Source organism: Coptis chinensis, chromosome 3 (assembly GCF_015680905.1).
Source record: "Coptis chinensis isolate HL-2020 chromosome 3, ASM1568090v1, whole genome shotgun sequence".
NCBI lineage: Eukaryota > Viridiplantae > Streptophyta > Magnoliopsida > Ranunculales > Ranunculaceae > Coptis > Coptis chinensis.
Genome location: NC_141458.1, coordinates 25,115,603 through 25,187,691, shown reverse-complemented (window position 1 = coordinate 25,187,691; position 72,089 = coordinate 25,115,603). Strand labels below are relative to the sequence as shown.

The 72,089-nt window shown below is 35.8% G+C and overlaps 1 protein-coding gene and 4 long non-coding RNA genes across 12 annotated transcripts; all 5 read right to left on the bottom strand.

Annotated features, from left to right (window-relative positions):
- Positions 1 to 2,688: 2,688 nt before the first annotated feature.
- LOC147508817 (uncharacterized) lies at positions 2,689 to 3,398 on the bottom strand. Its single transcript, XR_015216448.1, has 3 exons — positions 3,330 to 3,398; positions 2,924 to 3,045; positions 2,689 to 2,769 (listed from the first exon to the last, which is right to left on the bottom strand). It is a non-coding gene; the product is annotated as an uncharacterized LOC147508817 (long non-coding RNA).
- A 497-nt stretch (positions 3,399 to 3,895) lies between these two features.
- LOC147508816 (uncharacterized) lies at positions 3,896 to 8,485 on the bottom strand. Its single transcript, XR_015216447.1, has 3 exons — positions 7,937 to 8,485; positions 4,444 to 4,698; positions 3,896 to 4,313 (listed from the first exon to the last, which is right to left on the bottom strand). It is a non-coding gene; the product is annotated as an uncharacterized LOC147508816 (long non-coding RNA).
- A 28,617-nt stretch (positions 8,486 to 37,102) lies between these two features.
- On the bottom strand, positions 37,103 to 40,148 carry LOC147508815 (uncharacterized). Its single transcript, XR_015216446.1, has 3 exons — positions 38,791 to 40,148; positions 37,926 to 38,686; positions 37,103 to 37,339 (listed from the first exon to the last, which is right to left on the bottom strand). It is a non-coding gene; the product is annotated as an uncharacterized LOC147508815 (long non-coding RNA).
- A 9,392-nt stretch (positions 40,149 to 49,540) lies between these two features.
- On the bottom strand, positions 49,541 to 55,212 carry LOC147508814 (uncharacterized). Of its 7 annotated transcripts, none has more exons than XR_015218227.1 (9): positions 55,060 to 55,212; positions 54,900 to 54,991; positions 54,305 to 54,344; positions 54,033 to 54,126; positions 53,656 to 53,870; positions 52,925 to 53,070; positions 51,493 to 51,849; positions 50,967 to 51,090; positions 49,541 to 50,133 (listed from the first exon to the last, which is right to left on the bottom strand). It is a non-coding gene; the product is annotated as an uncharacterized LOC147508814 (long non-coding RNA). The 7 variants fall into 7 exon arrangements; XR_015218228.1 differs by having other exon boundaries at positions 51,507 to 51,849; XR_015218225.1 differs by having other exon boundaries at positions 49,541 to 51,090.
- A 5,676-nt stretch (positions 55,213 to 60,888) lies between these two features.
- Positions 60,889 to 71,819, bottom strand: LOC147508813 (uncharacterized). Of its 2 annotated transcripts, none has more exons than XM_086601176.1 (16): positions 71,320 to 71,819; positions 71,213 to 71,241; positions 71,036 to 71,147; positions 70,853 to 70,950; positions 70,669 to 70,765; positions 70,477 to 70,566; positions 70,314 to 70,376; positions 70,113 to 70,187; positions 69,964 to 70,029; positions 69,792 to 69,869; positions 66,069 to 66,179; positions 65,899 to 65,976; positions 65,648 to 65,767; positions 61,518 to 61,567; positions 61,364 to 61,421; positions 60,889 to 61,166 (listed from the first exon to the last, which is right to left on the bottom strand). In XM_086601176.1, exons 1-16 carry the CDS (start codon positions 71,344 to 71,346, stop codon positions 61,158 to 61,160), a joined length of 1,161 nt encoding a protein of 386 aa, XP_086457302.1. In that variant the 5' UTR covers positions 71,347 to 71,819; the 3' UTR covers positions 60,889 to 61,157. The 2 variants fall into 2 exon arrangements, with proteins under 2 accessions (XP_086457302.1, XP_086457303.1); XM_086601177.1 differs by having other exon boundaries at positions 61,518 to 61,561; positions 71,320 to 71,459.
- Positions 71,820 to 72,089: the final 270 nt, after the last annotated feature.

The window sequence follows — 72,089 nt, the reverse complement described above, 5'->3', positions numbered from 1 at the left end:
AAACATGGCCAGATTTTCCACATCTTCTTCTTCAAAAAGGCCTTCTCCACTTTCATAATCTATCATCCAGAATGGTGGTTTTCTGTTTCTTCCTTCATTTGAGCTAGGTGAACTGTCTTCAGTTGGCTCATCGGAAGACGAGTTCTCCACTCCTTCTATATCACCATTGAAATCAGCTTCATTGTCATCGACTACGGCTGTTTCTTCTTCACTATTATCGACTACGACTATTTCTTCTTCACTGTCACCCAATTCCAAATCAGCTATAACTGCTTCTTCATGGCTCTTGTCCCAATCCCAATTCTTATCTTCTTCAAACACAACATCTCTGCTCACTATAATCTTTCGAGAAGCTGGATCATATAATCTATATGCCTTTGACTCCTCACTAATGCCAAACAAAACACAACTGAAGCTTTTGTCATCGAGCTTTGTTCTTTTACTATCAAGCACATGAACATGAGAAACACATCCAAAAACCCGAAAGTAATCAACGGATGGTTTCACTCCACTCCAAGCTTCTTCTGGGGTCATATTTCTCACTGCAAACGTTGGACTCCGATTCGGCACATGTACAGTCCAATTGATTTCAGGCCAGAAGGTTCTTGGAATCTGCTTCTCTAAGAGCATGTTACGAACCATATTCATAATGGTTCTATTCTTTCTTTCCGCAACCCCGTTCTGTTGTGGAGTGTACGCAGCTGTCAACTGTCTACTTATACCATTTTCATTACAAAAATCGATGAACTCTTGTGATGTAAATTCACCTCCGCGATCAGTACGTAGACACTTTATATATGAGTCTGTTTCTTTCTCGACACGATTCTTAAAAGTTTTGAAAGTAACAAAGGCTTCTGACTTCTCAACAAGAAATAAATCCAAGTTTTACGACTAAAATCATCAATGAAACTAATCAGGTACCTCTTCTTATTGTTTGAGATGGGTTTGATTGGTCCATAGATATCAGCATGTACTAGTTGAAGTCTTTGAGAAGCCTTCCATGTGCTCTTCTTTGGGAATGGATCTCTCTGTTGCTTCCCCACCATGCAGTCTTTACATAACTTTGAAGGAGCCTTGAGTTGTGACAAGCCACTTACCATCCTCTTTTGTTGAAGAGTTCTCAGACCTTTGAAGCTCACTACACCATAACAGGCTATTTGCAACGGCAAAAAACCATTACTAATAATTTTTGCAACAAATATGGTGTGGGTAAAGTGTTGAAAATATTTGCAACGGTTAAAAAGCGTTGTAAACCAAATTTTCCAACGGTTATTAACCGTTGCAGAGTGACAATTACTAACGGTTAAAAAGCGTTGCAAACCAAATTTTCCAACGGTTATTAACCGTTGCAGAATTACTAACGGTTAAAGAGCATTACGTAGTTTGATTTGTAACGACTATTGATAGATGTTTTAATATTTATTTTTTACTTTGCAACGGTTTACAACCGTTACTAATGTGTTGATATGGTAAAAAAAATTATTTTAATTTTTTTCCTACCCTGAACCTGCACCTCCTAGTTTCATATAGAAGCAAATAAAATTACCAATGTTTTTTCATACCATTTGACAAGTAAATAAACACAAGCAAACGCCTGAAAAAAAATATTATATTCATTGAACCATATATATAACTTCAAAAGAGTTTTGAGAGTTACAAATTTAAATTTACTAAGAGTTATAAATTTCTATACGATTTTTCAAGCAATCCTGAATCTTCAAAAATGCAATAACAATCATTAGTGACGATGGCTGCACTCAATATAAATCCTAGTGTCGCTCCAACCCATCTAATTCCAAAAAAATCACAAAACAAATAATGAACTCAGAATGACAATTACTAACGGTTAAAGAGCATTGCGTAGTTTGATTTGTAACGACTATTGATAGATGCTTTAATATTTATTTTTTGCTTTGCAACGGTTTACAACCGTTACTAATGTGTTGATATGGTAAAAAAAATTATTTTAATTTTTTTCCTACCCTGAACCTGCACCTCCTAGTTTCATATAGAAGCAAATAAAATTACCAATGTTTTTTCATACCATTTGACAAGTAAATAAACACAAGCAAACGCCTGAAAAAAATATTATATTCATTGAACCATATATATAACTTCAAAAGAGTTTCGAGGGTTACAAATTTAAATTTACTAAGAGTTACAAATTTCTATACGATTTTCCAAGCAATCCCAAATCTTCAAAAATGCAATAACAAGCATTAGTGACGATGGCTTCACTCAATATAAATCCTAGTGTCGCTCCAACCCATCTAATTCCAAAAAAATCATACTAATTAAATTCATGCAATTAATTAAATATTTGACCCCCTCCTAAAGATAGAGAATTTGTTGTCTACTCCCATATCTCGACGACATAAACAATGGTTACATAAAATTGGTGCATAAAAAAAAAAACCTTATAGTAACTTGACAAGTTGAAAATTAAGAAAATAGAGAGTGGGGTTTAAGTTTTTACCTTGACGAGGAGCTTGAGGTGAGCATGACTCATCAGAGTGGGAAGTAATTCTTTTCGCTTTCTTCCAAAAGTGCTCCCATATGTCGGTAATATCAGTTGATCCAATAGATGTGTTCTGATGGAGACTAACCATCCTTCTCTGGAAAAAGGAAATTCATATTAGATAATGTTTGTGACTTGTGAAAAAAAAAAAAAAAAAAAGTTGTTAGTACCTTAATTAGTTCAGCAATCATGACATTCTTGTTGATAGCTCTCCCCATGGCTTTAAGAACAATCTCGTTAGACCCTTTATCCTGAAGAAATATAGAAGCACAGTAAGCTTTAACCCATCAATTTCTATCATACATGTTCATATTCCAGTCATGGTAATAAGATTAAAAGTGTAGCTATACTGGATTAGAAACTTATTAATTATTATATAGTCGAATAAAACATTAAAATCAGACCTGGAGGAGAGTGGTGGCATAAGTAATGTAATTCCTCATGCGTCCTTGAGTAGTAATCCTTATCTCATTCTCGTTTATTGGTGTCTTTGCTCGAGGCTTCTCCACCCTCTGATATCGATCCATCTGTATACAACAAATTAAAAACAAACAACATCAAACAATTGAAACAACAACAACTATAATAGAACAGCATGTGATGCATTGTTTCACACCCAAATGGCAATGAAGCCAAAAACATACCAGTGCGAGGGCTTCAAAAAGAACAGCATGTGATGCATTGTTTTTGTTCACATTTTTCACAACATCAATTCCCATTAAAACACGCTGCAAAACCTACAATCACCAAGAATAAAGCTGGCAAATGTATCACATGGTAACTTCAAGATATTCTATGCCATAAGACATACCTCAAACAATGATTTTCGGGTATTTGGATCTTCAATATTTGGAAAATATTGAAGAGCCCTCATTGTCTTAACCTACACCAAGCATATTGTTCCAAGACATAAGCATCTGTTTACTAGTCTAGGCCACTTTGCAGTAAGTAACTTAATACGTGAATCCAATGGTCTAAATCATTTTAATAAACAATATTAAAGGTGATTATGACATCCTTACAGGAATCTAACAACAGTTATTCAGACGCTATTGCAATATCATACAACTAGTATGGTCTGTTGACAAAGAAATTGGAATTAAAATTAAAGCAAACTAATACAGACACAAGAAACGACAACCAAGAAATAATGGCAATCCCACCTCAATAGGCCCAACCAAAAAGACACTCAACAAAATGAAACCCCTCCTAACTACAAGATACTCGAAAACCACCCACCAAACATCTCAATCCTATTGGCGTACCAAAAACAGAAATCAGTTTAGATTCTCAAGTAAACTATTCTAAGTATATCTTTCCTGCAATATACCTACCATCAACAAAAGAAAAGTATTTCACAACTCCATTTCATCAACTCTGAAGGTGTCATAGTAAAAATATCATTTCCACTCTTCCAAAGTGCCACATACATTTAGAGCAAATAACACAATGAATTTGTTTATGAAAGGAAGAAGCAAAAAATCTTTGCTCAATAGAGAGGTAACATTCTTTACCACTCCCATGCTGTCGGTTTTATACCTTCTTGGAGAAGTAGTGAAATAACAGCAAACCAATTTTTACACAAACCTGAAGCCAGAGGGACGAGATACCATAGTCCGTATATTCTGGTGGCACATCGTTGTTCCTAGCAAGCCTCTCCAAGATTTTAACACATTTTGGAACACAACTCCAATATGCATCATAATTATTTGACATTATCGCCACAAGGAGGCTCGTGACTGATGTCAAAACTCCTAAGTTGCGTTCATCTAGAAGTTGAGTCATGCGATCTGACCTGGAAAATATTTGCAACATATTACTAAATGAATAAAGAATACCTAGGGAAGAGGTACATAATAACTCATTTTGTAAACATGGCATGGAAGATCAGCCAACTCTTAAAAAGGAACAATATATAAACTTACCACCCTTCCACATTGACTACATCGGGGTTCTTCCTGAACAAGCGTAGAAGACATATTGCAACCTTCTTTCTCACAAGTGGTCTACAACTACTGGAAATCTAGGGCTGATTGAAAAGGTCTTATTAGCCAACATTTATTTCTAAAGTGAATTTGATAATTAGAAAAGAGAGGAAGAAGGGTTTTTTCTCTTACAAGTAACTTTTAGACATTAGGTGCCAGCGATTCGGCAAATTCTCTCCCGCCAATATTCCCAACCTGGAAAAACAATAAAAGACAGTAAATTAGTCAACAATAAAACCATATATGTTAAGCAAGAAAGAAACAGCCTCAGAGAAATACAAATTAAATAGAGAAACAATCCAAAACCAGGAGGGGAATGAACTACAACCCTTGATTTTCACATATAATTGAAACACAGAGCACCCTAGGAACCCCAATGATCATTGTAGTGATTTAGATAGAAACTGATCAGAAAAATTATAAAGAAGTTTGACTCATGTTAACAAAGAAATCAGGAACATATCAATGTCCACATAGTAATCACCTGCACGATGGTATCAACTTAATCATACAGTCCCAAATTCCTCTAATCTCATATATAACTTTTTTTCCTAAAGCTCAAAACCATTAGGTATTGGAGAAGATATTGGCAGGGCTGAATAGAGATACTTGAAAATATACTTCAATAAATAAGAATGTAATATGGAAATAACAACGCCCTAGCAAAATTTTGTCTAGTTATGATAGGCCAAAAACGATAATAATAACATAAACAACTACAAATTCAAAGGTATCAAGTTATACTAGCATTGGCGTAAATAAGACTACCAACTCCTCTAAAATTCCTAATCCACCTTTGAAAAGGTACACTAAAACAATTCGAATATTCAGGAAAAAGAAAGAAAGATTTCGTAACATATGTAATATACACACAAACAGAGTCAATAATATTGTACTACCAAGTACCATCATTTAGTGAAATGTTTTGAATTCCAAACTCCATAATCCATGACAAATAAATCTAAGTCAATATTTCAAGAACAAATTCTACCCCAGCCCCTCTCAGAAATTATGTAAAATTATGATAAACGCCAAAAAAAGGAACTATAGATCCAAAGCTATGTTACATAGACACAACATATTTTAAAAGTAATCTGTGTTGGATTTGTCTCCACATTTCACACATACTGTACGTAATATACCTAAATTTTTGGTATTTTGCCCTGTAGGACATGGAAACACCGGCACACGTATCCTTGACAGTGTAACTTAGATCCAAAGTAATCTAGTTATGCTACATTGGTGTGTTGCAATCTAAACGAGTGGGTGTCATAGGCAATTATACACAGATATTATTGAGCGCATCATCCTACTCATCAAAGCCCTTTTTCACTATTGTGCAGATTGTATGTATGTTACAATTCAAACCAAGAATAGGAAATATTGACTTTGAAAAGAGAGTAGTTGTGATGTTTTGTTTTGCTCTTGTTTGTGTTGTTGAACTATAAAACAACTTGTCCTACCACTTTGATCTGTAATTGATCTAATAGCTATTTTACCATTCAAATTTAGAGAAGCAAAATTTCTTTCAAACCAAACGTACTTTTGCTCTCCCTTTGTGTGTGTTGAGCAGGGTGTTGTCTGTAACATGTAGAATATTACTTGAGCAAAAAAAAAAGTGGAAGTAAGCTATGCTAAGTTACACTGAAACGGATAGGTGTGTCCATATCAGACACGGATACAAAATGTTTTGTGTTTGACACGACAAAATATCAAAAATTGAGGTATATCACATACAATATGTGTCCTACACAGGCACGTGGATATGTATCCAACAGATTATTTTTAAACTATGTTGTGTCCATGCAACATAAACTAAAAACAACAAGATCACAACCCAGCATACAGACAACCAACATCTAAGACATGAACAAGAAAATAAATCTCCTTCAATGGTAGGATGATATCACACTAGCTGGTCAAGTGAAAATGTTATATTAGATGGAAGCCCACAAGCTAGTGACACTAACATGGAAGTGGGAGGGGTGTGAGTGCAACTGGAGATCCATGAGGAAAGGAAATCGTATAAAAAATAAGAGGCAAAACTCTCCAATTTCCACTTATTAGTCCATATGTGTTTGTCTCTGCCCTGTCCAGTATATGGCACAGCATGCAAGCTTTCCGCCAAGAAATGAAAATACCTAATTTGCTAAATCATATGTGAGTCAGTTTTTATAATCTGACAGTGAAGAGGTTTACAAGCCACGCATCCTCCCAAAAAGAAATCTGTCACGCCACCACCCAACTGATATCTCTGTTCTTTTCTTTTCCCTTTTCTTTATTAGTCTGGAAGTTTAACAGCCTATCCATACCCCATTAGAAAGTCATTGAGTATATTTTTATCTCCTTTTATAATATATTTTACTGCTCAATTCTGAAAAAACAAAGACGCTGAGTATGGTATATACTCGAGAAGCTAAATTAGCTACAAATGTAAATAATTATATAGTCCTACGGTTCTACCTGCCTATAACATTTCTGAATTCTGATAATAATACTGAAACATGGGACAACCCCTTGACCAATCGAAAAGAGTTGCTTTGACAATGAAAATGAGGTCTTTTATAGATTAATGCTAGGACAAACTGAACATTCTACTAATCCTCTCATTCCAAATGACACACAATGCCCAAAGAGTCACTATCTAATGTAAGAACAATAATATCGATGTCGGGGCACAAGCAGGAGAAAGCAGTGATGCCTTCAAGTGGGACTAGCCAAAGAAGGGGAGAAGGAAAAGAATTTGTCCCAGAATCACCATTGAAATTGGGCACCCAGGGAATAGGTGGTGTTCTTCACAATTGTGCATTACTCACCTCTAAGGAATTCTTCCTTCCTCCCAACTGATGTCTAATTATTCCCTACAACTCAAACTTATTTCAAATACCCTTCCAAACACCACAACTGTAGGGCACCAGTAAACAAGGACATGGTACATTATCACTGGCCCACCCATGATGCATCTCTCTAAACTTAGAAATCACAAATTTCCTGATGAGACTCTTCAGAACCATTGATCCACCCCCAACAGGGCCCAGTTAAAAGGAAAAATCATGAATACCCACTTCCAAACCCAAAGTTTGAAACATTTGCAATATATTAGACAGACAGCTAAAATTCATGCCAAGGTTCGGAGCCATAAATGAGGTGTGAATATCAACAACCAGTTTCATGTCCTTATAGCTACAGTAACATAGCTATGGAATATAATAGCATGTTAGTCTCATAGGTTACACAACTTTACATTAGACTCTTACGATCTTATCGAATATCGCTTCTGTTACACTTGATAATAAATAAATAAACATTTATGAAGGAAAGAAAAACTAAAAGGGGAACGGGTAAAGAAAGATCAAAACTTTGACCAAGAAGAAGAACAAATAAAATCAAAAATTGAAGATAACTAAATAATAATGATTTGTTAACTTCATACCATGGTCATTGCCAAGCATTGGAATGTCTCATTGCGTCCTATGATATCATTGTGTACATAATTGATGACCAGTCTTAGAAAGTCGTGGTTCTCATTTAGCAAACATGATGTCGCTATGTACCCGACCTACACACAATAGCACACAAAAGTAAGAAAAATACAGATGATATGGATAAATCATCATAATGAAGAAGACAATCCTCAAGTTCACTTGCTTCTCTAGATACTTTGGTGCAGAGATCAAAGAAAGCGCTTCCATATGCCCAAAATCAACATCATACCCCAGCATATATAAAGCATTTTCCAAACATATTTCTTCTTCTCATACGGTGATAGACCCTGACAATATTAACAATCAGAAACAGCTAATTCAGACCAAAGTTAAGACTATGCTTTTTGAACCTTAGCTTGTTTTAATTACAATGCCATAACAATTACAAATGGCTACAACTTCAAAAGTAGAGCTATACAACTAAAAAAACAAAAGCTGAAATTGAACATTTTCGTTTTTGAAACGAGTACGAATGTCGCCGAGCTCTTTATCAACTCTAAGTATTTCTTGTTCTTTGTTTTAACAATTTCTTACATCGCTTATAAATTCGAAGAAACCTCTCATTCCAGACAAGGCCATCTCCTCCGACCACTTACTTTTCAAGATCCAATTTTTATTTCTCAGATCCGTTAAAATAAGCACAAATAATGAAATCTAGCTTCAATGATTTGGAATTCACAGTTTTTGAGTTAAATATACCTTGATATCGTCACCTCATACTTCTTCAATTATCTTTTTGAGCTTTTCTCCTTAAAATTATTCAAAGCCGAAATAACCCCTTTCAAATGAGTGACAAAAAAATCAAAACCACAAACCAATTCAAAACAAAACAAAAAATCAATCGAAATCAATTTAAGAAATTATTACTTTGAATAATTTGGATCTGAAAACTCTTCTTCATTTTCTTCTGAGTTGGTGGAGTGTGTGTGGGCAGAGAGAGAGGGAGGAGACTGGAGAGTGTAGCGGCTGTGAGAGAGAGGAGAGAAAGTAAAGTATGTTTTATATTTTGAGATTTTATTTTGCAACACTTCTCAAATGAATTTTAAGCGTTAGCAATTAATTCCTGAAATTAACTGAAATAAAGTAACGCTTTATAACATTGCTAACGCTATATAAGCGTTGACAATTTGCTAACGGTAAATAACCGTTGCAAATCAAAAAAGGTCTGTGTTGCAAATATCCTATTATGGTGTAGTGGCCCAAATGACCATATCTACAGTGCCAAAGATGAGTTAAGTCTTCTGTGATTGTGTTGAAACAGGTGGATGCTTTTGGCCAAGATGTAGCTAGCAAGATGAACATCCTATTTAAGGACATTTCAGTTTCCATAATCAAGCCCCTCTGAGGATGATAGATCTTGCACTTTCCACGTTGAATCAAAATTGCAAGCCCTTTCTCTTGTAGCTGCCCAATGCTTAGTAAGTTGTTTTGTAGCTCAGGTACATAGAACACTTCAGTGATAATCTGAGTAATTCCATTTACTTGTAGTCTTACATTGCCTTTTTCAATCACAGTCATGTTTGAGTTGTTTCCCAGCTTCACAGTTTTCTTGAAGTTCTTATTAAGATCAGAGAAAAATTCTTTGTTACCACACATATGATTGATGCAACCAGAGTCGAGAAACCACACATCTTCTCTCCTAGCATTATTAATCTCCACATAAGACATCAACAACATTTCCTCCTCAATCTCTGCATAGTTAGCCTCATTCCCCAAGCTTGGACATTCATATTGAAAATGTCCTAGCTTATAACAGTTGTAGCACTCCACAGTGGACTTGTCGAATATTCTTCTGCCTCTTCCTCTTCCTCTAAAACCTCCACGACCTTGACCCCTTCCTCCAGATCGATCTTCATAAGTGACCTTCAACGCTTGCTCCTCTACACCGTGGCCATTCATGTGTTGCTCATGCACAAAAAGGCTACTTTGTAACTCATCAATGGATAAGGTGTCTAGATCATTAGACTCCTCAATGGAACACACAACATAATCAAACTTGGGGTTCATAGATCTCAGAATCTTTTCAATGATAACAATATCCCCCATTTTCTCACCATGTACTTTCATCTTGTTGGTTATAGTAAGAGTCCGAGCAAAGTACTCATCAACATATTCTCCAGCCTTCATGTGAAGAACTTTGAACTCCTTCCGAAGAGGTTGTAATTGTGCACGCTTGACTCTTGTCGTGCCTTGGTATTTCTACTTCAAAGAATCCCAAATGTTTTTGCCAGTGTCTTTGTTTAGGATAGTTTCCAAAATTGATCGATCGATCACTTGAAAGAGATAATTCTTAACTTTCAAGTCTTTCAGCTTCTGTTCATCAATCGCCTTCCTTTGTGCTTCAGTGAGATCAACTCCTTCTGCTGCTGCAGGGATCCCACTCTCCACCATACTCCAATATTCCTTTGAACGCAAGAAGTTTTCCATAAGCATAGACTAGTGATCATAGTGCCCATCAAACTTTGGAATAGCTGGTTGCACAAAGCTTTTTTCTGACGCCATATTCTTACTGCCACACACTAAGAAGATTGTCTCTTCTTAAGTTTCAATCAGACCCCTTGACGTGGCTCTGATACCATATGTTGAGAACCAAATAACTGATGTAAAGTATGCAAGAGTTGGGAGAATTATCTTATTGAATTAAACAAAACAAGTTGGCTTAAATAGCCTTACAAAGTAACTAAAAATAAAGGAAGATGCAACCGACATTTAACACTACTTCACTACGTGGTATGAAGCTAAAGAATAGGTCAAACAAGCAAACACTCCCTTAACAATAGGGATTATTAACAAAGCAGTAACAAATCCTAACAACTTAACAGTTACTACCTCTAACTGTTGAGGAGTTTCTATGTCCCAAGCTCCTTCCCACTGGATAGGGCCACAACGAGTTGTTCCCCACGGATACGCTTCTACAAATGTTCCAACCTGGCTACTCGATGCATGAAAGGTGTCCGACCCATTTTTTGTTGCTGCCAGTCGAATTTCTTTAATTGGAGGAACTGGAGGAATGTCAACTGAACCATATCGTTGCTCACTCCTCGATCATTTGGTGGATTATTAGAAGGCTGCTAATAGAATTGTTGCTTTGGATTTTGATAAGCACCCAAAAGTGTATTATGAAACCCCGTTGAGACATAAATTTGGTTAACTATGTGTTTAATAATCATGAAATAAATATATTTTCATACTTTTGCAGGTATTCGCAGTAGACATGGAAATATGGTTTAAACCTGCGATAAAGCACGAGGAACGACATATATATGAAATCTTCCAAATCCGCACAGAAGCATCAAACTTCCGAAGCTCCTACCTCTTGAACCAGGACTCCGAATGTGACAAGTGAGCTGCTCAGACAATCAGGGCGATGAACTCTACGCATAGGCGGGAAGTGGTAAAATTGCCCAAAGACCGGACCGCCACTAGACTGCACATAGGACCCACTATACGAGCCCGCAAGATTGGATGAGTCATCAATCATGGAGCATGTCAAGACAAAAATAACAAATTATTGGTGCAAAATTGACACCTTGCATGTAATTAATTAGATTAAGTGTTAATAGTGAAAAAAAAGCAAGGTGTCACTTTGTTTTAATGTGGTGGATAAAAATAAAGTAAATGTGGTTTGATGTTTCACATGGGATGAAATGAGATGTCTCTCAAATGAAGAAGAAAACAAAACAAGGGGGGGGACACTCCATTTACTCCCTTGACTTCTTTTCCATACCTTGTATTATTTTAGTTCCTTAGTCATTTTTATTATTTAGTTTTAGTTTTTGTAAGAAAAGCTTGTAATAGTTTTAATGGAGGAAACTTTGGTTTTCTTCTAGAAAATAAATAAAAAGCAAGTGAGTTTAGTTAGTTTTTCTTCTTCCTCTTCCTCTCTCTTTTTGTTCTTCTAGTTTGTAATCCTTTATCCCAAGGATCATGAGCTAACTTCCTTTTGGGGAGTTAATCCAACTCATGTGAGGGAAAATAATTGTTGTTGGCTTGGTAGGTTGTTAGGAAGAACAACTAGACCTACATCCTATCCCAAAATGATAGTTGGTGTAGTGTCTAGTTAGGAATCAAGTAATGAGCTTAGAGATAAGTCATTGCTTGATTCCAATTGCTAACATGTATGAGTTTAGAAATGAGCCATACATGTTAGGGATCAAGTTTTCTTCTATTAGGGCTTGTCTATGAGTCTAGGAAGAATCAAATGAACCTTTTCAAATTAACAACTAAATGTTATTTTCACATGAGGAGGATTAGCTCTCTACCTTTTCTTTAGTAAATTATATTTTGTCTTAGTTGCATATTTCGAATCTTAATGTTTTTCTTTAATATTTGAGTAGGAAAGAAACCTAGTATTAATATAAACTTACTCACTAGTTCCCTAAGAGTAACAACCAAGTTGTAGTTGTCCTAACCTTTAGGTTGGTTCGATCCTTACTTCAACTTTACGAACGCGAAGAACGTGAGTAAGGAACTTTGAATTCGCTCTTTCGCCAAATTAGAGAGTCAAATCTCTAACGTAGTAAAAAGCTAATATCAAAATGGCGCCGCTGCCGAGGAAAAGGCATATGACTTGTTCTACAGATTGGAAGTTGCATCAAGGGGGAACCCCCACTCTCTTCCTTTCTTCCCTTTCGTTTTTTTTACGTTTTTTTCAAATTTTCACTCGTAAACAACCTGTTCGCTCACGGATTTTTTGCTGTACTTCCAGGTACCAAAAGTTAGGACTGGGAAAGTACACTTCAGGCGATTATAAGAGTTCTGTGAAAAGTTGAACTCATTGTGACATCAAAGACACGCTGCGGCGCTGTATTGACACGCCGTCCATTTGGTCTTATATCAGCGTCTTGGGTGCATTTGTTGTTCATTGGTGCTAATAATTTACCTCCAAAGATCCCCCGATCTACCTTGATCCATATCCAAGCCTAAATCTCGGACTGTACCTGAAATTTTGAATATCTATTGGGATTAATCACGTCGACGATTGAAACGTCTGTTTCACTCTTTGGCGGACTAGCGGGAAGCTACAGGTTCCAACGTTTTACTGTTTTTTTTTATTGCATGAATGCCATGTTCGTAGTTATTATAAATTAGTTTATGGATTATTATTTACGTCTTAGGCTAGAAATATAAATGAATCATATTAATACGCCCGTAAATATTTATATGCTTAAGTGGGTATGAATTGCATATTAATGTATATGTATAAGTGTCTATTATTGCATATTTAGTATTTCTTTACATATACGTACACGGTATTGTCTAATAAGTCGATTTTGTCAAGAAAGAGGAGAACATTCCAACGAGGGTTAAAATCTGAGTTGGGTAAGTTGTTTCTAAACCCTACGGGGTAAAGCTGCTCTCTATATGACACTCGCAATCTCAATGAGTATTATTGTCAAATCGAATTATTATGCAATACAAGAGTCGATTTTAGTTTATGTATAATACCTTGCATGTTTAGTTTTGTCGATTTATCCGCAGACGATAACGATTTTCGCATGCTAATATATTTAGATACATATGAGTGATTCAAATTTTCCCATTCTTGTTGATATACATTTACGTAATATCGATTTACAAATTAGTGTACATATATCATTATTCGATGTATATTTGCCCTCAGACGATATGGAAGTATTTATCGATGACACAAGCTTGCCTATTTATTGATAGCTATATCGCATTATGAGTAGAGTACCTTCACATGCTACTGCACCTAGTATTGTATGAGTAAATCGTATTTGCATGTTTGTATTTTCACCCTTGCATAAATCTTTAAAAAAAAAAAAAAAAAAGTTAAAATTAATACCGCCTTTGCATAAATTTTAATTCCATAAATCTTAATCATATTCCAACGGTGTCTAGGAAACTTGAAAGATTGAGGTTACTTAATTAGAACCGTGCTCGCACGGAAAGCCTCCCTCATATCTCTCTTGTGACCTGGCCGTTGGTTTATGCTCACGTATTCCTAGCTTCACTGCTATGTTAGCAGCAGCTTAGGCCAACGTTGTTCAACTCTAATGCTTAAAGATAATAATAAAATTCGAGTACTACTAAATTCCTTCTGTAAATTAGATCTAATTTTATGCTTGCATGAGATTAAGGTCTGGTTCCACTAAAGAAATTTGAACATACGTATCGTCGAAAAAAATACGATAAGCAATTGTGTAAGTTCTCACCTAAAAATTGTTCTTCTTCTGTTAATTACCTTAATCACGATCCTTCGCCGCCATTAACTTCGCTGTTATGGCCAACGATCCTCCACCGGTGAGAAGCCCCCGCCGGACTTCTATATCGCATTTGAAGGAAGGACCTTCTTCCTCAGATCAAACTTGAGGACATTGTCGGTGATTTTCGTATCCCGCCAAACGTTTTTAGTTTGTTACCTATATATCATGGTTTGGATCACGAAAAACCTTACAATCATCTTCGTAGGCTGCAACAAGTGGCCACAATATTTCACCATCCAGCAGTCTCTGAGGAACAACTCTTGCTTCGGTTGTTTCCATTCACTTTAGCGGAGAAAGCATCAATTTGGCTAGCAGGACAACAGCCACAGTCCATAGACACATAGAATAAACTAGTTCAAGCTTTCATGCTTCAGTTTTACACTCAGAAGAAAACAACTGAAATGCTTCAGAAAATTCAATTCTTTCGTCAAAATCCTCATGAATCCTTTACGGAAGCATGGAGTCGTTTTACTGATCTTCTGTTAGAATGTCCTCATCACCAACTGGACAAAGTTGTCCTTGTTCGTTCATTCTTTAATGGTCTTTCTGATCATCAAAAAGAAACTTTTGATATAATGAACGGCGGTTGCTTCATGGACAAAGGAGCTACCGAAGCTTATACTTTTCTTGAAAAACAAGCGAAAAAAGGTACACACTGGGGTAACACTGAGTCGTCTAGGTCATCAAAGGACAATGTTACAAAGGCCACATCTATTTTTGAGGTAAAACCCGATCCCAAAATAAAAAATTTGATAGAATCCCTAACTAAAAAAGTAGATGCCCTTGCAGTTCAAGTAAACGATCAACTACCAAAACCAGTCATGAACGTTGACACCGCCCCATGTGTCCTTTGTCTTAGTCCTGACCATCCTGATGCATATTGTCCCTTGTTATATGCTTCCCCTACTCAACAATCGGAGGAGGCATGTGCATTCAACATTCCCAATGCACCGTGGAGACAACATCCGAATTTCGCTTGGAGCCAAAATAACCAACAAATGGGGGCTCCTCCAGGTTTCGCTAATCCACCTGTTCGACCAACCAACAACTTTATTCCATACCGCCAAGGAAATAATCAACAATACCAATAAGGTCAATTTCAAAATAATTCCAATGCTAACTATCAAACCAACCGCAACCTTGTTCCAGCTAATCCAGATCCCAACTATAATCAACAACTTCTCAGCAATAATCGTGAACTACTACCTATTGCACAACCTGCGCAACCCGTTTCGGATAGGACAAACGAGACTTTCTTAGGTTACATGAACCAACAGTCTCAAATTTTAACGTCTATCCAACAATCACTTCAACAATTGGCGCAAGAAAAGAGTCGAGGAAAAGGCGTGTTTCTGGACAAGCGGTTCCAAACCCTAAACCAAACAAAACACAACCTTTGAACTTACTAATGCACGGTACAAGCACCTCCAATCAAGGTGAGGTGCATGCAATCACTACTCTACGATCCGGAAAAACGGTAGACAATCAAATACATATATGATGATGATCAACCAAAGGAATCGAAGGTTCCAATGAACCTATTTCTAATAATGAACCTACGGACGATTCACGGATCAAACAAAGTCAACATCTCGAATTTAGGAAATAAGCAAGAAGACCCTTTTCCAAATTCCGCCCTAAGGCACCGTTTTCTCGCTTTGGCAAAGAATAAACCCGATGAGAATTTTTGAAATTCGAGAGACTTTTAAAAATTTGATGATCAACTTACCTTTTCTCGATGCCTTAAAACTATTACCAAAACATGCAAAATTTCTGAAGGATATGTGCACCACAAAAAGGAGAACTAATGTTCCTCAACAAGCGTTCCTCACCGAACAGTTTCCATCCATCACCGAACACAATGGTATAGTCAAATACAAAGACCCTGGTAGACCAACGGTTCCATGCACCTTAGGTGACAAATATACGACTACTGCGCTACTAGACCTAGGAGCTAGTGTGAACTTACTTCCGTATTACTTATTTAAACAACTAGGTCTTCATGAGCTCAAACCTACCACCATGACTCTCCAGTTAGCCGATCGTTCCATTAAGTATCCAAAAGGAATTGTGGAAAACGTCCTTGTAAAAGTTCAAGACTTTTTCTATCCTGTTGACTTTGTTATTTTGGATACAGAAGTTGCATGTGATTTCATTCCTATCATCTTAGGACGTCCGTTCCTAGCAACTGCTAATGCTTTTATTAACTGTAGGGATGGTTCAATGACCATGTCCTTCGGAAATCTATCGGTAGAGGTAAATGTCTTCAAGTTGATGAAATAAATTCCAGAGCCTGACATTGATGGTGAGGTGAACAGGGTTGACAGCATTCTGCAAGAGTATTTAACAAACTCGTTTCTAGAAGATGAAGTGTACCAATTTCTTTCCTTTAGCTTAATCCGAAGTTTGAGGGCGATGATTTATACAAGAAGAAGTAAATGAGTTATTAGAGTCAATACCATTATTTGACCCCTACGACCGCGGATGTCCAAGAACTTGGATGAACATCAATCTGTTTACTGCATAGATGATGGCTTTCCTCAAGAATCTTTAATACCCACTCCTCCCACCCCTGATTTAAAACATCTTCTTTCGGAATTAAAATACGTACAGCTTGATCCAAATGGTCGTCACCCAGTTATCATTTCTTCACAATTAACTGACGATCAGGAAGCTCGTTTAATTAATGTCATTCGACAACATTGTTCTGCTATTGGATGGTCCTTCGATGACATTAAAGGCATTGCACCTACTGTGTGCACCCATCGCATACACCTTGAAGAAAATGCTAAGACGTCGCGTGAACCGCAGTGTCGACTAAACCCTACCATGAAAGATGTGGTACGAGAGGAAGTTTTAAAATTACTCGATGCGGGTATTATTTACCCTATCTCTGATAATGTTTGGGTGAGTCCAATACACGTTGTTTCCAAGAAATATGGCATTACAGTTGTGAGAAATGATAAAGATGAATGCATTTCCACTCGTATCCCAGTGAAATGGTGAATATGCATTGACTATCGCAAACTTAATGCCGTCACTCGTAAGGATCACTTTCCACTCCCATTCATCAATCAGATGCTCGAACGTTTAGCCGGTCATGCATATTACTATTTTCTTGATGGTTATTCAGGTTATTTTCAGATAGTCATAGACCCTGCTGATCAAGAAAAGACCATGTTCACCTGTCCATTTGGTACATTTGCATATAAACGAATGCCTTTCGGCCTTTGCAATGCACCTGGTACTTTTCAACGCTGCATGCTTTGTATTTTCAGTGATATGGTTGAACGTTTTATGGAAGTATTCATGGACGACTTCTCAATATATGAAGATTCTTTCAATAGCTGTCTGTCAAATCTTGAAAAGGTATTTACACGTTGCGGAAGATAAAACCTTGTTCTTAATTGGGAAAAATGTCATTTCATGGTTACAAAAGGAATAGTTTTAGGACATATCGTTTCAGAAGACGGAATTGAAGTCGACAAAGCTAAGATAGAAAAAATTGCTTCACTTCCTATACCAAAATTAGTTCGAGACATTCGCGCATTCTTAGGACACGCAGGTTTCTAAAGGAGATTTATTCAAGATTTCTCAAAGGTTGCTCGACCTTTAACTATTCTCCTGCTTAAAGATGTCGTTTTTGACTTCAGTTTCAATTGCAAACAAGCCTTTGAAAATTTAAAAACCGCATTAACTACCGCTCTCATAATTCAACCACCTGATTGGTCTAAACCTTTTGAATTAATGTGTGACGCGAGCGACTATGCTATTGGAGCTGTACTAGGGCAACACCGAGAAGATAAGCCAGTTGTCATTTACTATGCAAATAAAACCCTTAATGAAGCTCAACGTAACTATACCACCACTGAGAAAGAGTTTCTCGCCATTGTATATGCTTTGGATAAGTTTCGTCCTTACCTAGTGGGTTCTCCAACTATTGTCTACACTGACCATGCAGCACTTCGTTATCTATTAGCGAAAAAAGATGCAAAACAAAGGTTGATCCGATGGATTCTCCTTTTGCAAGAGTTTACTCTAGAAATTAGAGATAAAAAAGGTTGTGAAAATGTGGTTGCAGACCATTTATCACGACTTGTCAGTGATGTTGATACTAATACCGAACCTATCTGTGATTCCTTTCCAGATGAACACTTGTACTCTATTTTTTCGTCCCCTTGGTACGCTGACATAGTAAATTACTTAGTTACCGAAGAAGTCCCTTCATCTTGGTCTCAGAATGACCGGAAAAGTTCTTATCCACTGTGAAATTTTATTTCGGGATGATCCCTACCTCTTCAAGTATTGTTCTAATTAACTAATCCGTCGTTGCATTTCGACCGGGAACACAATGACGTGTTATCCTTCCGCCATGAACAATCTTGTGGTGGTCATTTTAGTGGTAAGAAAACTGCGCCAAGGTTCTACAATGTGGATTTTATTGGCCAACACCGTTTAGAGATGCACATGAGCATTGAAAAAAGCATGCAATCGCCGCCAAAGACTAGGGACGATTACTCAACGCAATATGATGCCCTTAAATCCCATTTTAATTGTGGAAATCTTTGATGTATGGGGCATCAACTTCATGGGTCCATTTCCAAATTCACATGGCTTCCTATACATTCTAGTAGCAGTTGACTATGTGTCAAAATGGATTGAGGCATTGGCATGTTGTGCTAATGATCATAAAATGGTCGTTTTGTTCGTAAAAGAAAATATTTTCTCTCGATTTGGTGTTCCAAAAGCTATAATTAGTGATGGGGGGAAACATTTCTGCAATAAAAATTTTGAATCTTTAGTAAAAAAATATGGAGTCACGCACAAAGTGGCAACTCCAGTATCATCCTCAAACCAAAGTGGTCAAGTAGAAGTCTCTAATAGAGAGATCAAATCCATTTTGGAAAAACTATCAATCCATCTAGAAAAGACTGGTCTCTACGATTATCTGATGCCTTGTGGGCATACAGAACAGCTTTTAAGACACCTATAAGGATGTCTCCTTATCGCCTCGTTTTTGGAAAACCTTGTCATCTGCCGGTTGGAAAACCTTGTCATCTGCAGGCACGAAGAGAAAATTGCAGTTAAATGAGCTTGAGGAAATTCAGAGTGATGCCTATGATCTCTCGAAATCCTATAAAGCCAACATGAAAAGAGTGCATGACAAGCACATATTGAGAAAAGAATTCAAAGTGGGTCAAAAAGTTTTGTTGTACAAATCAAGATTACACATTTTTCTAGGAAAATTAAAGACTCGATGGTCTGGTCCTTTCACCGTCTCTGCTGTCACCCCTTATGGGGCTATTTCTTTGAAAAACGTAAATGATGACAGCGAATTTCAAGTAAATGGCCAACGCCCTAAACATTATCATGAGTTGCGCTCTCCAGATGTCGAAGAGACTCTTCTCAATGATCCAGTCTATATAGACTAATAGATTTGATGGTGTACTTCTTTCCATGTGTTTAAACAGAGAAAGTACGCCATTTGGGTAGCCGGGCCCTCTTCTATTTTCTTTTCTTAAAATCCCTAGAGTGTGTGGTTACAAGCGCCGGAACCATAGTCCACAAAAACTCTACTTTAACCGAGTATAAATGTCTTTCGATAATCGAAAGCAAAGCGTGCCTCCTGGAAAACAATGGGTACCAAAAATTTTAACTCCTTCTTTCTCCTCCCTTTTCTATTCTCTTCCTCGCGAACTCCAACTCATCATTTGGTCCAAATCTCACCCATCTCGAATAGGTAATGGTCGTAGTACTTTTGCTCGAAAGTTTACGGGCTTAAAATGATGGGGTGGTGTATGAACTATCAAACTCCTTTTTCGTCCGTGTCTTGATCTTCTATCCGAGATGAGCGGTATAAGGTATATTATTCGACACCAGCACCGCCGGGATAAACTTTGTCGTCGTCCCGTTGTTCCCACAGGTTGGGATTCGTCTTGAGGATCTGACGTTAAAAGACTCACATTCGTCTTCGTCTTGAGGATCTGACGTTAAAAGACTCAACATGTATATAATCATTTTTCCCTTATCACCAAGCATGGTGCCCAAAGAGAGTCATGATATGCAACATCGGACATTTCCTAGTTCGTGCGGGCAATGGATTCCACCAGGCCAACCCCGATCGGTTTTCTATGTGACTGTATCAAGGGGCGGTTTGAGGCTATACCATATGTACTAAGGGTAATATTATTACTAGACCATTGCACATTGGTCAGGGATGGTACCGTCCTGAACCCTAGGCCCCCATAATATAAAGGTTAAGCCACAGTTTGGCTGGATTGGGTTCGCCCCAGAGCCGACATGAAAGTTGCCTGAGTTAAGCTATTGTGATGTGTTGTTTTATTTGGACTTCTGGTGTTGTTGACACGTTCCTTTCGTCTTGTACATTTGTATATAAATGTGTAAGTAAATAAAATCCAAAAAAAAAATGAGTTTGAATGTGATTATGTCATATTCCAGTGGATGGAATTTTTAATACCGATCGTTTTGATATCTCATTGGTTCAATTTGGAGTTAAAACGACTCGAAATTCCAAGTTTGAAATTTCGGAACAATTCGGGACATAAGGGGAATTTCTGGAAATCATTTGGGCTTGGGCAAAAAAATTGGACCTAACCCAAAATCACTGACCCGACTACAAAAACCCACACGCGGGGCACCCACACGTCCACCCCTCTCATTTCTTCCCCCTAAAAATCCGGATCTTGGTCTCCCTCACACTCCCCTCGCGCACGCGACTCTACAGAAGTGAATTCAACCCGCGCACGCGGGCAAAACTCCACCAAAGTAAAAATCCTTCCTCCAGCACCATCTCCTCCACCAATCCTAGCTATTTCCACCCTCAAAATATCATTTACACCGCGCTATGGCAGCACGAAGGAGAATCACAGTTGAGAGAAATTTCGAAAATCTCTACAATTAGGGATGTTTCACCCATTTTTCGATGAGGAAATTGCTAGTAGAGAGTGGGAATATCTATTGCATCGAATTCCATCTCAGTACTCCGAAGATTTAGTGTTGAAATTTTACAACAATGGAGGTTTCCGGGGTAATGAATTTTGGATTACGGCGGATGGGTTGGAACGTGAACTCACGCTGGAGTTAATATCGAATACAGCACAGATTCCGATAAACTCTGATAGTCCGACCCTATTATTGTCAGAGTATCCGACTACGAGGGATTTGATGTTTGACACGCTTCTCGAGGGAGAGTACAACACTGGCTCGAACTGCGTGTACCAGCATTCGCTCAGACGTAACCAACTCGCCTTCACTCAATGGTCGGGCGCATAACGCCATTGGAACTTCAAAACGCGTCGACGTGAACAAGACTTTCTTGCACTCGCTGTGGATCCTCCAGAGAGGAAGAACACTTTTCAGATGGTCAATTTCCTGGGCCATATTCTTATGACCGCGTCAAACAGGTCAGCTCCTCTTGTTGTACTTGTTACTCAGCTTATGCTTAACTTAGGGTTCCAATCCGCTACTCCTTTCATTCCAACAAGGTCTTTCGAGAATTTTGGAATTTTCGAGACTTGTGTTCTGGACCACTGGGACCCAGTAGCTAGAGATGACATTGAGCGTGATAACGTAACTCCTCCTCCCCCTTCACCAACCCGACTGTTTTAATGAGGCTACCATGCACCGAATCAACACTCCCATGGAAGCCTTGAGACACATGAACACTAGTATGCGCAGGATGTTTCATCGTCAGGAAGAGATGATTACTTCCCAAAATGACTTCCAGCAAGAAATGCGAAATCGCCAAGGCCGTTTCCAGAGAATGATGATGGCAAATCAGCTGCAATTCCAAGATCAATTGCTACAGTCTATAGGCCACATTCCAGACCGGTCATTTCCAGCCGGAAGTTCGCCGGGGCGGCGGCGTGAGAAACCCGAAGTTCATCTTTCTCGCTAACCCGAGGATTCCCAAAGAGTCTGTTTATTTCCCTTATGCATTGCATTTTTAGTTTTCTTGTGATAAAAATATTATATATCGGTTGATTTCTCATAATTTAGTATCTCCAGACGGTTTGAATGAGAAATTATTTATGTTATGCAATTATAATAATTCCTACTATATTAGTTGTCCCTTGATGCATTGGGCCTACTCTAAAAGCCTAACGGTCAGAACCAAACGGACTGATTCCAACGGTCAGAAATCAAGTTATAAATACAACTCTCCTTTTCCACTTTCACTCATTCCCTTCTCTCCCTCTTCACAAATTCTCAATTTCTTGAACATAATGAATCAAATAGAGCGATGGGAAAAGAAGCAACGCGAATGGGCTATCACAGTATTCGTGATAACAGTGTTTATCATTATTCTCCTGTCACTCATGCATAACATGATCCAGACCATCTAGATCTATGTAACCATCTCTTTTTCTGATTTTTATTTTGTATATTAGTATGGTGTGTTAAATAATTCTCACACATTTGTACGGGTTACGTATTAAATGGAGAAGTTCCGTATTAAATATTTGTGTATATTAGTTGTCTTTTACTCTCTAAAAAAAATAATAATAATAATAAATAAATAAAAATAAAAATAAAAATAAAAACCATAATAAAGAAACACCATCCCAATCTCACCAAAATAATTAATTGATACACATGGTGTTCAGAGAAGATCGCGCACGCTACAAGGTACGCATAACATTTGTCACACATGCATCTCGATTATTCTATCCATATTCTATTACTGAGTTATGATCATCATTTCTGAAATTACGTGTAAGTCTAACTACCCTGTAAAACTTTCTTCCGTATTTTCTAACATTGAACCATCTCATTAATTGTCTTTGGATATCTGACATGACAAGACTTACTATGGATCCCCATTGATGCTGTTCATAATCACATGGGTCATTAACTACACTTGGAATCCAGATTGGTACAGACTCATAGATTGGCTATAAATCTCTTCTTTTTCAGCCATTCTTATTCAAACAATTTTCACTATCCTTCCCTCAGTAATACTACCAATGGATCAACCAAGAAAAATAACGGCAGAGAAAGACTACCTGAAAACTTTCGAAGATGGTCGGTTTTCTCCTTATTTTGATACCGAAATCATACGTCGCGGATGGACGCCTCTTCTATATCATTCAGTAGCTGGTTATTCCCAAGAATTGGTTTTGATGTTCTACCAATTTAGCGGATCTGAAAATGGAAAATTCTACTTCAATGCCTATGGACAACGATCGGAATTGACTAAGGAAATGATCTCCGACATACTTCAAATCCCAATGAATACCCAGGAGTCCCTTTTTCAAGAGTCATCATTTGATTCTGCCAAAACTTTACTACGAGCTACCGTATCTCATGACGAAGTCGGAAATATACATCACATTGTTCTTCAACGCTCTTTGAAACAGAATCAACGTGTTGTGCTCCGCTGGTTGGGACACAATGTGGTAGGTACATCACACCAATCAGAAGTCACAAAGCCTCAACTTCACCTACTTTGGATTTTACAGACTCAAAGAGATGACTTTTGTCTAATCCAACACCTTTGGAACGTAATCACCAAGAAAACAAGAAGGTCAGCACCCCTACCCACTTTAGTAACGCAGATTATGATGCGTTGGGGTTATCCAGTAATTTCTCCAGAGACACCCCTTCAAATAGCACATATAAAAGTACTCCAAACAGACTACTCCGTTGGTTTTTGGACTCCTGATACTCTGATAGATGAACAGAACGACCCAAGCTCAAATTCTGACCATTTATTTGATGAAAATGCCTTGATGAACATTATTAATCCCATGGAAGGCATTAAACTTCTTCATCATGGTTTGAGGGAACTACACGCTCATCAGAATATCATCATCACAACTCTTCAGGATTTCCAAGATCGTCAAGCAATGCATGATGTCAAGCAGGGAGGAGATCTTGGAAAATCATTCTCAGTCCTTGCAAAATCACGCTCTCCTAATGGAAAATCAAAATGTACTCTCTGCCAACCAAGGGGACATTCAGATGCAACTCGGCCAACAAATGGAAGAACTAAACAGTCTGGTGCATGATATGCGTCTCCAAGATCAACATAACAATCCATAATTTTCTAATATTACTAAGTCAATAAATAAATACTCGTATATGTCATTACATTTTTCGTCGTATTATGAATTTTGTCTTACTTTTGTGTCTTCTTTTGTATGAAATGCTTAATAGGATTGTCATCATTTGCGTTGTGACTAATATAATTTAACATGTGCTTACAGGATGGTCTATTCTCTTACATACTCATTTATCCATCCAGTTTGCCTTTGTCGTTACCTATTTCTTTACTTCATCCACTATGGCATCTTCATCAATTGCATCTTCATCAAACATGGTACCTCCCAAACTCATTCCTGAGCAATCCTTTCAGTCTATGATGGATTCCAATACCTATGGTCATCTCTTCCGTGACTACATTACAAACATCGGATGGTCTTCCCTAATTCTTCAACGACCAAACTTATTCTCCGAAGTTTGGCTGCATACTTTTTATGCTAATATGGAAGACACACCAGCATTCAACCATGCGCATGGTTTCTACTTAGACGGGTTCACAATCCAAGTTGGTGACACACCTCATATCTTTTCTGAACAACAACTTACACTAACTTTGGATCTTCCATATCACGAACATGTTGCATCATGGCATTACATCTATCATAATTCTTATCGTTCCTTTCAGTGGAAAGCGTTTTGTGAAACTTACGGTGATGGTCTTGAGATTAAACGAGAGAAGGAAATGGCCATGTGGCATGGCGTGACGTCACCATTCCCTTAGCAAGCATGACCATGAACATGGGGACTGCGATATTATTTGTACTCCTAAACATTATGGGAGATTGGTATTTTTCTACTGCCAATGAGGCTGCTTGCGTCGTATTCAGTGCACTAGCTCAAGGTCATACATTATTTAACATCCTAGGTTGTGTTATCTCCAACTTGAAACGAGCTCGCACTTTTCAGGATCAGTATATACTTTTACCGGTCACCGCTTGCCGAATCATGAAGACACATTTCCCACAGTTTCCAGCTACTTTTCATGACTGGGTCAAGGTAGATTCTATGTGCCCAGCAAACAGAATCATTCGTTCATTGAGGTTTCGGAAATGGAAGCGTCCCGCTCGGTACCTGAGGCATGTTCGTTGTTACCCGAAGGATGAAAATATGAAGACACATTTGAGGAAATCTGGAAACGAAGAATGGGCAGAAATTTGGCAGACTATTATCTTTTGGCGCGATGCTAAGGAAATGCATTTCCTTCAAAAGGATGCCAGAACTTCACATCCTGCTGGATGGTAAACTTGAGCTTGTCATTGTACATATATCTAGCTAAACCTTATGTTTGGTGTGCTATTGTTTTTATTTCGTGTGCTATGTTTAGTGTGCTATTGAACATTTTCTTATTCTTTCTGAATAATATATTATGTTCTCCAACCTTTCTGTTCCAGCAATCTAGCCCTAATTTTGCTCACGGTTCTCAGGTACTTTCTCTCTTTAATTATTGATACTTCGAGGACTAAGCATCATTTTGTTGGGGTGCTTTAACCTCAGAGCAAATATTAGGCAAATTGTAACCTCAGTATATAGTTTTTATTTTCATGTTAATAATTGTACTTAGTGACAAAGTCTTGTTTCCTTTTCAATGATGAAAATTGTCTAGAAATCTCACATTAGTATCCGAATTAGGATTTGTTTTAAGAAACTTAAGATAATATGTATGCAATAGTTTATACATCTTTTTCATGAACATTCATGTATCTTGAGTATCATCGATTGTACATAGCAGTAAGTTTCTGGAACCAACGGTTAGTTACTTAAACTATAAATCCTGTGAGAATCTAACCAAAAACCTTGACATGAGTGATTTGTGTGTGATAACACAGAGGAGTAGTTTTCCCGATTAGAGAAAATCACGCATCTACTTACTTGATCACCACCCGAACCCTAGGAGAGAATTTAGGCCATCTTTGGATCGACATAGCTAAAAATTCTTACCTATTACAAATTTTACCACTAGTCACTCCACTGAACCTTTCATCAAACCTTTCACTTTCACCAAAAAATTCCTTACCCATCTATTAAACCAAATAAAAGAACCTACCTAAGTTATGAGTATGAGAAATAGGATGAAATGTGGAAAGAATAAAGAGAAAGATTTGTCCCAAATAAAAGTCAGTTACTTGCTTCAGGAAAGAAAAATAGAATCATGTTCTTAAGCCATCTCGATTAAAAAAAAAAAAAAAATCCATTAGAGGCTTAAGAACAAGGTTGGAAAACTCAGTTAGAAGAAGAAAAGAAAACAAAGATTTCTCTAGTGTAAATATATGAAGACCCTATTCTCTCATACTCATAAATTTTAATTATCCATTTCCATTTTCTTGTACACTATCACCTAAGCCCCACAATACCTAATAAAGACCTCTAGCTCAATTAGGAGTAGGGTGGTGTGATAATAAGTAGTAGACGTGATTGATCGACATCGACTCCTCTGACTGTCATTGAGATGTGAGGAAATGTGTGCCCACTGCACACTGGAGTTAACAAAACCTGAGTGAAAAAATTTTTGAGTGGAATTGTGTTTTGACATATACCTGTGAGAACCCATTTAGGTACACTCTCCAAAGGATTCAGAAACAACCCTGCTAGTACATTTCAATGAAAAGTTCACTACATGCATAATCATATGTAGATGTTTTAATTATTGAATACATATTAACTTGAATTTCAAAGAAATCAATCCTCGTTCCCTGCTAAGGAGATGTATGGATATTTGAGATTAATTTAGGAAACGAGTTTCTGTCATTGAGTCGTTGTAGTATAAATGAAGTTTGTGAGTATCTTCTCTGGAAAACTCTCACGAGGCTATAACTCGTCCACTAGGGAATTCCTAGGGGTTTAAGGCCTTGTTGCATATGGTCAATGCAACCGCACTCTGCGAAACGAGACTTAGTTAGGACTACACATTTTTGGCCACTTATCTATTTTAATGTCTCTTCTTTGCTTGAGGACAAGCAAAGTGTTGTTTGGGGGTTGTGTGATAAGCACCCAAAAGTGTATTATGAAACCCTGTTGAGACATATAAATTTGGTTAACTATGTGTTTAATAATCATGAAATAAATATGTTTTCATACTTTTGCAGGTATTCGCATTAGACATGGAAATATGGTTTAAACCTGCGATAAAGCATGAGGAACGACATATATATGAAATCTTCCAAATCCGCACAGAAGCATCAAACTTCCGAAGCTCCTACCTCTTGAACCAGGACTCCGAATGTGACAAGTGAACTGCTCAGACAATCAGGGCGATGAACTCTACGCATAGGCGGGAAATTGTAAAATTGCCCAAAGACCGGACCGCCACTAGACTGCACATAGGACCCACTATACGAGCCCGCAAGATTGGATGAGTCATCAATCATGGAGCATGTCAAGACAAAAATGACAAATTATTGGTGCAAAGTTGACACCTTGCATGTAATTAATTAGATTAGGTGTTAATAGTGAAAAAAAAAGGCAAGGTGTCACTTTGTTTAATATGGTGGATAAAATGAAGTAAATGTGGTTTGATGTTTCACATGGGAGGAAATGAGATGTCTCTCAAATGAAGAAGAAAACAAAACAGGGGGGGGACACTCCATTTACTCCCTTGACTTCTTTTCCTTACCTTGTATTATTTTAGTTCCTTAGTCATTTTTATTATTTAGTTTTAGTTTTTGTAAGAAAAGCTTGTAATAGTTTTAATGGAGGAAACTTTGGTTTTCTTCTAGAAAATGAATAAAAAGCAAGTGAGTTTAGTTAGTTTTTCTTCTTCCTCTTCCTCTCTCTCTTTTTGTTCTTCTAGTTTGTAATCCTTTATCCCAAGGATCATGAGCTAACTTCCCTTTTGGGGAGTTAATCCAACTCATGTGATGGAAAATAATTGTTGTTGGCTTGGTAGGTTGTTAGGAAGAACAACTAGACCTACATCCTATACCAAAATGATAGTTGGTGTAGTGTCTAGTTAGGAATCAAGTAATGAGCTTAGAGATAAGTCATTGCTTGATTCCAATTGCTAACATGTATGAGTTTAGAAATGAGCCATACATGTTAGGGATCAAGTTTTCTTCCATTAGGGCTTGTCTATGAGTCTAGGAAGAATCAAATGAACATTTTCAAATCAACAACTAAATGTTATTTTCACATGAGGAGGATTAGCTCTCCACCTTTTCTTTAGTAAATTGTATTTTGTCTTAGTTGCATATTTCGAATCTTAATATTTTTCTTTAATATTTGTGTAGGAAAGAAACCTAGTATTAATATAAACTTACTCACTAGTTCCCTAAGAGTAACAACCAAGTTGTAGTTGTCCTAACCTTTAGGTTGGTTCTATCCTTACTTCAACTTTACGAACACGAAGATCGTGAGTAAGGAACTTTGAATTCGCTCTTTCGCCAAATTAGAGAGTCAAATCTCTAACGTAGTAAAAAGCTAATATCAGATTTTCTTGAACAGGAACAATAGCATCAACAGATGTGTCATATGGGCTGCCATTGAATGGCATACCCATGTTAATTAGATATCTCAGACATGGCTTAGAACATGACAATAATATACTTTAGATGTTTAATGATAACAGAATGTGGAATGAGTATATAAATGATAGATGATAGATGTCGTTGGTCTAAATTATACAAGAATCAAAACCTAATTATCCCCAAACGAGTAAATGATGAGTAGAATTTCGTTCCACTTCTAAGTTGTAGTAATTATGAAGGACGAGACTGGAAAGAAAGTTTGAGGGATTAAAAACGATAATTGTAAAGATTGTGAATTAAACTAATGCTAAACTAAACTAAATTATTGCGACTAAAAGAATATATGAGAGGGAATTCAAGAGAATCAAATCCACCAATACATTTGATCTGTGATCTTTTGCTTCATGGTTATTCTTATAACTAGACTACAATTAAACAATCAAACGACTGTTAATGTCTTGTTGGACGAAACATCGTTAACAATTATTTCTACTTAAGGTTGTTCCTATGTTTATGTTATTAATATTTTATTTCCTTTTATATAAGTTCAGGCAGTCATTCAATGTATTACCTAGTGCAACATCAAGGAGTACTTCCAAATTAGGTAGTCATTCAATAAATCATCACTTAAGGCAAATACAAAGAATATGTACTTCCCCTGGGCAGCCACTCTCTGAGCTACCCCTTCTAGGGCAACACAAAGAATATTTCTTTAACTATAAATAAATATACTACTAGAAGAAAAGTAAAGAACGCTACCATGATATTAAATTGTAAAATGATAAGCACCCAAAAGTGTAGTTTAAATCCCTTAATAGTATTACATTTAGGCCAATTATGTTTATAATAAATAAGAGTTAGTATTGTTTACGTGTTTTTGTGTATTTCAGGTCTTGAAATTGTTTATGCGCTTAAAGATGTCATTTTGCATGGAAAACGAGTCAAGATGATTGCCGAGGAAGTTCTACGTTTAAAGCCCAAGAATTATGAAGAAAAACCTTTTTCAAGCTCAGTCAAAGCTGGGAAGTCAAAGTCAATTCAGATAGAAAAAGAACAGAAAAGTTAACAGAACTTCAAATGGACGTATATTTGGACTCGGGCCTCAGAATCAAGCCTACTTTATGCCAAACCGACCGGCTCGGAATAAGCTTTCCAATGGACCCAGTCTTACCCCAATCAAAGATGTAAAGGTGGACGAAAAAGGTAATAAAGTAATTTCCAATAGTTGTGGCCTCTTTAGACTTAACCTAATGGACTTTAGGCTCACATTAAAGGCCCAAAGTCCCCATTTTTGCCCATGCACTAAAATGTAACCTTAACCCTCTTCTATATAAAGAATGTTAAGGCTAAACTTAATACTGCTCTTCTAGCACCCCTTTCTTTAGTGTAGAGTAGGTTACTTTAGTTTAGGGTTAAGTAATTAGGGTTTATTCTTGTAGCCTCTAACTCCATTAATAAAGCTTAGCTTTATTCAATTTATTGTTTCAATGTCTTTTATTTACTGTTTTGATATTGTTCATCCAATGAAACAAGGCTAAACCTCCATTAGAAGAGGTTTATGAAGTCATGTGAGGATGATTAACTATTAGTATTATTTGTTTTGCAAATAAGAACTTCAAGTTATTCGTTATGAGTAACTAGAGATGGAGCTCATAACGGAAAACTAGAGTTTAGAGCCACCACCAAAGAGATTTGTAGTGGAGCTAAACTCTCATGCTAGTGAAGCCTTGATCCGAGAGGACTTGGTGTTCACTAGGGATCAATAGGCAATTCAATAATCAACCTAATGGTCAATCGAATTACGTGACGGATTACCTCTCTCTATATGTTTCTCTCATTTAAATGTACTGTTTTCTTAGCCTCATATTACTCTCTCATTAGTGCAATAGTTAGCTAGTCTAGATTCGTTACAAGTACGTGCAAGCAAGAGTTGATCGAAAACGATTACTCCCATATAACAACTGTTTTATAGAGTATTATTATTATTGATTAAGAATGATTTTAGCATGTTAGAACTATTGTTTTCACATCTAATTTAATTCTCTTGTCATAAAACATAAACCCTATTCAATACTTCCATCCCCCAGTGTGGGCAATGGGACTAATAACTAAAAACATATATAAAGAACTAACCTGATTGGTTTACACCATGAACCAAAAGAATCACAAAACCCTAAGCACCGGCAGACTTCATCCCCTCCCTTGAAGGAGAATATTAGCCTTCTATGAAGAAGGAAGAACATGAAGAATAAGAAAAGAATAACATAAGACTAGGGAGATTAATGTATTAAGACTTGGCTAGTGAAAACCGAATATTTTATTAGGGTTAACTAGTATTAGCCCCCCCCCCCCCCCACACACTATATGAGCCAATTAGGATTTCCCCCTTACTAGATGGGGAAATTAGGGTCTCCCCCTAAGTACGCACACACAAAAAGTCAACTTGATTTGACCGTGTTTTTTTGTGTGTATTTGGGGTAATGTTCGTTAACCCATTTTATTATTAACTTCTCTTTGTCTCAAGTTCTAGAGACAAAAAGAATAAAGGTGAATTGGCAATTACAACTGGCACTAAGGTGCTCCTTATATAGGGGTTACAATGAGCTCTAGAAACATCTCAAGCGTGGGCTTTTGGATCTAATTTCCAATTACATATTGACATCCTTCCGATTCCAACTTCCGTTTCTAAAACAGATAAGAGGTAGAACTATTATGTCGGCTTCATGCGTCTGGACGCACGGGACGGTGTATTTCCATGTGTCCCAGACATATGGGTCTGTTTTTCCTTTTTTGTTCTTTCTGTGCAGGCTTTGGTCCAAGTAACGGGTCATTTTGCCTTGGGCTTCCAAATAAGCTTTAAAACAGGTCCAAGCCTTATTTTTTTCATAGCTTTAAAACCTTGGGCTTTCTCCATAATTATCCATATTATCCTTAATGCTCCAAATTACTCTTTTTTGCCCGTTTTACTATAATATTTTGTAAAACTTTTTTTTTCACATATAAAATCATAAAACATAACTTGCAAGCATGATTAGTCCACTAAGAGGGCCAAACAAAAGATATAACTGAGGGTTAAAATACGTTGTTTGAATACTTATCAGAATAAATAGTGGCATAGTGATGGAATGAATGGAGCATGAGAAGTGTTCAAGATGATGATGATATATGATCTTTTTTTATTAGAAGAAACAAAATTTCGAACTTTCACTAATCTTGGTATGGTGAGATTTTCAGGTACGTATCAGTGGACATCATGAGGTTTATTTTGATTTCAAAATACTAACCTTTCCGTGGGAATATGAAATGGATTGTAAACTTTCCCACTTTTTTCATCCTTTACAGCATCCATTGGATTAGGGAGCCACGATTGCAACACGTGTCAAGTAAATTGAATTCAAGATTTTCTATTTTTTTAAGTGGTCACATGCAATAGATATGAGGGGTACTTATGGCATTCTAAAAGTTCACGACACCAGACACACCACAACACACAGTCAAACTTGGTCAATGCGGTCGATTATCGGTAAGGGGACCTAAAGCTAATAAATGAAAAACTTTGGATCCAACAGAAATACCCCTATTATTAGGGACCTAGAGCTAAATAACCCATAATAAAACCATGTTATAAGTACTCTGAAATTTTTGAAAAGTGAAGCAGTACACAATAAATATATATATATATATATTATAGCTCTACCCTATTCAATTCAATTGAGGAAGAGTTTCTAGAGTGTCCACGTGGCATGGCTAATTAAGAAAAAGTAGGAGATAAAATAGGAAACAAATATTTATCTTTATCCTTAGATATATATTATAGCTATACCCTCACCAGATTCCGGTCTTTTCTAAACTCTATTACTAATTATAAAAAACGTATGATATAAATAAGAAAACAATCTCATCTAGAGTTTCAAAGAGTCTCTAACTTTTCCTAAACACTATAGCTAATTACGAAAAAGTAATCTCATCTAGAGTTTACAATCCCATCTAGAGTTTCACATAGTGTCCAACTTTTCCTAAACAATATAGCTAACTACGAAAAAAAAAATAGGAGACAAAAAACTAAATAGCTAAAAACAATAGTTTCCACCGAAAACGATTTTCCTAAAACCCTTTCGATTTGATGCGCGGCATCCACTGTGGGATTTAGACATTTATTCATAGTTAAGGATTCCAAAAAACACAATTCCTGCCACAATAATTATGACATATTACATTTCCTTAGATATATATTATAGTTATACCCTCACCAATCTATTTTTTGTAGTACATGCAGAGACTCCAGTTTTTTCTAAATTTTATTACTAATTATAAAAAAGTAAGATATAAATAAGGAAACAATCTCATCTAGAGTTTCACAGAGTCTCTAACTTTTCCTAAACACTATAGCTAATTACGAAAAAACAATCTCATCTAGAGTTTCACAGAGTCTCCAACTTTTTCTAAATAATATAGCTAATTACGAGAAGAAGAAAAATGAGACAAAAAACTAAATTACAAATAACAATAGTTTCCACCGAAAATGATTTTCCTAAAACCCTTTCAATTTGATGCGCCATCCACTATGGGATTTAGACTTATATATATACCATGGTTTTCATACCTTGGTTTATATCATGGCCCACAACTTCACCCACAAGATGAATTAGAACCTAATTTTTTGTGGATATGTCCAACAAACCTTGAAGATCACCTCCACAAAATTTCAGCTCATTTGATAATGTTTAACAATGTCAAAAGATGATTGCAAAATCAAAAAATCTGGGCCGTTAAAAAAAAATTAAAGTTGTCAACAATTTTTAATTAGGTTAGAGATTTCCAAATGAGCCGAATTTTTGTGGAAAATCTATCCATAGTTAGGAGATCATATCCACAAAATATTAGCTTTTAACTCATCTTGTAAAGGGGCGTGGTATAAACCATGGTATAAAAACCCATTTTAAACGGATCCCTCCCCTATATATATTCGGCTGAATAACGAGATTCAGTTAAAGTGGATGCTGGGCTTAAATAAATTATATACCAAACCAAAACAAATTACATGTAAAAAAATTAAATTATATAAAAAATAACATCACAAAATATATAATAGAAAATGAAAAAAAAAATAATGGCAAAGCAATAATGACAAATATTTTAAAATATATATAATACTTAATGAAACTAACATCAAAGAACAATTAATAGGGAATCAAAAACTGGATGCAAATGCATCGTTCAAACTAACCTCAAATAATATTTAATGGGAAATCGAAAACTGGATGTGAATGCAAGCATTAAACTAACTAGCAAAATACACGTGTCCTGCACGTGGATGGTATTGACAGGTATTTGTATTTGAATATAATATCAGTGTCTACATTTCATTTTTAGGATTATTGAAACTTGCTTTCACCAAAAACTTCAGAATTTCTCCTCCAAAAAGAACTTTGGATTTTCATCTAAGATGTACATTTGGTGTCGGAGAAATGATTGAAAAACCTAACCACTCTGCACTTCATAACAAATTAGCAACAAAAACAATTGATTAAAGTTCACGTTGTAGAAAAAAGTGAATGCAGTTTAATTAAAATCAATTTGCAAACCACAAGAACTTAATTACACAATCATTACCAAAACAATTCCTCTAGGAGTTATACACTTTGAACTTTTCATACAAACATGAGATGGCCATTTGTTTTACAGATCTTTCCTATCTATTAAAAGAACATAAAATCTTCCAAATCTGGAAATCGGATGTACAAAAAATGTTGCCATTGCTTTAGGAGATGCAGTCATTTATGGGCTTTCCATATGACCCTGAACAGGGCTACCAAGCAAGCACAAAGTCGTGGGTGAAGAAAATTAATGTTAATCATAAAATGAAAGAACACATAGCTATCGTCATCAACAAACTCTGGGTTTGGATAATCAAGCATCATTCCTGAGTCTTAAGCTTTGACCAAGCATCATTCTCATCTGATCATTTACCTTTATAGAAACTTTCTTTCACCAAAAACTCCATAATTTCTCCTCCAAAAGAACTTTGGATTTTCATCTGAGATATACTTTTGGTGTCGGAGAAATGACTTTATTTGCTTAGCTCCACTGATTCGTCTCCAATAAGAAAGAATCCAATAAGACTGAAAGTTTAAATGTGATGAAACTATAAGGTAAAAAATAATGTGATTGAATTAGTTAGAAAAAATAATACATTTCATCATGAAAATGACGCAAACCTCCTAGTTGTCTCTGCACCCCTACTTATAGCAATAATAACAATTGGGAGAAGATTGGTTCTCAGGTTAGGGCAAAGCCATAGGTAATTACATAGCCCCTTCAACTAAAACCATAACATTTGCTAAAAAAATACAATAAAAATAATATACATAATGGAAGAACTAAACCTCAAAATTTGATGAAGTCAAACATTTAAATAAACTTGTTGAACACTTCAACTACCTGGCTGAATGATAAATATAGTTTCCAAAAATTGCATCCTAAAAGTTATAACGGCTTGTTAAAAAAGAAGTTTGAGTCAGTACAACCCATGTGATATTCATAGTAACTATCTATAACCCATTTCCTAGAAGGGATGTTCTTTTACCGATCCTGGACCATTAAAGACAACACTTGGGAGTGAGCTGCCTAGGCAACGCCTGAGCAATTTTTTTTCAGCCTACCACCCCCAAGCCTTATAATGTCACTCGCCCCACCTCATGTTTGCCAACACTTTCACCTACCACCTCTTTTGTAATAACTACACAGTTTAGTATATAGCAAATACACGATCACTATGTATAGATCCTTCACAATTCACATGCATGCTACACCAATGTTATTTTACCAAGAATTACAGTTGGAACTGTTAGTCTGTTACCAAGTTTCTGCACTAAACTATCATCCTTGTTTTTGCAGGCTCATGGGTAAACTATTATGGCAATATTGGGAAAACCCTGCTTTCCTTGTTACGCTCTGCTTTCAATTTAGAATTACCTTTTCATTAGAAAAGCACTTCTCTGCCTCTCTTTAACGAATTCTAATATAAGTGATGGTCATATCTACGTGTACACATATAATCATATGGTACTATAATTCAATTTTATGTCGTCATTCCATTTCAAATTGGGGAATGATTGCTTTCCATTCTCATTGGAATGAGATTTGCTCTCGACGTTTTGTGGGGTCAGTAGTGAAGCTAAAGTTAAAATTTAGTAAATAGTAAATCAAAGGTATCAAGTAAATCGAAGTTTTAGAAAATGAACATTTCATGTTGTATAGACACGTTAACTAAAATCTTAAAAGGCTAGAATGCCCAAACTCCATGTGCCCCATGGTTTACATAATGTTCTGTTCCCAATTATTTACACTAACCTGGGGGACTTTCTAAGTTGCCAACTCTTCAGTACATATAGAAGACTACAGAACTGCTTAGATCCACCTGATTTGACATAACAAATTACCAGCAGTGCATCATGATCAGGAGGTGTTTAAAGTTTTAACATCAGTTGAACTGATATTTTGGAGGTATCTATTTTCTTTGACCTTCTCTTCATTGTCCAACATTATTTTATGTATCCTTCCAATAAAGAAAAGAGTTCTCTCAAAGGCGGTGAGGAAATCACTGCACCACTTGTTAAGTTACCCCACACATTGCAAACAGGAACGGATGAAGCTTAGTCAGGTTTGTCACTGTAAAAATAATCTGATGCCCTTCCAGTCTGGGTAAAAACTTAAGCATATTAGATTACCAGTTTCGTGTGTAATAGTAATTTGTTCTCCTTACAACATAAAAGTTCTGTTAAATGAAAAAGATATGCTTGTAAAATATTCAGTAATCATGTGCATTGTCACTGCAATCTAAAGATACTGGCAATAAATTGTGTCCGATGCACTTGAACACAAACACACACGCACACAGATTTTTCTGTTTAACTTGAAAATAAACACATTGTATATGAAGAGAGGAAGTTATTGACACTGCTGATTAAGTGGAAGTTCTAAACCTGTGAAGCAAAAATAATAATTTTTTTTATAGGTTGTCTTCAAAACAATTATTACCATTGTGACCTAACCGCACTTAACCAAAGAATATTTCCGTCATACATTCATCGATTAGATATGTCCACCTAAGATGTCAAACATTCTCTCTTACTCCCATACAGGGGTATACCACTAAGTTCCATTCCAATTAGTTGTGATTTTAACCATCTTCAACCGCCGCCACATATTACAAATAATAATAATAACAAAACTTAAAAATAGTTGCAAGAGCTTAAAATATTATTAATTGTATTGCTAATGCTATTCATGCATGATACATTTGATACATTAAATAAATTAAATTTTTATGCCAAGTAGTTGAAATAGCAATGAAGAAGTTATGCTATATTGTTGACAACTGATCCCCCATACCAACTATCTAAGAAATTTTCACGATGTTAAACCAAAACAAGGAATTGAAGAGATGCAAAAACGAACAAAAAGGGAACTACTTACTTGTATGACGCTCTAGAAAACCTTTAAATGTCAAAGAATGATAAATAAGCGAATGGAAAACCATAATTCTGTTTTGTTTCGACTCTACGCGTGGAGTCAACTTTGTCACAAACCTGACCTGGGAGCCATAATAATTAAGAAAATAAAAGACAAATGTGAACCAATTAATATTTTTCATCACTGATATACAATAAGGTGGCCTGAGTTAAGACTACAATAAAATCATAATAAGAGTTGTTGTCACATCACAATAAAATATTTAACATTTAAACATAGTAACAATTCTAATAGCCAACTCTAAAAACCTTAACATTTGACACTCGACCCACCCCAATCAACAGGTGTATGTGCAATAGCCAATTCTAAAGCAGAAAGCAAATTTTAAAATAGCAATGTCATTTTCCCTGCTATCAATGTTATATCATGTATGGACTGGCAACTTCGTATTTTGGAATAAAAGCACTGTAAACACCACCTAACCTTTTATTGCTAAGAAGAGATGGTGTTCTTCTAGCTCACTTTATAAAGAAACTCAATAATCATAAAGTGGTGTAAGCTTAATCTAATCAAATATTTAGATGCGTCAAAGACTATTTGTGCACCTTAACCAATACGTAGTTTAGCTCATTATCTATGTGGTAGGGAAATAGAAGCACAATAAGAATTTGAAGGAAGAAGAAAAAGGTAGTAGTTGGTATTCTTACATTTACAGGTAAGTAGCTCAAACAGGTGCAATTGCAAGATTATCAAAACTCCCTTGATATGTCCATGGATGTCTTCCAGCTTAACCTGCCAAAAACAAATCTCTTCCACCCAAGGTCAATGAGTTGGACTGAAGTAAAAGAGAACCTGCCTGAATTAGCATGTGTGTGAGTCAGTAATTTAGTTAAGCTAATTGATATATCCAACTTAACATAATAGTCTGATATTATGCATAAATAGTCCTCATTCTTTGTTTCCGAAGGCTTGCAAAATCTGGATATGCAAGTACTTCTTGTTAATACTACATGTCATCCCAAGGTTACTTGCTTCTCTTTTATGCAGTTCCATGAGGAAAGAGATCATGTAGCAGTAATAGACTTTGCTTTACAACTTCTCAATTCATTTGTTTTTTTCCTTTCAGACAACCGACTTTTCAAGTATTCCTATAAATTGTCCAAGATTTTATTCAGAACGTTTAATGTACTAAATCTGATCTTACATGATTTATATAGATCAAAAAATTATGAGACCTAGGAACATAAGCAATGATGTTTGGAAAGAGGGAACAGAATAATTAACTAACCTTAGTATGAAGTTAGCAAAGTTGCATAACGGATCATGTCATACTGCTACAGAAAAATAACTGGTGTAACTAACCTCACACAGTCGGAGAAAACACTGTCGGTCCCAGAACAGTAGTTGATTCTGCAATTATGACTATTCCTTCTTCTTCAACTTCAACAGCTCCGACTCACCATGAATGCTACACGAAAATTATCTAATGAATCAAGAAATATGAAAATAGAAACCCAATGAATGAAAATCAATTATAAATAGTGTAATTAAAATTTGAAATAAATGGCGGACCTATTTTGTAATGATTTACTACATCCTTTTGCTCTTCCATAATTTCTTTCATAGCAAAACAACGTAATCAACGATAGTTATTAGTGTCAAAACAGTAAAAAGTATATATAAAATGCAAATAAGTAGATGGTGTAATAAAGCAACTTGAACAAAATGATAGAACTCCAATTAAGCTCCCCCACAATGTCCTTCACGGCCACGCCCACATAAATTACAAATTACAACTTCTACCAATGTCTCGCTCACACTCAAGTGGAGTGGAGCAAGAGAAATTATTGGTTCCCTCTGCCTATACTTACCCCTTCAATAAAACTACACTCCGTTTCATTGGTACTGGCATGGTATTTACAACCATTCGTCATACCCAAATCACATTTTAAAAAGGTAGTGGAGAAACCAAAGACCTAATCACTGCACCCTTGTACGAACCCCTTTGAAATAAGGTTCAACGGTTTTGTTCCCTGGAAAAACTCGAACAAAATTGAAACCATGGCTTAACTTTGAAACTCACCCAATGATATAACAATAATAAAAGAAGCAACAGAAACACTAAACAGAAATAACATATGTCATTGAGCCATACCATTTAATAATTATTCATGCCCACAATAATCCTGAAAGTTTAATCACGACTATTGGATGTCTTGAACAATAAAAATGATTCTAATAAGATTAAAGAACATAAATATTTACCCATGAAAGATAAAAGAATCTGCATACCAAGAATTGGCCATATTTATCCATATATACTACAAAGATCCTCGAGAACATATGATTTGTGAAGCCAATGCAAGACGTCAAACTATAAATGCAATAAAGGAAAGACAGTAGGAAAAGACACAAGGGAAAATCTGATTTCCAAATGAAACCAATTCAAACAATAGAATGAGGAAAGGAGAAATTGAATATATCTAAAATCCAGTAAAATCAATCAATAGAAATTGAAATGCTAAAATTTTTTCAAAAAATAAAATATTCAATAAAACTTGTGGCGTTGGTGATGGATTTTCCTTCCAAACTCCTAACACAAATAATAGAATAAGGGAGAAAAGAGAGAATACGCAGAGATCAACAAAGTAGTCACCTCTTGTCAGCGGAGGAACATAGAGAAAGCAATGATTAAATTTATCATATTTCTTCTTGGTTGATGCTTTGGTGAATAATCGAAGTTGATGTCTTTGGCGGTTTGGTGAACCGAAGGTTTTTGAGACTTTGGATGGCGAAAGGTTTCAAAACTTTATTCCTAATAATTGTGCTTATTAATTCTCTAATTTCCTAATCTTGCTCACACTGTGTTCAAGCGCATCTTAACCACTACTCATCCCACCGTAGGATGGAATCCCAGTCGTGGGTCATAAAACTTCCCTCCCTTGTTATATTGATGTTTTCTAAAAGCGAAAGATAAGGGGTCACAAAGTGGAATATTAAACGATCATTAATTTTATAGGATTCTTGTCAAGGATAAAAAGAATGAAGCTATTCAAAGAGGAACCATTCAACAAATGGCTTTCTAGTGGTTGCAACCAGATGGAAACAACAACATATTAGTTTCAATCTGACCTAAGCTCTTGCAAGGTTCTGATGAGCGCATGGAAGTGGACTTGTGTCAATAATGATGAGTTGACTAAAACAACTACAAATCAATCGTATATCCATTTTCTGGTTCAGATATTGATTTTACACTAATCAAATTTGGATTTTGAACTCACCACACATAAATTTTAGCAAAAGTCATTATCTATCAATATCCCTTAATTTGCAGGCACATTGAAAACAAAATTTGATATCCAAACTTACAGAAAGAAGAATCAGGACTGTGTCGTCGTGTGTTATACTACATAACTACAATGAAATTCAATGGAAAAATTACTTAGATCTTTTGTTTGCCTTGGCAATGCGTTTGAACGTGCTTCCTAACTTCCCAACATATTGTTTCAACACTTTTGGCTTTAAAAATGTCATAAGCGCCTTCCTCACACAATAGATTAAAGACAATAAGAAAAGCAGAGTATAGTGTACCAGTGAGTTCTTACTGACCTTCCTCAAGTACGTGTTGTCCAATGATAATCAAACCATAGAATACATATTGGTAGTCATTTGATCTATCTAAAGAGTGAAAAGCACGTAAATCAACTTTAATGGGCTAACGTTCTAATCCCTACTCAAAAAACTTAAACAGCTGTGCCTATAAGAACCATAATAACCACACTAGTAAATGCAGCTATAAAATCGGAAAATGTCGGACTTACAACAAAAAGAATTAGGATTGTGTGGTCGTGTGTTATACTGCATAACTACAGTGAAATTTAATGGAAAAATTACCTGGATCTTTTGTTTGCCTTGGCAATGTTTCAAGGTGCTTCCTTACGTCTCAATCCATCTTTTCAACATATAGTTTCAACATTTCTGGCTATAAAAATGTCATAAGCGCGTTCCTCACACTATAGATAAAGGACAATAAGAAAATCAAAGTATACTAGTGAGTTCTTACTGACCTTCCTCAAGCACGTTGACCTCGCCTCTTTTTTATGTAGATGGTATATAGATGATGTAGATAGATGATGGTCGTTGAACAAAATAGAAGCGTATCAAAACCTAATTATCCCTCAATAAGTAAAGGATGAGTAGGGTATCGTTCCACTTTTAAGTGTATATTTATATGAAAGACAGGACTGAAAAGGGGGTTTAAGGGATTAAAAACTATTATTATAGATATTGTAGATTCTAATGCTAAACTAAACTAAACTAAATTATTGAGAATTTATAAGAGAGGGAATTCCTCAATACTTTTGATTAGAATAGAATCCACCAATACTTTTGATTTAATGACCTTTTGCTTCATGGTTGTTCTCACAAGTAGACTACAATTAGGCAATCGAGCGAGTGCCAATGCCCTCTTGGACGAAACATCGTTAACAAATTAACTCTACTTAAGGTTGTTCCTATGTTCATGTTACTAGTATCCTCTTTCCTTTTATGTGAACTTGGGTAGCTATTCAATGAATCATCATCTAAGGCAAACACAAGGAATACTTCCCTTACTCTAAAATAATACATAACTAGAAGAAAAATAGAGAATAATAGTATAATATTCAATTACAATAAATAAAACCTTATTCTAGCATTGTATTCAATTGAAATAAATAAAAGCATGTTACTAACAAATATTCAATTGTAATAAATACAACCCTAAACTAGCATGATATTCGATTGCAATAAATAAAAACCTTAATCTATACTTCCATCCCCTGGTTTGGGCAATGGAACTAATAACTAAAAACATAAAGAACTAACCTGATTGAAGAATACCATGAACCAGAAGAATCATTAAACCTTAAGCACCGACTTCATCTTCTCCCTTGAAGGAGAAGATTAGCCTTCCATAGAGAAGGAAGAACACGAAGAACGATAAGAAGAAGAGTCGAAGAACATAAGACTAGAAAGACTAATTTATTAAGACTCAGCTAGTTAAAACCGATATTTTATTATTAATCTCTCTCTCAAGTTCGAGAGACAAGAATATAAGTGAATCACAAATTACATGAGGCACTTAGGTCCTCTATTTAAAGAGGTTACAATGAGTTCTAGAAGCATTCCAAACCGCCATTGTTTCCTAATACAAATAGACTTCTTTTCGTGAGTCCAACTTCGTCTCCAAAACGGGAGAAGGAATTGGCTACAGTGTCGTTTCATGCATCTGGACTCATGATCCATGCGTCTCAGACTCGAGAAATGCGTCTGGACTCACGATCCATACGTCCCAGACACGAGCATTGAGTATGGACTCACGATCCATGAGTCTCAGACTCATAAGTCTATTTTTCCTATTTTGCTCCATCTTTCTATCCTCTTTTGTGGGCTTTGGTCCAAACAACGAATCCTTTGGTCTTGGGCTTCCAAATAGGCTTTAAAATAGGTCAAAGTCGCATCTTTAATAGCTTCAATTCCTTGGCCTTCTCCATGATTGTCCACGAGCTTCCCATGTGATCTTTAATGCTCTGAATTGCTCCGTTTTACCCCCTTTTCTCTAATATTCCACAAAACGCTCTCTTTTACCTGTAGAATCATAAAACATAACTTACAAACAATATTAGTCCACTAAGATGGCTAAACAAGAGGCATAATCGAGGGTTAAATAGCACTTTTTGAGCACTTGTCACAACTCCCAACTAACCTTTTGCTACTCTCTTAGCAAATAAGATAAAAAATAGATAAGTGATCAAAATCACATCCTAATAATGAAAATAAAATCCTAACTCATTTTTGCAGGCATCGCGATTGCATTTACCATATGCAACAAGGCTTTAAACCTTTAAGTTCCCCAAAAAGGACGAGTTATAGTCTCGTGAGGGTTTTCAGGTGATATACCCACAAAATCAATCAATAACATGTTCAAGAATGATAGTATTTTTTAGAGAGATAAATTCCTTACCCACTTAGTGCTTACCCCAATAGACAGTCTCCATTGCTAACTACATCGCTGCAAAGACTCATAGATTATGATGAGAGATAGTAAAAATTGACAAAATTCTCAATCAAGGCTTATGTGTGTAATTAGTTAATCTCCTATACTCTCTTATCCAAGAAACGGAATCCCTAGTTTACCTTTAGACAGATAATCTCGACTTTCAATCTTCACCGGTCATACTCTCATAAAAGAATCTCTCAGAAAATGGTCTACTATTTTACCTCATGTATGTGGGGAAAGAATAATGAATACGAACATCCCACATACTACCTTGAAAAACGGACTTCTGGATGAAATTAGTCTCATGGAAAGAATGTCAATCACATATGAAGTGTTGGGTCCTTCACTTTAGCATCATCTCACCTATTCTAGACTTCATACCTTACTATAGTGATAAGTCATGGGTTGTAACTTGGCTTGGGTATTGGTTTATGAAGGAAAGGTAAAAAGGATTCAAATGTTGTTTCTGAAAAACACTAAGGGTTTTGCTTCTTTCTTTGGAAGATTTCTTCAAATTCTATATTGCAGAGAAAATTCTTCCTTTGCCTTAGCTTTTCCATCCATTATGTTCAACTTTTTTTTTTTCTTTAGCTCAGTGGTATATCCTTGATTAGTACTGGATATGCTTATTTTCCACTAGCTTCTTTCACTTAGAACAAAATGATGGTCTTCATTGTATCTCTCTGGTATTTCCTTGTAATCTTTCTTTTGTGCTATTTCTTTCTCTTTGTGCCCCTCGTATTCTCATAAACATATGGGTATGGCTGATAAATATTTTGGCTATACTCCTTGTCTGGAGTTGGGTAAAGGGTAAAGGGTTTTATAAAAGAAAATGGCTTATTGTAAGGCTCAAAAGGATTTAACATGATGGTCCTACTAGGTGGGATAAAGGCTGAATGGGTTCACTACTTGACTTATCAGTATGATACTCTATTTCGAATAGACTACAAGACCTAATAGCTATCTCCCCAGTTGATGTCATTTCGTGATTAACCAAATCAACGAATAATGAGACTATATTACAACGACATAAAGAACTGAAAGATGTTGAATCACTAAGACTCAGATTTTTCGTAAGAACTCTCCAAAGAATGGGTATAAAGCTCAAGTTTCACGGGCTAAGTCTAAAAATTCTACTTCCAGTTTACTAGGGGTTTAAATCTCTCTTCTTGCAAAAGTACACAAAACTGACCAAGTACTATGGTGGTGCCTTGATAAAGAATTCTATCAACAAGAACTATGTCCGAGCATAATAAATAGTCTAAGCGGTAATGAAATCAATAATATCAACTATCTATCAAACTCAATACCAAGCAGTATAGAATCTATATCCCAAACTCATCATTAAAATTTATTTTTCTCATGCTACTGATATAGAAACAAAAATATTTTTGTTTTTGAAAACTAATTTTCGAAATTCATTTCTCAAGTACACCCTCCCCCGACTTAACATATGTATTGTCCTCAATGTATAGAAATTAAGTAAATGAAATGAATGAGAAAAAGGGAAGATGTTACCATTGATGCCGAATATCAAAATTAATCCCAAAAATAAGAACATTTCTTTTTACCAAGATTTTTTTTTTTTTTTAAATTTATTAGGTCTTTTTAAGTCAGATCCCTAAGACTATATATCATGCATTATCAATTTTGAGTGAGGAGATAAGATTTTCTTACCCAAATCTGACGAATGTTTGGAGGACGAGGAGGTCTCACCTTGTGGTTTGTCAAAAATACTCCTTGATATCCTAGAAAGATTGCTGGTGAAGTTGCTTCTCTACCTTGAACTATTTCAGGTCTGATGATTGTGTGATAGGCCTTGTGGTTCCTCTATGTAGAAGATTGACGAAAATCTTTCTTTCTAATAGGACAATAGTATCTGATGTGCCCTTTACCACGGTGATGATGATAATGGATGTCGGCCGATCTAGCGCCATGGTGGGCGATAGACTGGTTCACATACTTCTCTCGTTCAGACAATGATGGTTTAGAAGAGGTTTCAACAGTGCAATGCTTCTTATCAATATGGTCCACTTTCTACTTCAGAAAACTCATTTCAGTTTCTAGATTCTGTTGTTTTTCCAAAACTTCTTTAAGCTGATTCTCTAGTAACTGATTTTTCTGGGCAGAAGTTTGTTGTTCATCCTTAAATGTAGAGTTCATCTTCTCAAGGTATGATACTCTCTCTGCCAATTTTCCATTATGCTCACTTAAATCCTGAATTTTCTGCAGAGATTCCAAGAACATGGCTAGCAACACCTCTATGGTGGGGTTCTCAGGTTCATCATAGTTTTCTGTAGATTGAGCACTCTCAATTGTATCTTCGAATGGGAAAGATTCTTGTATCATGCTATCAAGGAAGTACACCTCTCCACCTTCGGTGTCATCACAATCCTTATGCAACATGTGAAAGATATTTATGTCCATGGACATCTTACCAAAGTTGATCTTCATTTCACCGTCACAGGACAATTTATCAAAGCTTTTGCGGTAGCGAGGGAAAGGTCGGCCTAGAATAATTGGTATTTTATCAAAGGCTTCCTGGGTGTCTATCACAATGAAATCCACTGGATAGTAGAAATCGGCTACTTGAACAAGAACATCCTCAACTATGCCTCTGGGAATCTTGGTAGAGCGGTCAACTAACTTCAATTTGACTTATGCAGGCCTTAGGTTCTCAGCCCAATGCTTGGTACACATGATATGGCAAGAGATTAACACTAGCACCAAGGTCTAAAAAGAGCATTACCCGTGAATTTTTCTCCTATCTTGCATGATATTGTAGGACTTCCTAGATCTTTGAGCTTGACCGAGCTTTCGATGGATAATAGATGTTGTTTGTCCAAATTTAGAAACGCCGCTTTGGAACATGAGTACTTCTCTTTATGTTGCATGCATCCTTCAAGAATTTGGCATATGATGGCAACTGCTTGATCACTTTGAGAAAGGGGATATTGATGTTATCTTTCTCAAATGCCTCCTTCATCTCTAAAAATTGCTTGTCCTTTTTGCTTTGAGCAAAAAACATAGGAAAAGTTGTCTTTGGTACAAACACATCAGCATGTGTTTGCTCTTCTTTCTCTTTGGCATTCTTGTATATCTTGTCTTGGTCATCTTGACAAATGGGAGTGGAAAAGATTCCCCCCACTTCCTTTTGAACTTCATTTGAAATCTTGACCGATTGCTTTGTAGCAATGTCATCATAAGAAGGTAAGTCAACCTTGTTGTCTATCTTCAATCCTGATCTGAGAGTAGTAACTAAGCTGACATGATCATGGAGGTGATCAGTACTAAAAGTTGTCCCAATGTGGCATACATCTTCACTCTTCAATATTAGTTCCAATAAGCTAGGTTGAGTGGCTTGTGTCTTTACAAACAAAGCAATGGTGAGTTGGTCGACCTTAGCCTCTAGAGACTCCATTCTAGAATATTGACTTGCCTGAGATTGCTGGAGATCGAATTGGTGAGACTGTCAAGAAGCTCTAGAACACTTTCAAACTTCTGATTTTTTGTGATAGCAAAGTAATAGCATTCTCCAGGTTGGCAGGTGTGGCATAATTTCTCCTAGGATCAGGCACTAACTCTCCACTTGTATTGGAATTCTGTTGAGAGTATACTTGTTGTTGAGGGACCAACTGTGAAGCTTAACTTGTTTGTGGAATATAACTTTGATCTTGAGAACCTGGAGGTCTAGCGTTCTGTCTCCAATAATTATCTTGAAAGTTATTACCACCTTGGTTAGGCCTCTGAAATGAGTTCACATTGTACTCTCCAACTGATGCATGTTGATAGTAACTAAGACATTCTAGAGTTGCATGAGAAATGTCCGAACAGACTTCGCAGTATTGGCTAGCTTGCATGACTGGGAGAGATTTAGCTTGAGACTTGTTGATCTTGGAAGGATTCATAGAGAACTGGTTGAATTTCTTACTCAGAGTTTCAATGCTGGTGGCCAGGCTCGCCAATGTAGACTTCAGTTCTTGATCTGCTTGTTCATGTGCTTGGTAACCAAATTGCTTTGGCTCCCCCTCCATGTTAGTGACATCCTCGTTGCTAGTAATCCATTGTTGTGTTTCTTCAGCTAAATTCTCGAGAAAGTTGTAAGCTTCCTCTCCATCCATCGATGTAAACTTGCCTTTGTGCATTGACTGTATCATCTGCTTGTTCATCATCGAGAGTCCTCGATAGAAAAAATGAGCAAGTGTGCTCTTGTCATATCCATGATGTGGACACGAGACTAGCAGATTGTTGAATTTCTCCCAGCTTTGATGATATTCTTCAGTCACCTTCCCTTTGAAATTGTTGATGGCTTGCTGCATGGCATCTGTCTTCTGGGGTGGGTAGAACTTGTTCATAAACTTTGTTCTAAACTTCTCCCATTTGTCTATTGAATTGATCGACTGTGCAGTTAACCATTCGGAGGCTTTACCTTCGAGTGAGAGCGGAAAAAGAATCAACTTGATACTCTCATCTTTGATATTCTGGTTCTTGAAAGTTCTGAGGACTGATAGAAATTTGTTCATGTGAATATATGGTTGAACATTGTCTGAACCATTAAACTTTGGAAGCATAGAGATCACTGATGCTCTAAGTTCAAACTGGTTAGATTCTGTCTCTGGAAAAACAATATGGCGGGTGGGTCTCCAATGATTGGCGAATAGAAAAATCGCCTTCTTCCTCTCTGCTTGCTTGGGTGGATGGGATTTCGGGATTATTGGTGTTCATAACACCTCCATCATCAGTGTGGCCATCAGATCAATCTTGTCTAGTATTCTTGATATGCAAAGATGATGAAAAACTATCCTACTATGTTTGAATGCAATTAAACTAATATGCAACTATTCTAAATTATACTAATATGCAAAACTACTTTCCTTCAACTGGGTTGGGCTTTGCAGCTAGTATCTCTGCCCGTTGTCTAAAAGTCGTCTCTTCTAGGGTTATGGTGAATCACTTGGATTGCTTAAGTACCACGGCCCACAGACGATAGTCCGTTTGTCAAGATTCAGACAATAAACACTAGAGTTTGATGTTTCGCTGTGTTGGCTTACAACTTCAATTGTTGAAAAGGTCACAAATGCAATTATACTAAAAACCAATAAAACTAAACTACGATGCAACTATACTAAAAACTAAACTACAATGCAACTATACTAAGAATGAAATAAAAAAGAATGAAGATTCGACTAACATGGATGGTAGATCTTGTCTTCAAGATGTCCTTCAAGCTTCTTTCTTTCTCAAAAAGATGGATGATGCGGCTAAAATTACCTCAAGATCCAAAATTCTAATCTTGAAAGAAAACGTTAAACATAAACAACTTAAAACAGCAGCGGAGCCATTTGACCTCGCCTCTTTTTTGTGTTATGTAAATGGTATATGGATGATGTAGATAGATGATGGTCGTTGAACAAAATAGAAGCGTATCAAAACCTAATTATCCCTCAATAAGTAAAGGATGAGTAGGGTATCGTTCCACTTTTAAGTGTATGTTTATATGAAGAACAGGACTAGAAAAGGGGTTTGAGGGATAAAAAACTATTATTATAGATATTGTATATTCTAATGCTAAACTAAACTAAACTAAACTATTGAGAATTTATAAGATAGGGAATTCAAGAGATTAGAATCCACCAATACTTTTGATTTAATGACCTTTTGCTTCATGGTTGTTCTCACAAGTAGACTACAATTAAATCGATCGAAAGTGTCGATGCCCCTCGATCAAAAACATCGTTAACAAACTAACTCTACTTAAGGTTGTTCCTATGTTCATGTTACTAGTATCCTCTTTCCTTTTATGTGAGCTTGGGTAGCTATTCAATGAATCATCATCTAAGGCAAACACAAGAAATACTTCCCTTACTCTAAAACAATACACAACTAGAAGAAAAGTAGAGAATAATAGTATAATATTCAATTACAATAAATAAAATCCTATTCTAGCATTGTATTCAATTGAAATAAATAAAAGCATGTTACTAACAAATATTCAATTGCAATAAATACAACCCTAAACTAGCATGATATTCGATTGCAATAAATAAAAACCTTAATCTATACTTCCATCCCCCGGTCCAAGTAAAATGGAACTAATAACTAAAAACATAAAGAACTAACCTAATTGAAGAACACCATGAACCAGAAGAATCATTAAACCTTAAGCACTAGCTTCATCTTCTCCCTTGAAGGAGAAGATTAGCCTTCCATAGAGAAGAAAGAACGAGAAGAAGAAGAGTCGAAAAACATAAGACTAGAAATACTAATTTATTAAGACTCAACTAGTTAAAACCGATCTTTTATTATTAATCTCTCTCTGCCTCAAGTTCTGGAGACAAGAATATAAGTGAATTGGCCAATTACATAAGGCACTTAGGTCCTCTATTTATAGAGGTTACAATGAGCTCTAGAAGTATTCCAAACCGCAATTTGTTTCCTAATACAAATAGACTTCTTTCAGAGTCCAACTTTGTCTCTAAAACTGAGAATGAATTGACTACACTGTCGTTTCATGCGTCTGGACTCATGATCCATGCGTCTCAGACTCGAGTAATGCGTTTGGACTCACGATCCATGCATCCCAGACGCGAGCATTGAGTCTGCACTCACGATCCATGAGTCTCAGACTCAGAAGTCTATTTTCCCTATTTTGCTCCATTCTTCTATCCTCTTTTGCGGGTTTTGGTCCAAGCAACAAATCATTTGGTTTGGGCTTCCAAATAAGCTTTAAAATAGGTCCAAGTCGCATCTTTAATAACTTCAATTCCTTAGCCTTCTCCATGATTGTCCACGAGCTTCCCATGTGATCTTTAATGCTCTGAATTGCTCCGTTTTACCCCTTTTTCTCTAATATTCCACAAAACTCTCTCTTTTTCCTGTAGAATCATAAAATATAACTTACAAACAATATTAGTCCACTAAGATGGCTAAACAAGAGGCATAATCGAGGGTTAAATAGCACTTTTTGAGCACTTATCACACGTGCTGTCCAAAGATGATCAAACCATCGAATCCATATTGGTAGTCATTATCTAAAAAGTGAAAAGCAAACAAATTAACTTGAATGGACTAACATTCTAATCCCTACTTATAAAATTTAAATAGCTATAAGAACCATAATAACCACACCAGCAAATGCAGTAGCAGACCTCATCTTCATTGCCACCAAACTGAAGAAACTGATAAGCAACACAACATATTGTGGTACACTACAAAATTCTAAGAGTTCACTTGGTTTCCACCATGCACTCTTCTATTAATTTTAACATGAAAGAAACCTTTGCTTTCTTGGAACAATGAGCTAAGTCCCCTTTCATAACAAATGCAATAAAGAATTCCCTCCACAAAAAGTCTAATTCCAAATATTTCTTTAACAGTATATGCATATGTAATGTTCAATATTAATTCCAAGTATGTTCATTCAGTCCTATTAGTTTCCTCAAATGACATGAATCCCCAAACACCCAAAAATAAACAATAAATTCACAAATAATCAAATAATCAAGCACTAATAAACCCATTAACAACAACTACCTAGAATCACATAAATTACATTAGAATAATAGAATAATACGACAGAAAACTTATTGGACCATTTTTCAAGGAACCTAGAAGTTCATCTGCTTTACTCATTAGAATTTCAACATGTTGATCTAAAGTTCTAAACCAATATCATAAGCTAGGCTAGCTCCACAAACAATAATCTTACCTGCCAGCTGATGCTCACATTCTTAAGGTGATGACCATTATTCACACAGAGGGACCTATGAACATCAACCCAATCGATAAACATGCCCTTTAGGTAATGCCAGTGATAACTCACTCACATATTCCTGTAAAAGGTACATTTGAAATGCTTAGGATTAAAAGCACCAAATAGAAACCCGTTGAACAAAACTATTAGATGCTTTAAAGGTGATTGCTATAGTTAATTATGGAAATGGTGGGTCCAATAGTCTCTTAATAATCCATTATATTAATCTTTAAATAACCTCATATAAGACACTACCATAGAAACCATATACTGGTTGCTAGTGCAATGTGTAATATAATTAACTGACAATTTTTTTTTTGATAATATTTAAATCCCTTAACCTTATAAATAAAATATATTTGTCTAAAAAAATTAGCTGACAAATAATATACTAAGAACAATTAACAAATCCAAGTCGCTGAAGCAAATAAATCAACTTTAAGGAAGCATGAAATAGGAAATAATGCGGAATTAGATTTACTTCTGAAAACCCACTTCTTGAACAATCCTTCAATGTATTGATTACTATCAAAACCACTTCTTAACCATCTTGCTCCTGTTATAGTTGTTGTCAGCCAACTTGCAATTGTCCAAGTTGTTGTCGGAATTGCAACATTTGCATGTGGTCATGTTGAATTGCAAGTGTTCTAATTGTCGTCGGTCGTGCATCCACTGTTCAAGTTCATCATGCAACTGTTGTATTTGTTTTTTATCGTACAGCCTCTGTACATGTCCATCAGCATCTTGCTTTAATTGCTGCCAATGTACACCAATACATGGCTATCCTACTTTAGTTCTAAACATTGTCGGTCGTGCTGCCATTGCAAATGGTTTTTTTCTGCAGGATGAGAACCCGAGAATTAAAGCCCTATAGGTTCTCCTATTCTACATACTTTCATGCTGAACTACTTTGTATCGAGTAATCGAGATGTTATCGGTAAAATATTAGGCCAGTAAGTTAGTGATCTGTTAAATAATAGATAATGTAACAAATTGTTAGCTATATTTCAATCCTGTACCACACATTCTGACATACACCAAATTAATAAAAATAAAAATGCAAACTGACTCAAAACCTAAAGTGAAAAACATGACCAGGCCAACTGATTCACTGGTTGATATATAGAATGGAATAAACTAAATGGAATTTGGGTGGGATCTTTTTACCTTTTTTTATGTCAGACACATAATATAACTGGTTGCAGATTGTATAGACTTAGAATATAGAGCTTTGATAAGGAGAGTGAGATATGACTTAAAAATCTAAACATTGAATGTGAACAAAATATATAATCTTGAAACTTTTAATAATCCTAAGTAGACTCAAACTCAAACTCAAACTTCATTTCAACACACAGTATAATAAAACTCGTCCATAAAAAAGAAAGACACGCACAATGAAATTGTGTCAATTCCCAAAGCAATAAGGTAAAGTCAAATCCAATCTGAAACCTACAACTATAAATCTAAATTGGGGCAAGTGATTTGTGCATGGTTAAACCAAAATGAAAAGAATAATTGTATTGTGTGGATTTTCTTATGAGTGGGTTGGAGTATTTGCATGAAAAGGTTTTAGCAATTAATGGTCTACGTGATCTTTAAATTATCTTTGAATATTTAGGTCTGACTCTAGACTTTAAATAAAGGGGAGATTTTATCCGAAATCAAACCCCAATCAACCCCCACACGCTCTTTTTAACCCTTGATCATTATTAGGACACATACAAACGTAAATCTATATAGATATAAAGTTAAGAACATGAAACCCCAGTCAACCCCGCATGCGCATAGCTTAAGAACATGAAAAATACAACACTTATACGTCGACAACAATCATCAATATAGAAATAATGTATTTTATTTCTATCGATTATAGAAATTCTAAAAAGAACATACAATTAAAAGTTGCTTACCCGCAATTGGCTATTGAACAGAGGATAGGAAATTGGCGAAAGTAATTATGGAGGTTGATTGACGCGGGAGTTACAGTTTTGTTTTAAACGAGCATCCCTTCTTTTGCTTCAACTGCCTGGTGCAGTCCATTACTCCATCGTCTTCCCTGCATGACTCGGCCAGTAAATTCATCCACAATAAAACACCAATCAAATCGAAGCTTAATGTTTCTCTCCAATCTACACCCCAAAAAGCGATGTAGAAAAAAAAAAATCGGGAATTTACATAAAATAAAATCAAGGGAACAATTTTGAACTGTGAGCTATATCTTCAGATTACTATCTATCACAAAGTATATAGACGATTTATATATATATATATATATATATATATATATTAAAACAAATGCTACTTCCATTTCAATGAACTATTAGTGTACAGACCAAAATGGCATGTTATCAAATATAGAATTATGCATACAAATCCAAACAATACTTCTACTGAACCACACCGTTCTATTCAATGCTATTACCTTTACTATCATGACTGAATCTCTGACTAACATGTTAGTTTATATGACTAAATACTGCACAAATGAATCTCAGTAGTTATATTTGGAGATAGGATTTTATTTGTTTCGATTATGCCTTATAGGTTCACAAACAGTGACTGCAAATTGCAGTATATTGCATCCACAAATGACAGCAAAGAATAATGGATCAAGTAGCTAATTTAGAACAGAGTTTACTACCTATGAAAAATTGACGGAGATTCAAAGATATTTGCATCAATGCTCCAACGCCACTTTTGATCAACTCATTTTCTGTACTTATACCAATACAACAGGAAGTATTCGTGGCTTCTGCGCGATAGTTATCCAATTCCTGGTTCATCTCATCTGGAGATTTTTCTATGGGTTCCTTCCTCCCGCGTCGACGACCAAGCAGAAAACCACCACTCATCCTCCTAAACAAATGATAAATCAGTATAAAAGGCGAAATTTGATAGAAGTCTTTCATGGACTTTCATGGACTACACTGTCATATGGTTAAGAAACTTAAGTGCTTAATATACCACTTACATACAAATAGATTCAGGAATGGGAACACATTCTGTGTTAGTACTTACATGACTTTGTTACATTATCTTCCTTAACTTCCTTTAACAACCGCTGAGAACAGTAGCTGATTGATATCTTATGAGTCATAGTCATGCTTCTCACCTATAATCATCAAAAAGAAACATTCCTCACTTAAAAATTATATGATCATCAGTCAACCTATAACAATGCATTTCTTTTCTCGTTTTTTTTTTTGCCTTCCTTCTCTTTCCAACACACCAATGCACATCATCTTAAAAGCAACGCAAAGCATTATGCTTTAAAAGGGAGGGGGGATTACCTGTCTTTGATCTAAACTGAACTGTCTACTCATCAATGATCTGCAGAAAACAAAATCACGATGAGTCTCAGCCATGGCCTTACAAATTACAAAAAAAAGGGAAACATTTGTGCTTGGAAGAGAGATTCAATAAAATATAGCAAGGTGAATTGTGTAAATAACGGAGGCAAAGACTTCCGCTAGGTCATTAGAAACTAAAAAAAATTAAAAACAAATTAATAATCCTTGCCATGAATTAAATATCGGTTGCTTGCTAGCAAATGATGCAAATATTGTATGCACCACTTGGAAAATGCAACCCACAAAAAATTACTTGTCTCAATGGTTATTAACATGAAATACCTGTTTTAATTGTTCGATCTAAGGAATTTACTAACTAATTTAACAACAAAATCCACGAAATAATAATAGTAAAACTGTCGAATTTTGAAAGAGAGATTAGTGAGGTCAATTATATTATTGATAGCTGATATCTTGTTAATAAAAAACAAAAAATAGGCTACCTGGAACAAAATAACAAAGAATTGTTCCTTCATTGTGTAATGGAAATTTAAAACATCTAAATACCAAAAAGAGGAAGTGGAAATGGACGAACCCTCAAACGTGTATATCTTGGGATTATACACTGAACCAAATCAAAATCCAAGCCAAAGTTTACTCTTTTTCTTCTTCTTGTCTTCTCTTTTTCTGTAAGGGAAAATATGGAGAGATTCTTAAACAATAGTTACATGCTCAAGAGGAGAAAAAGATTTTACCTTTTGAAAAAATCAAATGGCAACAGAGAGACTCTTTTTCAATAATCAAATCGCCATTATTTGAGAGAGAGAGAAAGAGACACATATGAAGAAGAAGAGAAAGACGACTGGTCTGCATTTAAATTCGATATAAATGGTAATAATTTGGCATTAATGTGAAGGAGTTAGTCGCGAATAATTGAATAGTTGCGTGTAGTTGCTTCCCGACTTGAATTTACACATATGTCCTTAAGGGTGCTATATCATCTTAAGGTATAAATGGTAGTCAATTTTGAAATGACGAAATAGTCCTTCTTAAAGGCATTGAATAATTTGTTTAAATATTTTATCAAGAGTATTTAGTGGTAGAAAAAAGGTTGGTCCAATTTAAATGTCCATGTTAATTATGGTGTACTCTACTAATTGAGATATTAAAAAGTAATTAATAAAACATCGACATATGGATACAACTATATTAAACTAACATCAAAGAATAATTAACGGGAAATCAAAACTTGGATGCAAATACATCAAACTAATATCAAAAAATAATTGTCGGGAAATCATAAATTGGATGCAAATGCATTGAACTAACCCTCAAAGATTAAATTAATAGGAAATCGAAAATTGGATGCAACTGTATTGAACTAACCTCAAAGAAAAATTAATTATAAATTGGAAATATGATGCAAATGTGTGGAACTAATCTTAAAGAATAATTAATCGAAAATCGAAAATCGGATGCAACTACAATGAACTAATCTCAAAAAATAAACTGGATGCAAATACATTGAACTAACCTCAAGAAATAATTAACTGGAAATCGGAATCTAGATTCAAATGCAATCTTATCAAATAATAAATGAGAAATTGGAAACTGGAAACTGGAAACTGGGTGCAAATGCATTAAACAAATCTCACAGAATAATTAACAGGAAATAAGAAACTGGATGCAATGCATTGAACTAACTTCAAAGAACAATTAACAGGAAATTGGAAATTAGATGCAAATGTATTGAACTAATTGTAAAGAATAATTAACGAAAAATCGGAAACTGGATCCAACTACATTGAACTAACCTCAAAAAATAAATAACGGGAATCAGAAATCGATGCAACTGTATTGAACTAACCTCAAAATATAAAAAACAAAAAATTAGAAACTTGATGCAAATGCATTGAACTAACCTCAAAACATGATTGGGTTATATGTTGTGGGAATGTCTCGATAAGTATATATAGTTTTGCATTTAAAATAGTATTTATCTTATCTCTTTCCGTATAATTGGGAACTCCATGATATTCAAGTAGCTTCAATATATATGAACTTCGCCTTATTAGGCAATCTCACAAAACTTCAATCAAACTTCTATTATTAAACAACAAAATAAAGTTGAAGGGTTTTATCAAAAGTGAGTTCTGTTTTTTTTAATAGAGAGTGAGGTTTTCCCGTTATAAGAAATTTGGATGAGTGATCAATATAATATTAATATATAATAGTTATGCATATTTACAAATATTTTTCAGAGTAATTAATATAACAACACCCATTCATATATAATTTTTGAAGATTTCACATAGTGAGTCATGCATAATTTAAAGAATAATTAAAAGAAAATCGGGAACTGGATAATCTTCAATGATCCCACATAGTAAATCAAGCATAATTGATTTTTTATGTCATGTTTGCAAGGACATTACAGATGAATCAGTAGAAGTTGGTATTTCACACCACATTAGATAATTAAAAGGAAATCAAAAACTATATTCAAATACATAACTGAGCTCAAAGAGTAATTAACGAGAAATCAGAAACTTTATACAAATGCAATAAACTAAACTCAAAAAATAATTAACTAGAAATCGGAAACTGAATGCAATTGCATTAAACTAACGTCAGATAATAACTAACGGAAAATTAGAAATTGGATGCAAATCCTTGAAAAATATTTAACGGTAAATCGGAAACAGTATGCAAATACATCAAACAAACCTCAAATAATAATTAATGAGAAACCAGAAACTGGATGCAAATACATTGAACTAAATGTAAAAATTAATTAATAGAAAATCAAAACCAAATGCATCTACATTGAATTAACCTCATAGAATAATTAGTGGGAAATCGGAAACTAAATTGAAATGCATTGAAATAACCTCAAAGAATAGTTAACGGGAAATCAGAAACCAGATGTAATTGCATTGAACTAACCTCAAAGCATAAATAATATAATCAGAAACTAGATGCAGATGTATTGAACTAACCTTAAAGCGTTATTAACGGGAAGTCGGAAACTGGATGCAAATGCAATGAACTAATCTCAAAGACTAATTAACGAAACATTGAAAAATGGATGAAACTGCACTGCACTAACCTAAATGAATAATTAACGGGAACTTATAAATTTGATATAACTGTATTGAACTAACCTTAAAAAATAATTAACCAGAAATCGAAAACTTGAAGCAAAATGCATTGAACTAACCTCAAAGAACAATTAACATAAAATCGGAAAATTGGATGCAACTGCATTGAACTAACCACAAAGAATAATTAACGAAAAATCAAAAATTGGATGCAACTGCATTAAACTAAAATTAGAGATTAACTAATGGGAAATCAGAAATTGAATGCAAATGCATTGAAATAGCCTCAAAGAATAGTTAACTGGATGTAACTGCATCGCACTGACCTCAAAACATAAATAACTAAAAATTGTAAACTATCGAACTAACCTAGAAAAATAATTAACGGAAAATCAAAAACTGGATGCAGATGTATTGAACTAACCTCAAAAAGTAATTAACGGGAGATTGGAACTTAAATGCAAATGCAATGAACTAATCTCAAAGACTAATTAATGAAACATCGAAAACTGGATACAACTATACTTAATTAACCTTAATTAATAACAACGGGAAATCATAAAGTGGATGTAATTGCACTGAATTAATCTCAAATAATAATTAACGGAAAATCAAAAACTTGATGCAACTGTATTAAACTAACCTCAAAGAATAATTAATGAGAAATTAGAAACTGGATGCAACGTACTACATTGAACTAACTTTAAAAATAATTAATGGAAAATCATAAACTTGATGCAAATGCATTGAACTAATAGCCCTAAAACATGTTTGTATTATATGTAGGGGGAATAAATGTCTTGACAAATATAGTTTTACATTTTAAGTAGTGTTTATCATAATTCTTTTATTATGATTGGAAATGTCTTGCTATTCAAGTAGTTTAAGTATTATCTTCACTACATTGGGCATTCACACAAAACTTCAATCAAACTTCTATTATTAAACCTAACAACAACAAAAAAGTCGATGGGTTTTATCAAAGTTTGGTGCTTTCTTTTTAAATAGAGTGGTACAAGAAATTTGAATGAGTGATTAATATAATTTTCATATCTCAATGCATAGTTACTAATATTTTTTTAAATAATTTAATATAACGGCATCCGTTCGTAAGATGGGTTAGGAAGCTAGTTAAATTCCTAAAGTCAATCAACAAGTATGTATTTTGAATTAATAATAACATACTTAGAAAAACGAAATTACATAAATTCAAAAAAACTATTAAAAAATTAGTTCTTCGTAGCCATGCATATCATTATTCGTGTAAAACTCCAAGGGAAACCCCAATAAAGACCATCAATCTTGGTTTTCCCAGTTCGCTTTAGACTTCTTGATGACGATGTGGATGAAGAACCATCGTAAAAAGAAGAACATGCTTCCGAGTATGACGAATATCTTGAATCACGAGGAGAAGACAAATAGTCAACATCAGGGCTTCCAAACTCAAAATTTCCAACCCGACCCGACCCAACATTATTATCACCCTTTTCAGTTTCATTCTTCTTACTTTGTTGATTTTTCTTACTCTTCTTCCAAAACCACATAGTTGATCTAGGTGATTTGTTGGCCTTAGTATTGCATGCCCGGTTTGTTAACGAACCATGTGCTGCAGGTGGAGGATTAAGTGGTGGAATAGGCCCGTTAACATGCGGGTGAATGGGTGTACCCGGTTGTGTTTCCCATTTGAAAGGAACACCTTCAGCTGTTCTTTGATATATATGAGAAGAAAAACCTTTTGAAGTGTCTCGTGAAAGAATTCTGCTGAAGAAGATTTCATCTCCTTGCAGTAATGAAACAGTGCAAGTAGTACTGCTCTTCCTTCGAGTTGCGTTGTCCGGGTTTGCGAAACCAAGATCTTTGCTAGCCATGTTTTTGGACAAAGTATATTTAGGTATCAGTGTTTATGTCTTGGGTTCTTAAAGCTTTGATGAATAACTGAATAAAAGGTTTTTGGGATGGTGTTGTTGATGATGGAATGCATGTTGAGGGTTCGTTTATATAAAGATATTGAGTTTCCATAATTGAAGGGGAAGGAAAGGGTCTTAATTAGGAACAAGATCCGCTGTTTTAGAAGGGTATAAAAGTGAATGTGGTTTCGGTTTGAAGGTTCCATATCTACTTGCACACTGTGTAGGGCGACTTCTATACATGTGGAGTTACTAATTTTAGAAGACTTGGAAACATTTGCTTAACTTGTCAAATGGGTAGAACATGGTAATGCCTCGGGCCCATGACAGGGTCAGTAACTTATGCAGTTATGCCCAGCCCGAACGGCAGAACCCGCGATTGTTCTAATGCAGTTGACACTGCGAGTGCTATGGTTAGACTTTAGATTGTTGAAAATTTACTTAATCTTCGAAGCTTTATCATTCAATATATTTTTCTAGGCTTAAGTTGTAGTCTTCTTTGCATTTTCTAATAAAATCCTTCTGTTGTGAACTTAATTAGATTATCTCATAATTACGAGAAACAAAGAGGCTTTAACAACCAACTCGAAGGTCACACACCTCCCCGCAATGGTAAAGATAGAGTACAAGAATTTCTTCATACTTTTAAATGCGATTTTGGGGGTTAAAACTGCAAAATTTAAAAGGTAGTTGATGCGATTATACTACGTTACATGTCACCGCCTGACCAGCTTATAGATCCAATCCCATATGATTAAATGGCGCATGTCGGCACCATGTTCATTTTTTTTAGTGATTAAGTTTATTGACAAAGACGTTTTCAAGTTGAATCTTTGTGAGAAACTAGACAATAAACTTGTTATTTTGGATGCTAAAACAAATCACGATACCAGGTTCGTCTAGCATGTAGAAGGTCCATACAGTCACACCAACGACATCAGCAAGTCCCCTGGAAAAGTGCATATCAAATGCACACTATGCTCCATTTGTATTGCACATTTTTCCCTTTTAACGTGCATAATTAGTTTTGACCACTTCCCATCGCCAAAGGGCCGTCGAATAGAACTACAGACTCTACAAATTCAAATTCAAAATAAAGACTCCTTCAAATCAACAACCTGAAAATTTACTACAACAACATACAAATACAACCAAGAGATCCCGAGAAAGATTATGAAGCTGTTCAGGACCTTATGATAGGTTTCGTTGAAGCATCAGTTACAGAGGTAGAAGAAAGTGGCTTCCAAATTGAGGGTGTTCATCTTGCAGGGATACCTGCTGGTCTCAGTAAAACCAAACAGGCTTTCAACACCCATGTTAGCTTAGGTGACAGGAGGGCTTTGACTACTGATAATTATCTGTGGAGTATTTCAGCAAAGGACTGTAAAGGAAGATGTAGTTGTCAGGGCACCTCCAATAAGGCTAAATATGATTCGACCTCCCCAACAGTTTCAAGCGGTTGGTAACTCATCTAAGATATCTCACATAATCGGTGCTGGCCTGTGTTTAAACTACACTTGGATGAACCAAGGCATCCAATGTCTGACACTTCTTGTGTGGTAGACAAACAGTGAAATCAGGTTGAAGGAGATACACTTGATACATATTAAACATTCTAATATAGAGCAGTGTCTAATTGATCACAAAACATCTGAGGCTACAATTACAGAGTTACAGGGCCTTCTGCATTCCAATAAGATAATCTACTTTTGGATCCTATGTTTACATTCTTTCTTTCGGAGTAAGTTCTGATAAGCTTACATGCTTCTCTGCTATGTTACATCGTCTCTAAGCCACATTTTGATGCTCAATATGCCACAAAAGGAAGCACATACTTCAAAGCTTCTAGACCCCCTGAACAACAACAGCAAATTACAAACACATCCTATCAAACACCGCTAGCGAGGGACATCAATTCTAGAGAAAAACAATTCACTTAATGCACAGCACGTATTGCAGAGTGAAACTAAAGATAGGTCCTATATTTCATGGTTTTCCCTTAATGGCACTTTTAAAAACTGAAGGGGCAAATATAACTCAAGAACATATACCTCAGCAGGTGGCGATAGGAGAGATTCCCTGTCAGAATCTAAATGTCCACTGAGTCTCCTGTAACAATACAAATTATAAAATTCAGGTAAATCCCAGAAAATATTTGTATAACATACATCTATCAAACAAGAAAATAAACATCTGTGGAACTACCTCGGTCTCTCGGACTTTGAAAGATGTTTTGACATTACTGATGCCTGCATCTAGAAGTAACAAATCAACAGACCAAGCACAAAGTACAAAAGAATAGTCAATTCTCAAATATAATCTGTTCTAGACTATGTCAATGTGCAGTCATGCAGAAATAATTCCTATTCAGAGCAATCATCCATGCCTTAGTTTATCTTATAGATGAGAATCGCTCCCAGTCAGATAACATTTTTTTCGAACTAATCAAAATTTCTATTGAAAATACAAGAGAATGAGAAAGTTACAAGGTACAGTGGTGTTAATGGTATCTCTACAAAGATCAAACAACACTATTCAAATTTTTAATAAATCTGCTCAGGTGCCTCCCATTTGCTAAGTTAAATAGGTTTACCAATGTACAGATATAGGTCACTAGAGTTTAGACTCATAGCATCTTCTGCAGCTTCGTCAGCAGCAAGGTTAGCTTCTCCTAGTGATGGAGATAAAATAGTACTGTAGATCCACCTTTCCTTTAGACACCATAGTACTTGAGAACCCCAAAATGCACACAGATTCAATCCACACATTCAATTCTCTTGAGATAGCCATTTCCGCACTTTCTAGAATGGCAAGGCATTCAGCTATATAATTGTTAATGCCTATATCAAATTACAGTCATCGTTCTTAAATATTGCCCCTAATCCAGAAGGACCTGAATTACTTTGTGAAGCTCCCTCCGTGTTGATTTTAATGACTCCTAAAGTCAGGTGGGTACCATTTCCAGTTAGATAAATTTTAACTAAACAAATAAATATGAAACTACAAATTTTTTTTCCATATAATTTGAGGGAACCAGTTTCTTTCGCCTCCCCTACCTATATTCAGTCTCCAAAGCTTCATACTTGACTTGGATTAGAGGTCCTTAAGAATCAAGTTGCCTGGCCCAAGTCATAAAAATAGGAAGGACTTGAAGATGGACCTATTGTGTTAAATTTCCAGTATAAGTGTGTAACAAGTACGGATGCACCCCAACCTACTTAGCAAATAATAAGTTACCTGAACCTCTCATGTTCAGGTATTTTGGCCCCTTGCATCTATCGCCGGATCAGCTCTGTTTACATATTAATCATATGCACCAATTCTAGAAGCTCAAGCTTTTACGTATCATCTATCAATGTTAATGTATAAATAAGTAGCACTGGTGCAGATTACGATGTTTCTTCCATACACCTATGATGAGGGGTGTACTTCCTAGTCTTTTAATACTGAAGAGGGAGAAGAAGAAGAGGAAAATAAATAAATAAATAAGTAATTCCACAAGTACATTACATACTAATGTCAAAATTATATAGAAAGGCATTAGTATAGGCCCCCTTCCCCTTGAAGTTTAGCGCAAGCACAAACACACACACACAGACTGGCAAATCCAAGGATTACAATGCTGGAGGTTTCAAAACCAGGTTTGTGATAATCATTTAGTTTCAGGTCTAACGAAATTTTAGATGTCCAAACATTGAGAAAAATTTTAATATCTTTTATAGATAAGACATTGCACAGCTCCAAGTCAGACAAAATTTCGATTAAAGAACCCACAAGTGTTTTGCTCCTCGCCGACCTATATCCAATCTCCAAGGTTTTATGTGATTCGGATTGAAGCTCCCTACGAATCAAGTTCTCTTGCCCAATCATTAAGATAGGAAGAAATTGAAGAATGGACCTGTTCCGTAAGATTCCCAGTGGAACAAGTACAGAATCTTCTTCCTCTGTTACAGTCAATCTTTTTTTTTCGTTAATATGTTGCAGTCTATATGTTACAGCCTAGTGAGTCTAAATAAATGACAATCAAACAATTTTTCGTTTCTTTTAATGGATAAAACTCAATTCATCTCATTCAATTTCAATACATGTTACAAGTTACAAATAATGATCTAAGGTAGCATGGAGCTCCTCAGTCATACCCAGATTTTCCCTTAAGTCACAAGAGTATCCCAATTACAAATAAAATTTATATAACCCACTGTCCAGAAGCTTGGCCACATGTTAGCCCAATCAAACAAAATTTATTTGACCTCTTCCACTATCTTGTTCAGTACTTTCTTCTTGTGTTAGAAGATCCTCAAGTTTCTCCCCTTCAATAAAGTCACACACAATTGCACTAGGAATATGATCTGCTACCCATATTGGCTTTGTTAGACAAAGGACCCCCAATCAATTCCGTCACTATTGCATCTCCAACATTTAGGGTGGATCCCAAGGTCTATGGAATGAGAAGAAGAAAATCCTTTATACATTGTTCACTAGTGTACAATTGACAAGAAGATGATCAGTGCTTTCCTCCAACCCCTTGCAAAGCAAACATAAGTTTTGCAGATTCATACCCCTTCGATTAAGTTTATCGGCCGTTTTAGTCTTTCCCAAGTCAGCAAGCAAGCAAAAGAAGGCCACTTTGAAAGGTATAGATTTCCTCCAAATCCTTTTCTGTGGGAAATTTATAATTCTCTTTAGTCGCCTCAAGATTTTGCAAGGCAAAGTCCTTGGCCAAGAACAAGTAAAAGGATTTCACTGTAAGCCCATCTTTCTAGTTCAAATGCACTTTCTCGAGTCCACCTCCCCTAATCGCATTATCTGAATGGGACTGTAAGAAAGTCTCGAAAGTCGAAAGTCGAAACTCTCAAATTCCCAATCACTCGGGCCATTTTTTTAAGTGACACATTCTACACCATCCCTTCATTATTTGGATTATTTTCCTAATAATCCGCAATCAAAGCTTTCTTGTTGCACTCCAAGCTATAAATGTCACTAAATTGCTCCTTAAGTGAGGTTTCCTCCCATCCAAACATTTTCACAGGGATGCACATTAAAATCTGGACTTTTTTAGCAAACAATTAGTTGCAGGAACCTCTCATGTCCATGGACCATGGTATTTTAGCCCCTAACCTTGCACTTAAAAATTAAAACCATAGGTTCTAGATTCTCACAGTTGATCAGGTTGGTTACCAGATTTATCACATGCACCGATTCGACAAGTTTAGTTTTTCAGCGTATCATGTAGCCATGTCAATGTATAAAGAAGTAGCAATGGAAAAGCAGAGACCACAATGTCTGATCCATATGCCGACAAAAAGGGGTGTATTTCATACTCTTAATATTGACAAGGGAGTTAAGAGCCCGTATAGAAATAAGCAGTTGCATGGGCACATCATGTGCAAAACACAATAACTTTCAATGCATCGCCTAACCATGTCAGTGTTTAAAGAAGTGCCACTGGGCAGCAAGTCAGAGACTACAAGGTTTTTTTTTCCATATACCCACGTAGAGGGGTGTACTTCCTAGTTTTTTTGTACTGAGAAAATTAAGAGCTCAAAGCCTAAATACAACAAATTTCCAAGGTCACTTGTGTGTTAATATTCAAAGATATAATAGACACAACAATTTAGTCCATCCTCCACCCCACCCCCACCCAAAAAACCACTGATAGGTGAGAAATTTGTAATGCTGGTAGGTTTCTAAGCAAGGTTGTGAAAATTATTTAGTTTTAAGTCTAACGAAATTTGAGATGTCACAATATAGAGAAGAATGAAAGGGGAAGGAGAAGAGGAGGCACCATGGCATGTTACACATTTAATACTACTTTACCAGAATTAAAAAAAGATGTGATCCTGTTTATATCACTAGCCACTCCTCACCAAAGAATATAGATTTATTCATCTACCCCATTAATATCATTTGCATTCCTATTGCTCTTCCAAGTACCTTAGACTGTGACCCGACTCTGCTTCTCACTACTCACTAGTGGTAGTGTTCGTCATCTTTGTTTACAAAATGATCTAATGATTCGCGGACTTGCCTATAGTGTATCTCCAACAGTAAGCATCCACATATTCCCTTCACTATGTTTTTCCTTTTCCCTAATTATTAGGATCATCCAACAAAATCGACAAAAGCAAGGCAAAAAACAGAGTACGGATTTAAAGCATATGCTTTAGTGGTTTCCACCAATGAGTAACGAAAAGAACACAATTATCACAAGATTATAGAAGCGTTACTGACACCTTGCTCCTTTCTCCAAAAGCTAAAAGCTAAAAGCTAAAAGCAATATAAAACACTTTACCGGAACTATTATACATAACATTATAACAAGAAAAGTATGCTACCTGCTCCTGGATGATGCTCCTTGCTTCAACAAGTTGGGCTTCAAGTTCAAGCTCCCTCTCAGTTGCTTCAGAAGTGACCTCTGCTCCTTTTTGTGCATCTTGTAGTTGAAACATTCGCTCCTTTCCAATCCACAATGAACAGTTAAAAACTATAACAATAACATCGTGAACAATCACAGAATAAACCAAAATGTGTTCCAGGATACAGAACAAACCAATGAAAGCAGTTTTGTAAAAGATATTATAACCACCTTTATAGAAGCCATCTTAGTTCGCAGACTCTCCTCTATTTGATCTCTAGCCATGTGAAATGGAAGGTCAAAGACATCCTGCAAGTAGTATTCATTCTCAAACGTAAAACACATGACTCATTCAGAGCAGACAATCCATTTGCATTTCAAGACCATGACTGGACCATTACCGTCTTCCCACCCAACGGAGACTGTGGGGGGTCTGCATCAAGTCGTTCATTGACAGCCATTGTTTGTTTCGATAACCCATTTGGAGCATTTAAGAATTCACGCATATCCATCTGCACAGGCAAAAAGAAAGGAGCATGAGTTATAAAATGGAGATACTCTAAAAGCATATTTCCAATGGATTTTCATACTTGAAAGGCAAATACACTTAAACATTGAATAGGCAAAATAATAATGAAGAAAAATGCATCAAGTGTCAAAGTGTTATAAACTATGAACGATGGAAGAAGCTTGATATACAACTAGAAGAGTCCTACCAAACAAGAGCATCCCTTATTCTAGAAATCTGCTAATGTAAACAGGTTATTTATCAGGTACTACACACATGTTAACACATTTCAAAAAACCTGACTGTTGATACAGGAGACGTGTTTTTTTTTTTTCCTTTGTTTGCTTTGCAACGGGAAAGGAAGGGTAGGCACTCCCAGACTTGATCATTAAATACTTAAATTTAGCCGTGTTCACGAGTTTCACACGTATACAATGCTCCATACCATAAAAATGATAAATTGTATTATGATCCCTGATATTTTATTTTCTATCCATTGTAAACTTTTTCCTGTTTTGGTAAATCCATTGAGCAACCAATTAAACTATTCATGGTGAATACTTAACATTACCCTGTTAAAAAAGAAAAGCACAAATCATGTCATGAAATTATGTCATTTGGATTTGGAATAGAAACATTGTGAATTAAAACTTAAAAACGAAATTGTTAACTTAGTACTTTGCTTACAATTCGTAAAAGCTTGACCATGTGTCTAGGACTCTAGGATCTACCTGTGTACTTAGACATGTGCCTAGGACTCTAGCTTTTATGCATTTCATTTTTGTTAAAAAGACAATGGTGGGCCACACCAGCATTTTCTTTTCTATTAAAATATTAAAAAATACCAAAATTGCAAAACTCCCCCTGTACACACACCAGCCATCTATTGTCCATTAAGAGGTAAATTTTTATATAGTAACCAGATGTTCATGACGTAAATCAAAATTCCATCTCTGTAACCATGCATTGCCTTATGCGGTTTGGAGGGCCTTGAGAGTAATCAGAATAGTGTTCATAATGTAGATCTTACTGGCGGAAACTTCAGTTTAATTGAATCTGCATTTTAATTGAAACACAATTAAAAGACGACCTAAAAATCACTTTTTTATTGAATCTCTCAATCACAAATCACACACATAAACACAACTACTAAAACTCTAACTACAAGCCCGTTATTTAAAGTAAACCTAGAAAGCATAAACTAATAGGAACACGACATTTGTCCAACTAACTAATGGACTCGAACTATGGGCTTGGACTCAACTAAGGGGCTCACGCCCATAACATGTAGAGGGAACATAGGTGCACACCTATGACACTGACAGACTCGACTAATGTTCTACATCACTCTCCCCAACCGAAAAAAATTCGTCATCGAATTTCTAATCAACAAAAACTTCAGGTAAAGAGAACCATGTCCACAAGCTTTAGGAAATCGGCCAATACCCCAGCTGAAAGGAATCCGACCATGAATTTTTCCTTTGTAGCAGCTTCTCTGGCTTAAAATCAGTAACCCACAACATGCTCTTGCACACAAATTATGAAAACAATAACCAGAAAATGCACACAAAAAATTCGGTACTAATGGCTCGTCTTGAAAGCTTGTAACTTCACCAACATATGTGACTTTCTTTAAGGAAATCCAAATCTGCAATCGTGTTTTTTTGAAAAACAAATCACTTCGTTTGTCAAAGTAAGTCACAAAATTTTCCTAAATCGGATCTTCGTACTTATCAAAGATTGGTGGAGCACCCAATAGGGGGGCTTCAACACCTGCCGGCAACCGAGCGGCACCATCATTGAGGGGTACACCCTCACATTCCTCATTGAAAAGAGGTTCCTTGTTAGTGTTATCTTTCATGCCAACTCTGTTCTCTCCGTTGTTTTCTAGATCTGTAGGCGCAAAAGGGTTCAGAAGAGGGATTGAACCATCAACCTGAGATACATCATCAGTACTAGCCACTGAACCATTATTTTGTGGTGGTGGAGGTAGTTGTTGCACCTTTGTTTGGACTGGAAATTTTGCTTCTATCAGGTTCTGGAACGTCTATGTCATGTTCTTCATGCTTTCTTCTAAACGAGACATGCGAGTATCGATGGATAGAGGACGACCTCGAGTTGCTTTGTTATTCACCATAATAACACAAAAAAATTTGACTTTTCAAAAAATAAATCACCGTGAACAGTAACCTGGGTGAACAGTGACGCGGTGAATAGTACCCGGTGAACATTATTTTCGGTGAACAGTACCATGAATAGTAACCCCTGAAATTAATCTGCTCCGATACCAAATAATGTAGATCTTACTGGCGGAAGTTTCAATTTAATTGAATCTACATTTTAATTGAAACACAATTAAAAGACGACCTAAAAATCACTTTCTTATTAAATCTCTCAATCACAAATCACACACATAAACACAACTACTAAAACCCTAACTACAAGCCCGTTATTTAAAGTAAACCTAGAAAGCATAAACCAATAGGAACACGACATGTGTCCAACTAACTAATGGACTCGAACCATGGGCTTTGACTCAACTAAGGGGCTCACGCCCATAATATGTAGAGGGAACATAGGTGCACACCTATGACACTGATAGACTCGACTAATGTTCTACATCAGTTCAACTGTTCAAAGAACCAGGCCATATGTGTAGCTTGACATGGAATACTAATTAAAGTACTTGGTTATAGATCCACATACTCCAAAGTAAGCTCAGACTTTGAAGGAAATGCTATAACAGCAAACAATCTTATCTAGTTGACGTTTGAATTATATTCACTCATATGCTCCTTTCATGGTTGGCAGTGTACATTCCAGGTGATTATAAAATTACTAAATTATTACTCAGGAAGTCTAAAAACATGTTCTTAAAGTCAGCTAATGTTGAATTTATCCACAATTTTGTCAGTGTAATCACAAAGTTTACTTTGGCAGTCAGCAAGCATTCAACCTTTATTTGTCCAACAAGGAGAATTTTAACATAAAGACTAGAAAGACTAGAAACACACTATACTGGGGAAAAAATGATACACTCACATGCACACACAAAATGGAACTTTGGTGTTATAGCATCAGTTAATAGCATGTGGTGTAAAGTCACCTTACATATTGTTTGCTGATACTTTAATATACGGTGAAAGTAAAGTCACCTATTTCTATTTCTACATGTCTATGCTTCATAGTTAGAACTTTATTATGTTATCCCTTAAATCCCTTTTCCCTAGTGGAGGTGGGAATCGAACCCAAGACCTTGGGAGGGCCCAACCTCCCAAGGCTTGACCAGTAGGCCACTGGACACCTAATTAACCTATTTATTTATATATGTTCGTGAACATTTTTTCTGCTTAAGAGGCATTTTACAATATAAAAAGAATTATCAACAGACCTCCTACCAATATATTAGAAAGAATGACAAAATGACTTGAATGAGTGTATGCAGTTGGATGACAGCAATAATGGCACTAAAAACCTCAGAGATTAAAGATATCTCTTTACAATAACCTAGATCAAAAGATATTTTAACAGATAATTCATTAATTCTAAACGCTGGCAAAGTATGAATGTCAACAATAGCAAATGCTATTAGCAAATGAGCACTCGCATAAGTCACCTGCATTGAACGTAATAATGCCCTTAAGTCAGCATTCTCGGTCATGAGTTCTTGCTTCTTTATCTCATAAGCATCCACCTGCATTGGCATATATGACGGAACCTAGGGTTATTGTGCATATAAAAAAAGTCACCATACTTCAAATGAGAATGCTGTTGTAATTTCATCATACAATCATTTTAGAGAAGTCACTGTCAGCTTTCTTTCCATTCCACGTTCCACGCTGGCGTCCTTCTTTCTGTGAACATGTACAATAGCATCAGTGGCTCCAGGTGGCTACTTTCACTAAAGCAGTTGCAGCATAGATATATCAATGCATACCTGAAGCAAATTCATTATCTCCATGCCTGACCTTGATTCCTTCTTCTTTTCCATCAAAACTTGGTTTAACCGTTCCTGAAGAGCATATATTACATATCTCTTAACTCTACTTCATCTATTCTATCCATCATGTTCTACTAACACCACCAAGTGAACAATTCATGCACATGGCCCCCAAAAGAATGTGATATGGATGTCTACCTGCAACTTTATATATTCCTTTTCTTTTTTCTTCATCTCGTGTATTTGCTGAGTCCGCACTTGCTTTTGGTTCAATAAACAAATCAAGATTATTTGTCAGGTGTCATACAACTCAAATAACGTCAGCAAAAACTCAAGTGTGAAAGGATAACAATATCCTAACCTGATTACCAATAACCATCCTCTGAAATTCATCACGCTCCTGCTGCAGCTTTTCAATTTGAGCTTTGAACGCTGCAGCAGCTTTAGCTTCCTGATCAATGAAAGTTTAAAGGGAAACAAAATTAAGGGCTTCACATACAGACATCTTCAAAGCAAAAATAATAACTATAAGAAACACATTCAGAAGTCAGACCGTTCGTGTCAATGTGGCCAACTCTCGATCTTTAGTTGCTAACTGTGCTTCAAGCCTCTCAACTTTGGCTTCTAACCTCGACATATCAGATACCAATCTACGCCATAGAAGACCACATAAAATTATAACTATACTTGTATACATGTGACATTACACTAAAATTTGACAATGTAGATTCATTCACCTCTGTCTCTGTTCATTTGAAGACTCTCTAAACTCAATATCTCTTTGTCTCTGTTGAAGTAATGAATAAATACAGTTGCAAGTCCGCGCAATCGATACCTAAAAACCCATAAAACAAAAACAAGTTAAAAATAGTAAGTAACAAAACAGTAATTACTAATAATAATAATAAATCAGAGTGTACCGGATCAGTAGCGAAGAGATCAAGTGAAGCTGGGAATCCATGAGTAACAAGTGTCTGATTCAAATACTTTGCACAGTGTTCTAAGTTTCCAGCCTCAGCAAATGCATAATCACTAGAAAACATTCAAATTAAAGAGTGAAATTACGATTAAGTATATGTATTTAAAACGTGACTTACTTTACTCCGAATCCTGACTGGGTAGATGCCTACAGTAAGGTTAAAACTCGCGATTAGTAAAAAAGAAGTAATGTGAAAACGAGACAAGGCGTTGGGTATAAACTTACGAACTCGGTGTCAGTTGAGGATGTCATTTTGTTGAGAGTGAGAGAGATATGCGGAGTTTTTATTTCGATCTCAAATGTTCTTTATTTCAAATATAATTTACTAGTTTATTTTATACTTCTGCCACTACTGCTAGTGAGTCAACTTAGTTTCATTCAAAGGACGGTCCGGTTTTTGGGTATTAATCCAACCCATAGAGTCGCTCGTGGGAAAACAATACTGTATACCACTACCACTACATACATGTAATAAGACCCATCGTAGTATTGCATTTGATCAATCGTACACTTTGTATCTTGAAATGGACTAAATGGCGACCACCTCCGACTATTTCAAATCATGAAGAAAAAATGGAGATATAAATGATAAATAACATGCAAATGAACTCTTCCAAATGTCTGTGGTTGGGATAGGTGTGCGGCTAAAGACTTGTCATACGACTTTTAGTTTAGCCCAATGTTGGATGATTACAAGCTGGGACGAAACGATGATGTTGGGGGTTGAATCTGTCGTTTTTGCCCTTTGCGCCTTTTGTACATCAAATATTTGTTGATGTTTCATTTGGTGATACTGTTAATTATGGTATTTGTTATTTAGGGACCCTAATTTGTGTTGGACAGACTCTCACAAAAAAAAAACTATTATTACAAGTGTATTATTGGTCTCAAAAAATCTAAAATAGAAACAATTATTACAAATATGTCATTTGGTCCCAAAAAAGTTGAATTCGAAAATCCCAAACTTAAACGTCGTTTGGACTAAGTCCCAAACG

What these genes read in the sequence shown, in the direction of transcription:
- LOC147508813 (XM_086601176.1), bottom strand. Translation starts at nt 71,346, where the DNA reads ATGACATCCTCAACTGACACCGAGTTC. An exon ending in CAGTCAGGATTCGGAGTAAA is followed by an intron (nt 71,148 to 71,212) that starts GTAAGTCACGTT and finishes AATGTTTTCTAG; the next exon opens with TGATTATGCATTTGCTGAGG. An exon ending in TGGCCACATTGACACGAACG is followed by an intron (nt 70,567 to 70,668) that starts GTCTGACTTCTG and finishes TTCATTGATCAG; the next exon opens with GAAGCTAAAGCTGCTGCAGC.